General features: G+C 37.6%; 2 long non-coding RNA genes across 4 annotated transcripts; one reads left to right on the top strand and one right to left on the bottom strand.

Annotated features, from left to right (window-relative positions):
- Positions 1-6,213: 6,213 nt before the first annotated feature.
- On the bottom strand, positions 6,214-14,985 carry LOC115353140. The gene is made up of 3 exons (XR_003927440.1): positions 14,813-14,985; positions 9,987-10,073; positions 6,214-6,309 (listed from the first exon to the last, which is right to left on the bottom strand). It is a non-coding gene; the product is annotated as an uncharacterized LOC115353140 (long non-coding RNA).
- A 5,877-nt stretch (positions 14,986-20,862) lies between these two features.
- On the top strand, positions 20,863-57,678 carry LOC115353139. 3 transcript variants are annotated; one of them, XR_003927439.1, is made up of 5 exons: positions 20,863-21,012; positions 23,126-23,201; positions 34,086-34,211; positions 49,817-49,972; positions 57,585-57,678. It is a non-coding gene; the product is annotated as an uncharacterized LOC115353139 (long non-coding RNA). The 3 variants fall into 3 exon arrangements; XR_003927437.2 differs by lacking the exon at positions 57,585-57,678 and adding an exon at positions 55,480-56,355; XR_003927438.2 differs by lacking the exons at positions 20,863-21,012; positions 57,585-57,678 and adding exons at positions 21,261-21,340; positions 55,480-56,355.
- Positions 57,679-72,089: the final 14,411 nt, after the last annotated feature.

The following is a 72,089-nucleotide window of genomic DNA, read 5'->3' as shown; positions in this document are numbered from 1 at the left end:
TAAAGTGCATTAAGGAAATTCAATATAAGGTGCCCCATAAATATAATAATGATCATCTGCATATTATATATAATATCTGTATACCTATATTTACTTTTTCTTCTCTGTTTTATCATTTCTAATTGACGCTTGAAAGGAATCAATTTGAACTGAATTTCAAATTCATTGAAATTGACTTCTTTCATTAAACTATAAAAAGATCATTATCAGTCCATTGGGAAACTCAAGATCTCTATCTAAAATTTCAGTCAGAAAACTCTGTTTTATATCCCATTCTTGGTAAAAAACAAACCAAAACAGAAGTCCTACACAATGCTAAGATAGTTCCAGAAGGTGGTCACTCGCTTTTCCATGTCAGGATGTCTAAGCAGCATGGCACCTTTTCCTTATGAAATAGCCATTTTCGGTACTCGTAGGCCTTTAACCTTGATAATCTATTGCCTTTATCTTCATGTCTGTGGAAAGTAGCATTAAAGCGTCTCATTATCAGAAAGCTGCAATTTGGAGAAAGTACAACAGAAGAGACAGTCAGGTGCTACATCTTCGAGAGTACCAATTAGTTCTGGTGGTTTTTTTGAGTTAGTAATTGTAACTTTGGTGGGAAATACATACAAAATATATGCAAATTGGGACCATTTAAAACTGAAATATTATGGCAAACTTATTCATTTAATGCATATTTTAGCCTCACAAAATCCAGATGTATTAAAAATGCTATGAACAAAAGACAATTTAAGTGCCCAAATAACATAATATGCTATTATGATGCAATACTCATATTTCTTTTTCCATTATGGAAACCCCGTATTACATATAGGTGTTAACACTAGGATCCCCTACAAATCAAACACAAGATTTAAAATTTTCATTAACATTTGCTCCCTCCCTCCCTATTCTGAGCATCAGCATTACACAAACACAATGTGAACTGCATCATTTACTTACAAAAACACATTTCAGTATTGCTTGCATTCTATTTGGCAAGCAGATTTTGGCTTGATCTGTCAATACACAGGATTAGCTGGAAGCTGTACAGTATAGTTCATGACGCACTGAACCCAAGGTAGCAGTGTTAAGCCTGCCTCTCATTTACATTTATTAGTTTCTGTTTGCTCCTGTCCTAACTACTTTTCATGAAGGTACCTTTCAACTTACTTAGACTACAGTCAGAGCAAGCCTGTGGGGTTTTTTTGCAAAACACTGCATAGACAGTATTCTAAACCACATGTTAGGGGCAACAAACTAAACCCCCAAACCCCATAACTCCTGGTGATCTGGAGGTCCCAAAGCTAAAGAGGAAATAATCAGAAATCCTATTTCCTTATCTTCAATATCTCATTAATCTAAACCAATTGATGATTATCTGAAGCTTTTCTTATAAGTCCAAGGCTGGTCATTCAGGACATGGTTATTTCTAAGTTTTATGTTTTGCATAAAAAACATTAATGAGATAAATATTGAGTGAGCAGGAGCACTATAAGATTATAATACCAGACTTAGCTGAGGTTCTTAAAAAGTAACAGAATCATTCCATTAAAAAAAAAAAACAACAAAAAAAGAATTTTGCAAGGTTTTAGTTTACCAGTGATAATCTTTATTACTTAACCTAGATTGAAATAATAGGAAGCCCAGTAGTAGAAAACTGAATATCCTCACATTTTTAAAATTCTTAAAAATAGTGTCAATTGCTCATTTTTTTCATACATCAAAATCCAAGAGGCAGTTCACCAGGCAACTGAAATCATTCCACCAAAGCCAGTTATCTGGCTTCTAAAAAAAAATTGTCAGAAGAGGCAAAAATCTATTTTGAAGATACGCTTCCAGGTCTTCAAGATGAAAAGACTTTCAGAGATAGATAAATGGAAACTTAAATATATGGAAGCTAGGAGGAAAGTGACTTTTTTTCTCAGATATCTATTCTATGATAATATATTATAGTTTAGTACATCATTTATTCATGGCTAAGTTTACCCATATGTCACTGTGCACAGAGAGATTTGAGCAGGTGCAGTTTGGTGCAGTACCATTTCTAGCCTCAGAATCAGTAGGTGTGCTGACAGGAAGTCAGACAAGTACAAAAATGTCATCAGTTATATTATCTGTGGTTCCAGAACTAGCATGGTCCCTGCCAGCTTCAGAGTTATCCTGTCTACTCTACTGTACGCTATGGACATGTCCTTAGAAGTCTAGATATGTCATTTGGTAAGATTTTAAACATAAGTCTCATGATAGCTGCTTTTTTTCTGGAAGATCCTGAGGCAAGAATTCAAAGCCTACATGAAAATCTCAGCTTGCATATTAAAAATTACACTTATAATTCTTCAAGTCGTGGCAAAACCTTCGAAATTTCACTCAAAATATACCCTAAAGGACACGAAAGCTAAGGGAAATACAAATGCAAACCCCCAAATAAATTTTTTTTTTTCCTTTTTAAGTAGTGTAATGTTTAATGATTATAAAATCTTGAGATGTTTTTGGTTTTCAGGTACTGAAAAAAGTACTAAAAAAAGAAAGGAAAAAACAGCTAGGATAGAAGCAACATAGTGGATATGCTTCTTCCACATATGACATAACCATGGAACAACCCAGAATCTTTTTGGCAATATGCAGCTCCCAAAGGACAACCTATCTTTACTGCATCAAACATAGCTACTGATGTGTGCCATGTGTGCCTTTATTACTCTCTACCTTTTAGAAAGTCAATAAGTCTAAATGTCACTATTTCCCAAGCACAGGATCTACATTTCTGCAAACTACTTTTAGCAACCATTACACCTATTATATCTGGTACCATAACATCATATTATGAACTTGTCTTTTAATATACATTTCATTAAACCAACCATTTGTTTAGCATATGATTATGCCAAAGGTGCATCGTGAAAAGAGTAAGTAGCAAATAATGCTTTTAGCAGTAAAAATTTTTATTGAAAGCTCTATTCTTTAAAGACAGCACCTTGTCAGAGGTATTGAGTGCTCTTCGTTTTGCTAAATTCATTGGAAGTTGAGGATGCTTATCACTTTGTATGATGTTCTTAGCACTTAGCAGGAGGGGTAACGGCAAACAGTTTTCTGACTGGTTATACGGTGCTATGTCCATACTCTAACAACAGTACTTTCAAGGCTTGACTTTATATAAAATAAAAAAAAAATCAGGGTCAAGTAGTCTAGCAGACCAGCAGAAAGGGTGTGAAATTAAAGAAGAGAAAGAAAAAGTATATTGGAAACATCCATTGCCACAGCCTGAGCTCTTCTCTGCTCTTATTTGACACCTACTAAGTGCCCATTACTGTAAGTTGTTGTTCATGGCCGAAAAAGGAACACCAAAAACATGATACTGCTAAGTTCAACTTACTGAGCAGACCAAATAAGACAGAGGCAGTCTCAGAAAGAGCTTACCCTCATGTGCACACACACAATTAACTGAGACGTGCCCCAGTTATCATTGCAGTGACCAGCACAGTTCAGCCACAGGAACACAACATTCACTCAGGGCAATCTCAATGTCTGGTTCAGTGCAGCAGCTCAGCACCAACATGTAACGTTTCCATCTTGGGCCCTCTGCTTCTTGTAGGCATTGGACGTCCATGTAACATTTTCCCCAATCTTTGTTACTGGTGGGGTTAAATAGCCAGATCCCATACAATCAAATCATTATCACAGTGTACCTTTCCAGCAGTTTCAGGTATTGTTCTGTCACTTCTTGATCTGTACCAAGGCTCATGACACTCAGTTTTTGTTTTCATTATCCTGCCATTCACATATCATTATGTTCATTTACGCAACTCTTGATCAAAGCAAGGTCATGATGGTCCTGTGTCAGGAGTAAAGGAAACATTTTTTCTTTTAGCATCATTTATAATTAAAGAAATTTCCTGAAGAATCATTGTACATTTTTTTCTCTTTTTAGGGAAGAAAATGAATAAACATACTTGATGGGCCAGATGTTCAGGTGACGTAAATCTTGGCAGCATGACTGACTCTAAATATGTCTAGTTCCTGAGAAGGACATACTCTCATTTCTCTGTTAATCTGAGTATTTCCCACCCCACCACCTCTCCTGAATCTCATATCAGTTTGGCATATAGCATTCATCAAACATTAATGGTGATTTAATGTGAAATTAAACACTATTAGAACAACCAAATACCCTATCCCTATTCAGAATTACTTGGTTGTTCTGTCATTTTATTTCTCAAGTCCCTTAATGTACTCTACTGTCATAGCATCAGCTGATTTCCTCTGAAATGTAAAAATCTTTACAGTAATCTTTAAAAGCTTTCTTATAATTTCCACTGTTTATGCTTATTAATACCTAGAAGACACTATCATATTCTGACAGGCCTATTCAGATAGTACTGGGAAGCTAAAATTATGTCCTTTGTCTCCTTTCTTGGGACAGATTCTGCTCTCACTAATAATGTGAGTGTTGCAGACAAATAATACTGCTTTAACCTCCACTTCCAAGATTTTCCTGAGGAGAAGGACTTGGGGGTACTGGTGGATGAAAAACTGGACATGAGCCACCAATGTGCACTCACATCCCAGAAAGCCAGCCGAATCCTGGGCTGTATCAGAAGAAGAGTGGCCAGCAGGTCGAGGGAGGGGATTCTGCCCCTCTACTCCGCACTGATGAGACTCCACCTGGAGTACTGTGTTCAGCTCTGGAGTCCCCAGTACAAGAAAGACATGGACCTGTTGGAATGGGTCCAGAAGAAGGCCGCAAAAATGACAAGAGGGATGGAACACCTCTCCTGTGAGGACACGCTGAAAGAGTTGGGCTTGTTCGGCATGGAGAAGAGAAGGCTCTGGGGAGACCTTATTGTGGCCTTTCAGTAATTAAAGGGGGCTTATAAGGAAGATGGGGACAAACTTTTTAGCAGGCCCTATTGCGATAGGACAAGGGGTAATGGTTTTAAACTAAAAGAGGGACAATTGAGACTAGATATGAGGAAGAAATGTTTTATGGTGAGGGTGGTGAAACACTGGCACAGGTTGCCCAGAGAGGTGGTAGATGCCCCATCCCTGGAAACATTGAAGGTCAGGTTGGACAGGGCTTTGAGCAACCTGATCTGTTTGAAGATGTCACTGCTCATTGCAGGGGGGGTTGGACTAGATGACTTTAAAGGTCCCTTCCAACCCAAACCATTCTATGATTCTCAGAAAAAAATTTCCACATTTTTGTGGAAGCGCTTTGGTACATAGGGTGCCACAATGTTAGCTAAGCAGTTCTTTGGGATTTTCTTGTGTTTCTTATGCTTTTTAAAAATGCATTACATAAAAATATTTAGAATTATGTGTATTTCTTTGTGCATTTACACAAAGTAAAAACCTAAGTTGAGTGGTGCAAGACCTTTGCCTTTGCACTTTTCATTACCAGAATGATGCTCCATATGGCGATCCTTCCTCATGCTCAGAAAAGCTAGCAGAAAATTACAGTAAACATGATTCCCACCCCGTGTGTTTCCAGAGAAGAGGAATCTTAAAATGGACTTCAAAGTTATTTATGTTGGAGAAGGTATCCAAATCTAATGCTGGTGAGCAGCAGTATGAAAAGGCAAGATGGGTACGGTGCATATGTTACCTTTTCCAATTACTATATAATATTTTCTATTGATGAGATGAATTAAAATAAGTCATTGCAGAATTATTTTATATGCTTCTTGAAAACAAGAGGACATATAATAATTAATAAATAATTAATAATTAATATTTTTAATGGATGGATTTTCCCTCTTGTCCTGCAGCCACTTCTCCTATTGGTCTTTACATTACTTCTAGTGTAGCAAGGACTTCTCGTTTTTATGTTTATAGTGCCAGACAACTATCTTGTCTTTGACAGCATGAGTGAGGGCTGATTGTTCCTAACCACCTTACCTTTACAATTTTAAAAATTGACCTGGAACTGTCCTGTCCTTCTGGAGACTCTTTAAAGCCATCTGATTTTTAGTAGAGAAATGATAAATCCTGTTTTGAAAATCAGGCTCTTTCAAAGATACCTCAGAATTAGGCTTCCAGAAACAAAAGGACCCCAAACAAGTTCCCATTTTTGAAAATGTAGGCTGCAACTCATGGGAAATGCCATTAAAAGGAGCTATTCATACACAGTCTATAAAATCAATGTGTACAAAATGGAAAGTCTTGTTCTGCTCAAGAATAAAAAAAATATAATACATTAAACAGTTAAACTTGCCTTCTGTATCCTGTGGTGTGAGATGGTTTCTTGTCTTTATCTGAGGGCCATCTGATACATGCTGTTTTGTATTGGGACTTTGAGAAAAGGATGAGTTGAATGCAAGAGATGGCAGTCTGACAAAGAATAAAGACATACTTCTGAAAGCATTGAACATGACTTATACCATGCTTCTATCTTAGAAGATGTAAAAGTTCACAAGTGACAAATATTTCTTTTAATATATTTATATGAACATCCCTAAGCTGTCCAACATCCAATTATTTTTTACTGTTATTTCTGTAAAGCGAAGTGCTGTGTTCACAAAAGAATTATGCCCCAGTGCAAGGCTGAATTTAGTCTGCTTTTTCCTTTTTTTTTAAGCGTGCACTTAAATGGAATTGGCATTCTGAAACATGGCTTAGTCATCCTGTGACTCTTCTGCCACTCAAGGATAGTAGGCAAATGCAAGAGGGAAGGGAGCTAATTAGACATTATGTAGAGTTGCCTGTAAACTAATAAGAAATATGATTTATAACCTAAAAAAGATGACATTTCAAAAATTTGGGTGTATTGGGAATGAAGCACAGAGGAATTTAAAGTTTACAGTATTTATAGATATATAACTAATGCCGCAGTTCTCTGGTGGTGTTGTGTATGCTGTTGTTTTTTCACTGTTCATATCTTTTTCACATAGGTTTAAAACCTAGTCACTGAGAAACCTCACATTAGGACTAAAAAAGGTAATTAAGACCCTCCTGGTTTCGGCTGGGATAGAGTTAATTTTCTTTCTGGTAGCTGGTATAGTGTTATATTTTGGATTTATGTTTTGGATATATATTGGTTGCTGGTTGAGGCTGAACCACAACAGTACTTTTTGGTGTCCCACATTGGGTGCCAAAAAAGACTGTCATAGTTTAACCCCAGCTGGCAGCTAAGCCCCACACAGCTGCTTGCTCACTCCTCCACTGGTGGGATGGGGGAGAGAATCGGAAGGGTAAAAGTGAGAAAACTTGTGGGTTGAGATAAAGACAGTTAGGTAAAGCAAAAGCTGTACACCCAAACAAAGCAAAACAAGGAATTAATTCACCACTTCCCATGGGCAGGAAGGTGTTCAGCCATCTCCAGAACAGCAGGGCTCCATCACGTGTAACAGTTCCTTGGGAAGACAAATGCCATCACTCCAAACATCCTCCCTTCCTCCACCAGTTTTTATTACTGAGCATGATGTCATATCCCTTGGGTCAGTTGGGGTCAGCTGTCCTGGCTGTGTCCCCTCCCAACTCCTTGTGCCCCCCCCAGCCTCCTCGCTGGTGGGGTGGGGTGAGAAGCAGAAAAGGCACTGACTCTGTGCAAGCACTACTCAGCAATAACAAAAACATTGCTGTGTTATCAACATTGTTTTCAGCACAAATCCAAAACACAGCCCCATACTAGCTACTATGAAGAAAATTAACTCTATCCCAGTGAAAACCAGCATAACTTGGTATGGAAAGAAGACACAAATACATACACAGCTGCCCCCAATTTTTTTTGTAAGAGCACAGAAATGTTGAAATACTGTTCAGGTACCATCAGCATGGGACCCCTTGCAAAAACAAACAAAAAAACCAAACAAAAACACAACAGAGGATGTTGGTAACAGTTGGTACATCCTTGTGTCAACATTTCATGTTTCTCCTCTGCAGACACAGAAGAATAAACTGTTGCTTAGTCACTTTCTTATCCTGAGGCAAAAGGAAGACAACTGTAATAGCACTTTCCTGACCTCTCAAGATCGTAAGAAATTACTCCAGTTACTTTTCCATATTGAACTCAACTGCTCTTTCCAGCTATCAACAGAGAGATGATCAGGGCAATGTTTCTGAGAGAGAATTCTAGCTCTTGAGTCTGCTCAAATAACCTATCAAAAGGCCAAACTGAAATCAGAAGATGATAGTAGTTTATAATCCGAGAATAGTTTACTAGGCTAGACCCAAAGTTTTACATAATTATTCAGAGGTCTACTTAACCTTCAGAAAATCATGTTTCAGGTGTGATCAATACCAACCTAACCCTCTTCCAATTCTTCTCCTCAGTAACTTCTAAAGCAGCCCTTCCCTCTCCCCCTATTTTAATTTTGTATTTGCCGATTTTGTAAGATTCTAGGTGGCCAAGTAATGCACAGTACATAGGGTCCATACTTTCAGTTTAAATATCAAAATCTGGATTTTGTAAACACCTCCATTAGTGATGACATTACATTTTCATTAGCAGGCAAAGTTAGCTCTTGAAAACATACCACAGTGGTTTATCTATCAGGTAGACTCATCTTGTTCCAAGTACATACTGATAACGAGAACAAATACATTCATTATTGCTAACACAAGGAAAACTTCATTATCATGTTTTACTCTAATTCCCTTCCTGTTCCTTTTATATTATTAAACCACATTCAATTCAAGGCATGTGGATGACTTTACATCTTTATTACGAAGTGTCTTTCAAAACAGTAGTCATGGGTAAGTTTCTTTGGCTTTCAGTAAAAGGAGCTGGACATTTTTCATAACATTTAGCTTTCTTCATCTTCAGATCAGATTCCCACAGAATTAAGCATAAGAAGAATTGTCCAGCCTAGGTGACTGATAAGGTTTTTTTCAGAGAGTAAAAAGTGACCCAAGGACACAGGTACCCTAAACACAGAACAATAAGTATGCCCACGTACATAAATAGAATCACACAATCACAGAACTGTGAGGTTGGAGGGGACCTCTAGAGATCTTTTAGTCCAAGCCCTTGCTCAAAGCCGGGCCAGTTATAGCAGGTTGCTCAGGACTGTGCCCAATCAGATTGCAATAATATCAAGCACAGAGACTCCACAAACTCTCTGGGTCTGTGCTCCAGTGTTTGACCACCTTCAGAGTGAAAAAGTTTTTCGTTATATCTAATTGGAATTTCCCATGTTGCAACTCATGTTTTTCCTTCAACCCTGTTGTTTAACTGGGTCTGTTAAAAGCTTATCTATGGAGTGTCCATACATAGGGCAATGGTGGCATATTGCTCAGTGCAGAGGTATGCATCCTATTTCATGGTTGGATGGATAGTGGTTGTTTGGGTTTTTTTAAGGAAGGGGCATTGCACTTTGGTTTATCTTCTAATTTCTTGAGGGTTGGTCCACACTACCGTGGAGGTTTTTTTCACATATATGCAGAACAATGTTTACACTGATTTTAAATTGTTTATATGTGTGTTAAGAAAAGATTTAATTGATCTTTTACTGAGTACAGGAGATGCTGTTGTATTTGCAATGCTTAATCATTGGCAGATGTGAGCCAGGAAATAATGCGAAATGTGAATAACAAGCAAAAGGCATTATTCTCTATGAGAAAAATGGAGAGGTTTCCTAGCATGACTAAATATATTCAAACACTGTATTCATTCAGTGTATTTATGTAAATAAAGTAATATTCATCTGCTATCATATTTCCATTGCCAATCAAAACAAGAAAAAATGTTAAAGGGAAACATGGATAATCACTGATAAGAAATTATATAATAATAAGGAACTAATTATTCCTTTCCAGATTTGAGCTTACAGCTTCACGTACTGACATAATATTGATAATAATTCAGAGGAACTGTACTACATTTCATGGGGTCTCTAGCATTATTATCTTTTGTGGTAAAAATTCTGTCTGGAATAGAGATTTTGGTTTTTTAAAAAGATACTTGTAAGTGCTAAAGGGTTCAAAGAGATGTCATTTTGTGCATGTATTTTTCATAATGAAAAGGATTTTTCAAAAAATAAGATTTCAAAGACTCCCCTACAACTTACCCAGATTCCAGGTTCATGGAAGAATGTTCTTCTGGCAAATTCCTCTACCCTAAGAGAGGACAGGTTTAGGCCTTGCATTCTGTATTGCTGCAAAGGAAGACAGACTGACAGCATAAACCAAGACCTATTCATAACATACCTACATAACACAGCATGAATAAATAGGTGGGCTAACAGTAAAATGCCCATCTTTCCTCTCCTGTAGCAATAAAAACTTAGCGGCTGGTAAACTTCTGCCTTTCTGAAGTCTCCTCCTTGAAAGTCTCACAAGGATCAAACTAGCCCATCTCTTCAGAAAGATCCAGCAGTGAGCACAGATACATTTCCTCTGGCTAATGGATTGAATTTGTAAGGACTAGATGGACGATTAGATTTTAAGGAGTTTGACAGATGAGCTCCTGTGAAGGGCACATTGGCTATTTGCTTTAATAACAGGCGCAGTTAATCTTTGGCTTTAAGAGGACATGCATTTTTTTTGCAGATTTTGGTTATTATATTTTATTGTCTCTTGAATTTGATATAGTATGTTTCAGTTGACCTAGCAAAATAGCTTGAAAGCTCTGCCCAGCAGTAAGTGCCTGGACCTGAATTGCATGGCATCCCATTTAGATGGTCCTCTTTACAAAAAGCATTGCTAACCATGGTACTAATTATGAAGAAGGGTCATTTTGCTTCCTTCATTTTAGAGGCAGCTTTGTACAAGTTATTTGAAATGACAGCAAATGAATTCTTAATACAGCAAAATTTTTGCAGGATTATTCATAGAAGCAATGATTAATAAATATGGCACTTTTTTTTATGGAGTCTCTTTTCAGATCAGAATTGTATTTCATACTGTTAAAGAAAACTCAAGGACTGTGATCTACTAATTAAGCTAGGGTGAGGATTTGACTGTCATTTGTATTGATACCCTGTTTGAACTTAGACAAATAACTTACAATCTTTGTCCTTCAGAGTATTCACTTTGAAGATATTTATAACAATTCATAGCTGCTCTACGAAGGTTTTGTAAACTTTAATTCATGTTTGTAAAGCAGTTTGATGTCATTGCAAGAGAAATCACTGTAATCATTTTAAAAGTGCAAAGTATTTTTAGCTACAGTACACACATTTTCACAGGACATACCTTCATAAAAAGTGAGCTTGATGAAATGAATACTAACCATTGACATTCAATAAATCAGGAAGTGTATATGAATATTTAGTGACAAAAATGTACTAGCAGAGAGAAATCTTTGAAGCTGTCGATCTATCACTGTTCAGAGAATATCCAGCCAAGTTTAAAATCAACAAATAATCAACATGATAGAATATGTACCTTAGTAAAATGACACTTCTCTTTTGGGGGAAGAAAGAAAGAGAATTGATTAAGTATTTTTCAGTACAACCATTTTAATATATCCACATACTTTGCAATCATATTAACTAAAGCTAAAATTAAAAGTTTAGCTGCATTGGAGCAAATCACGTAAGGAAAGATGACTTTTAAGTCATTAACATAAAATCAGTCAGTTTAATGAAAGGAGGCCAGATAATTCAATATTATTCTTTTTATTACTTTTTAACCTTGTTAGCTTTTCTAAGGATAAAATACACTGAACTTCCTGAAACCAGCTACTCAATTTCAGAAGATCCTAAGATTTTCTTTTGGCAGCCATTATAAGTCAGGCTGCCAACAGTAAAATCTAAATAAGCTCAGGAATTTTAAGGGCATTATCAAATGTCAAGCATTTTATACATAACTGACCTCAAATCCTTTATAAAACTTAGACCAGCAATGTGTCCCAAACAGTAAAATATATCCCAATATTTAATCAAGCCTGGAATTAGGCTGTGGCAAAGACCATGGTGAGGCAGGCTGTCCCCCTGCAGCCCAGGGAGGTCCATGGAGGAGCAGATATCCACCTGCAGCCCAGAGAGGACCTCACGCTGGAGCAGGGGGATGCCCGAAGGAGGCTGTGACCCCGTGGGAAGCCCACGCTGGAGCAGGCTCCTGGCAGGACCTGTGGCCTCGTGGAGAGAGAAGCCCACACTGGAGCAGGTTTTCTGGCAGGACTTGTGACCCTGTGGGGGACCCACGCTGGAGCACTCTGTGCCTGAAGGACTGCAGCCCATGGGAGGGACCCACACTGGAACAGTTTGTGAAGAACTGCAGCCCATGGGAAGGATTCATGCTGGAGAAGTTTGTGGAGGACTGTCTCCTGTGGGAGGGACCCCACGGTGGAGCAGTGGAAGAGTGAGGAGTCCTCCCCCTGAGGAGGAAGGAATGGCAGAGACATGTGAGGAACCAACCACAACCCCCATTCCCTGTCTCCCCGTGCCACCAGGGAGGAGGAGGTAGAGAAAATCAGGAGTGGAGTTGAGCCTGGGAAGAAGGGATAGGTGGGGGGAAGGTGTTTTTAAGATTTGTCTTTCTTTCTCATTACCCTACTCTGATTTCATTGGTTATAAATGAAACTAATTTCCCCAAGTTGAGTCTGTTTTGCCCATGACGGTAATTGGTGAGTGATCTCTCCCTGTCCTCATCTCAACCGATGAGCTTTTCATTATATGTTCTCTCCCCTGTCCAGTTGAGGAGGGGGAGTGATAGAGCGGCTTCGGTGGGCACCAGGAGCGCCCACCACATTACCACATCAACCCACCACAATGATGATCAGGAGAGGGGCCGTGATACTTCTGTGGTAAAGGTGAAAGAAAGAATGTTTGGCTGAAAGTCAACAGCATTGGCCAAGCAAAGAGAATTACTTTTTTACATCTTTCCTTCTGTAATTGAGTTTGGGCTTGTAATGTCATCTAACCACTTCTGACAACCAGCCAAAATGGGGATGGCAAGGTCTTATAATAAGTTGCTACAGAAATCATCCTTCATCTACTCAGTTCAATGCCACAGCAACTTTCAGTGTGCACAATATACCCTTCTTATTTTTCCTAAACAGCTGAGATAGACTTGATTGTTTCCACAAATAAATAAATAAATAAACAAACAAGCCAAGAAAAAAACACAGTGTTTTCAAGCCACAAATAGGTATGGAATTGAAAGCTACAGGCAAGCCGCTGCCTATGAACTTCAATATTGCCTTCGTGTGTTAAGAGAGCACAAAACACCTAGGAATCCTGTTATTTGTGTTACAACATGCCATAGGCTCCCCAGATAAAAGAAGTCCTGGCTGGAGAACTGTGTTTGGAATTACCATCCAGTAATCAAGTAATTACAGTGTCTACTATAGAGGCAACCTCCAGAAGCAACTCTTAGCAGTAAGCATCTCAAAATTCTCTCAGTCAGGCTCCAGTCCAAAGCATGGAAGTAGGGCTGATTTTTATTGTTTGTTCTGTTTGTTGTTCACTGGTAAGGGAAAGGAAATGCATCCATTTTCATCCCTGATTTTGATACTGTTGCTCATCCAGTACAACCCCATCTACAGGAAACTACAATGATGAGAAGAAACACCTTCCAGTGACTTGGATTATTCTTCTCAGACTGGATAAATTTTGCATTAAGCAAAATGCTTCTTTCAATCCAGAAGTCTTATTTAAAAGAGCTTTTTTACACTTTCTATCATGATTCTTGAAGCTGAATATTTTCATTACTGCTTTGTCTCATACCAGAGAACTTTCCTAGTTGCTACTCATCATTCCATGCCTATTCTTTGCTTGAAGTTTTTAAATAAGCCTGCTCACTGATACACAGACTTGCAACTTCAAGATGCTGGAAAAATAGGTTGCAGCACAGGGCACATGCTACAATCCTGATTTTTTAAGGATCGTCATCCCCAAAGATACCTGTTGTTAGCTAGACTTCTTGAAATTGTACACAGTTCAAATTAGATTATCATAATACAAATAAACTGGTCTATAGTTCCTGAAATAAACAACACAGTTATGAAACTTGTAAGAGATTAAGGTGAGAACATTTATTTACACAATGACTACATATGTATGTATATGTCTTTGTTCCTCCCTCTGTAGTTATTCAATCAGATATGGATGCTAACTCAAAAACTGTGATTAGGGACTTTTATCATCCTGCTTGCCTCTCAGTTTCCATTCATAGCTAGCTGTTACAGCCTTTTTTTCCCCTCGAATCCTCTCATTCTCTGCTCTGTACTCACTTTGTGTTTATTAACTCAAGCAAGAGGAGAACGACTGCTTCTCTCACAGACAAATGAAAGATATTTTCCATGTCTGTTGATTCACTGCATTAATTGTAGCATGAAATGTACCTTTCAGCTGAAACTTTTATTTTATACTTACCTGTATTTTGGGCATTAAAACAGTGAAAGGGACAGAGCAGTTGCCTCACAGGGTGACACTGAAAAGGTTCAGACTCTTCAATGTATGAATGAGAAGGTTGAGGGGATTTTGAGGCTGACAAAATCATGAGTGCATTGGAAAAGAAAGTGCAGAATTATTACCAAATCTCAATAAAACTACTAAGCAATTGGTTTAAAACAGATAACAGCAAGTTTTTCTTAAAGCAGTGAGTAGGTTTGGATTAGCAACTGGTTGCCCCAGGAAATAGTAGAAGCAGATAGTACTATCGGGTCCGAAAAATATAAGACAAATTCACGCACAATAGGTCCATTAAAAAGTACTGAATGGAATAGGTAGCTACCCTAATTCAACAGTTGTGGATCCTGTGGTGCCACAAGGAAAACACTGCTCTGTTCATATTGTTTAAACCAAATGAGAATGAAAGTCATTTATTGATTTACTAATGATATGTAATTAACCAGCAATCACTGAACTATACAGTCAAGATCAATCACAGCAATACAGCAGATAAACCACAACACTAGGTACCTACAAAATGCATTTACAGTCCTTACCTCAGACACTAGGACTTGCTAGAAGTTTCTACTTCTCTTTAGCACAAGCGGCAGCTGATTAAAGAAAATTCACAGCTGAATATTCTAACTTGATTCTTTAAATTTTCTGTATTGAGGAATCTGCACTGTCATGAGCAGTTTTTCATCTTGGCATACCAAAAGGGCATATCAAAGCTTAGGAATCCATCTGAAAAATCAGTAATGTTTTGAGTTTTGTTTTAGGTTGGGCATTCAGCTTTTTTTATCATGATGTATCTTTAAAACTGTAAGTGATCAATAGTTAAGATAGATACACTTAATTAAAATTATCTCAATGAAGAGTCTTAAATGAGCATTTACCTTAGAAAGTCTAAGCCATTAAAGGCATTAAAAAGGTAAAGCAATTCTACATGGTAACTGAAACTATTTATTTCCAGGTTGCAGGAAAAATATATGCAAGAGCTAATGGATATGGCATGAATTGAAAAGTTCCACAACTTCAAAGATATTGATCCCAACTTCTGAAATTTATTTTTCTTTGTCTGTGTGAACATATCAGAATTTTCATTTAGAATTTACAGCACTAGCTGCTTTGTTTTATGCACGATATCAAAATGCAGCAAGACAGAAAATTGTGTCAGCTTTTGTATCCCAAAACCAAATAACTAAATTCTCAGGTTTTATAAAACAAAAATACACCAAAATGAGCCTTAAACCATGGAACAAAACTAGGAACTGCAAAAGGAAATACGTGTTAGAAAATTTTGATCAGCTGAGAAAGCAACTGCATTGTGGTGTGATGAAAATTAGAACTCACAGAAAACAATACATCTCTGATTTCAAATCTATTAAAATCAATGGCATTGCTCCCAATGAAATCCATCAGCACATGGCAGGGCTATATAATGAAACAACCTTCTAGGTGTAAAAAAGCACTAAATCCCAAACTCCTGTATAAGGCTTCTAATCAGATTTCATTTTTATGATTGATAGTGCAAGTAAGAAAATGACTATTTCCTAACAGTACCAATACAGAAAGAATATAAATTCTCGTTTGCATTTTCACATTTTTAATGAATGAAATGTTTCATAACTGTTACAAAAATTTATGTTTACACTAAAAGAGCCCATTAGCTTGGAGAAAAGATGCATAAATTGAGAACTTGCTCTACAGGCAGCTCTTCCCAAGCTTTCCTAGACTTGCTACAGATTATAACCTCATTATAAAGATACGTCAGTCCTGCAAGTCTTTCTGTTTCAGCCACTTGCAAATAATAAAATGCTGTAAAACTGCTATTGTCACTTGATATTTAATTATTTGTTTGGCCAACTCACCTTCCCTTCCCTCTATACAATTTTTGCACTAGATACAGCCAAAAGAGTTATTTTAAAGGAAAATGAGTCTGCCCATAACACAGTGGTTACAAAAGAGCACATATGTTTAGTTCGGTCTGTTTCAAAGTGTCATTTACCCTCCAAAACTAATGTACGTCCCAAGCCTAGGTAGTTGCGGAGTTTTGAACATTTCACTAGAGCTGGAGCTTCTCATAACTTTAGAGTTAAGAAATGTCAAAATTGCTTTAAGGTAGTCAGAAACGTTCAGTTTTTTCAGCTTAGCCTGATCTGCTTATTTTATATATTAATTGCAACTTTATGCAGAAGCCCCAAACCTGAAAATGCTTAAAAATTTGTATTATTATGCATAACTGACCATCTTGAAGTTAATGGGACTGTGATTTCCAAACATTAGGTGGCCACATATATTAATATACTATTTTTCTTTATGATTTTTTAAAATATAAATTCTTCAAATAAACCAGACTTTCAAAGCAAACAAACAGGAACTTCCTAACAGCATGTAACCCAGGTTCCAAACAAATTTCCTATCTTGAATATGTAATTGGAAAAACAGATATAAGCAGTTGACATCAGATATAAAATAGTAATTACAGATACTCATATGTTTACGTGCTATCCTTTGATAGAAAGTAAAAGTTTCAAAGTGAAGTAATCAGAGGGAAGTAAATTCAAAGTAAAGATACGCTTTAACAATTATATCACAAAACAGATATTTAACTGCATGTATGATCCCATACTACCTTCCATAGTAACTTTGCTCTATTTAGCTTATATCACTGATGATACTTTCTGGGTTTTTTCTCACCTCCCTGCTGCAGGTGTATCTGCAGGTCTTGTTACCCCAGCTTACTGAAACTTTGCTGTAAGGACAGCATCATAAAATTCCTCAGAGCAACCATCTCATTCCCATCTGCTCCCTTGTACTGTGAACAGCCTCAAGTCCTTCTCACAACTTCCTTGGGCCTCATGTCTCATTCTAGCTTACTTAACTCTGTGTAGAGTGGACATCCAGACCTATATCAAAGTGAATACGTATTTTAGTTTTGCCCATCGCTTGTCCTTATCAGTCCACTTTGCCCAAGACTTACCTGAACACTCTAATCTAAAGCTACTAGAATAGCTGTCCTTTTTTAAAATCATCTAGAAATGAATTTTAAAAAATCCCTCCTTCTATGAATGTCTAGAATTTCACTCCCTCCAAAAGTCAAGTCTGTCCTGTGTTCAAGAGGAATCTGATTTTTTTCTATATAAAGCTTTTGTTTTATGGTTAATGGAAATTCAAATGTTGAAGGTTTTTTATCTTATGGCTTTGCTAGACTACAAAAAAGAATCTAGCATCTCTGAAACAAGAATTTGGCTTCTTAATGGTACAGGCAGTAACTGCTTCAAGGTCCCAGAAAACTTTGAAATCCTGTCATTAAAAATAGAAAAAGTAGATCTGACCTCTTGTTTTTCTTTTATATAGCACGGTGTAGATCTTTTTAATACATGCATGCCTACTAGCAATTTTATTTTCTTAATGTCAGAAATAGCCTGAATGATGTTGAAGTTTGATTGTGAGAAGTTGGATTTACATTAAAATATTGGATCTTTAAATGTAAGTGGTACACTTACATGTATGTATTTATTGTTTGTTGTAACATACAGGTTGAAAGCACGTAATTCCAAGACTTTGATGATTACATTGAATTAGACCATATTTTCTGAATATGAACTTTCATTTTGAAATACAAGCTGCTATAAACAGAGAAGTACTTTATCCTTTTGTTAATTTATAGTTTTGCTTATAGTGGACTGTCTATTGAATAAGCCTATATAAGTTGTTCCCCTAGCAGTGGGGAGAAGTGGTGTCAGACTGGACTGGGTAACAGTGAGGGTCTTGCAAAGGAGCAAGCTTTTCTCCCATCAGCCCAGCTGAAGTTCACATTCTTTAAAGAACTGGTAACTACAGAGTACTGGGAGTTGTTCCTAGAAAAATAAGGGTTCAAAGAAATGAAGACCAAGAAGGCCAGAGCAAGAAAATAAAGGAGCAAGAAGGAAGACAGACCCAGCTGAAAGCCCCTAAAAAGCTGCGATTCATTACAGTTCATGAAAAAGATCTAAGCAAAACCTTGACACCTATGTGGAAAGAACTCAACTGAGTGGTAAGGAGACTTGTGAAAAGTAACTATTTTCTTGAGTGTTGTCAGACTTGAAGATAGAGATGTCTTAAACGGTTTGTAACCACACCTGGATAAAAGGGCAAGCTGCAAAACCGTCATTAGGAAGTTGAAAAAGTATGGAATACCTATGAAAGGTAAAACTCCTAAAGGATGGAGAGTTTCATATGGAGCTACAAATACTGGGAAAAGACCTCAGAAAAAAACTGTGACTAATCTTAAATTAATGAGTCAGATATGTAATATGGAACAATAAAGTATGATCACAGATCATGCCGCTATTGACTCAAAGATCCAAATCCACAAAGAATCGTGGAAGGTACAGACTTGGGAAAAGCTACGAGACTATGCAAGGCTGAAGTCACCCAGGTCAGAAAGTAAATGCTTGGACACTGTGTTACTGAGCTTATACTGATCCACAAGAGAAGAAAAGGCACAAATAAGTAAGTCCAAATACTCTGCAAAGGAAAGTGGGAAAAAAAAAATTTTCAAATAAAAAGAAGATCATGATATATTGAAACATTGCACAAATGCAAGCAGGACACACATTTGGAAAGCACTGTAACCACTGCAAAAAATATACCTACTTTGAAAGGACCTGATAACCAGGGGCAGTAGAAGGAAAGGTGACTCATTCTAATGCATTACAAGGGAAAAAATGATCGAGAGAAATGCTCTGTAGATTGTCAGCAAAAGCAAAAACAAAGGAATGGACATTTCTTTGGAAACCATAGAAGTCATATACAAACATTTGGACACTGGTGCCCAGGCAAATACTGCCTCTGAAGATTCTGCAAAAATGTGAGAAAGAAACCACAATACACAGGAGAAAGCTGATTTAAATTGTGAATATATAATATTTAACTATTATTTTAATTCCTATTAAAAAAAAAAGTATGATCTTGAAAGTTAAGAATAAAATGGAATTAGTTAGGTTTGTTATAGCTGATTGGAAAGAGTCAACACTGAATTTTAAAACAAGCTAAGCCTTATGTTTACTTCAGAGGATCCTTCTTTCACAGGGGAGTAGAAAACAGAAAAGGAGAGCCTGTGGCCACAAATGAATATAAAGATAGAAAAAAATGCAGACACCCCCCCCATGAAACTTCTAAAAAATCAGATTTAGATAAATGGAAGAACTATACTGATACTGTTGGTGTATGGACATTTCTGTCCTCTCCTGTATGAGGGGAACTTGTTTTTCCCAATGTGGGAGATGGTGATCAGCAAATGGGTAATGCTCAGGAGATTGATGGCTTGCAAGCTATGAGAAACTGCATCTTCCTCTGCAGCTACCTGTCCCATAGACAGTGATTTATCGCAGAAGGAGAGAGAGTGAGGAAAAACATACAGGAGTAGGAACTGGGTGCTTTGGCACCCTGCCGAAGTCAAGTGTCTGTCTGTGACCATGTGTGGGGATCCCAGAGTCCAGGCACTTTCCCTTCACTGCTCCAGCCCCTAGAGAGAGTCTTCCCAGAGAAAGCAGAGAAAAACATTAGTGCCAGGACCAGCCTCCCCAGCCTGAGCTCACAGAGCTGGTCTTGGAGGACTCACCTCTCCGCTGAGCTGGAGACTTACCATTAAACAGGTATTTCCAAAGGAAAGCAAATACCGACATTAAGCAAGAAAGCAAATGCCTTCTTGCACAAAACCAGATGTTTTTCCCCTGGGTAACAGTGACACATACTGCTCCAGTGACATGTATTTTGAGGAATACATTTTCCCTGCTGTTTCCCTTAGGCTAGCTGGTGGTCCTGCTGCTGAACATTGCTGTCAGAGTATCTTGCCCAATGCTCATTTTGGCTGAAATCTGAGTCTCTTCAAGACAGATTCAGAACATGAATAAAATCTGTCCTGTGGAAAGAGTAAAATGACACGTGTCATGTTACAACTGGCTCATCACACATGCTTAGCTGCTCGCATAGCAGAGAACCTGTCTTGACTGACGTGGCCCTTGCGACAAAAAGCTGAAAAGCACGCTTGTTAAAAAGGTTTCCAAGCCAGCAGGTGAACTTAAATAGCAATTTCTTATATTTATTTTATGATCTTATGATTTATAACCTTATTTCAGGACTTTGGATATGTCAGAGGGCTCAGCTTTCTCAGTCTAGGCAAATATTGTGGTAATCAGACTGGTCAGGTCTTTCCACTCAGGAATTTCAAAGGAATGACAAGTACAGATCCAACTTCAGGGAGAGGAAGGATGCAGGCATGAGAAGCAGAGCAGGAAAAAGAGAGCATAAATCTTTTTTTCCATGTTTTTTTCCTACTGTTGCACAGGAAGGGCAGAGAAGAGGGGCTTCTTCATAAGGTGGGTTTCTAAAAACACCAAGGAGACCATTGCAAAATAGCAGTAACTTCCTCATCATATGGACTAGAGGGACAATGCTTTTGCATGCAAAGGGCCTAAAATATTTTGTTTAGGCTTCAGCTCCAGGATGATATACATGCAAGGAAGGGTCAGTGGATTTGGTCAAGACATCAGACAGGGCTGCACCTGTGAAAATTGCCCCTCAGGTGCTTGCAATGAGGGCTCTCACCTGGATGCCCCAGGAAAGCGGCCGGGATGCCTATAAGTAGCTTCCCGGGAGACAGGGAAGGCTTTTTTGCTTATGCTGCAGCGTGGTGTGGGAGAGCTGAGAGGTGCTGGAAGGGTTCCCGGTGTGCTCAGGCTTAGCGCTGCAGAGGAACGGGCAGACGCAGGTACTGGGCAGCAGACCGGGCGGATTGGTGTGAGGAGACGCTTTGCAGCGCCGAGATGCCGTGTCGCTTTGCGGGGGGTGGTTGCGTACCTGAGGGTCCCTGTGTGCCCCGGTGTCCCGGTGAGGGGGTCCGGGGGTGCCCAGCTCCCCCCGGGCAGCACCGCCTCGTCCCCCAGCGGCTGGCGCAGCCCCTCTGCTGTGAGGGGGGGGGCGCGCGGCGTTTCCCGCCGCTGCTGGCCCGCGAGCCGCTCGTGCGCGGCGACTTGAAAGCCGCGCTCGCGCCCGCGCGGCTACGCCGGCGTTAAGCGAGAAGGAGCCCCACGGGTGAAGTGAGCACCTGCGGCTAGGGCGCGCTTTGCGGGGTTCGGTAGTAACCTTTGGAGTAGTCCTGAGGCAGAGCTGATGCAGGGGGGGTGTACCGGGTAGGGACTAGGCAGTTACCATGATTTCAGGTGAATTTAGGGGGGAAAAGCTGAGGTAACTTAGAAGGGAGAGAAGTGATGTTTTGGGGAAAAAGCTGAGGTAACTTGGAGGTGACAAAATGAGCATTTTTGAGGGAAAAGCTGAGGTAACTTGGAGGTGACAAAATGAGCATTTTTTGAGGGAAAAGCTGGGGCAACTTGGAGGGGACAGGTGATGTTTTGGGGGTGAAAGCTGATGTAACTTAGCAGGGAGAGAGATGATGTTTTGGGGGAATAGCTGAGGTAACTTGTGGGGGAGAGGTGTTGATTTGAGGGGAAAAGCTGAGGTGACAAAAAGCATTTTTGAGAGAAAAGCTGAGGTAACTTAGAAGGGAGAGAGGTGATGTTTTGGGGGGAAAGCTGAGGTAACTTGTGGGGGAGAGGTGTTGCTTTGAGGGGAAAAGCTGAGGTGACTTGGATCTGGCAAAAAGCATTTTTGAGAGAACAGCTCAGGTAACTTAGAAGGGAGAGAGGTGATGTTTTGTGGGAAAAGCTGAGGTAACTTGGAGGGGACAAAATGAGCATTTTTGAGGGAAAAGATAGGGTAACTTGGAGGGGACAGGTGTTTTTCGGGGGGAAGCTGAGGTAACTTGGAGGTGGCAAAATTAGCATTTTTGAGGGAAAAGCTGAGGTAACTTGGAGGGGACAAAATGAGCATTTTTGAGGGGAAAAGCTGAGGTAACTTGGAGGGGACAGGTGATGTTTTGGGGGTGAAAGCTGATGTAACTTAGCAGGGAGAGAGCTGATGTTTTTGGGGAAAAGCTGAGGTAACTTGTGGGGGAGAGGTGTTGCTTTGAAGGGAAAAGCTGAGGTGACTTGGAGGTGACAAAAAGCATTTTTGAGAGAAAAGCTGAGGTAACTTAGAGGGGACAGGTGATTTTGCGGGGGAAGCTGAGGTAACTTGGAGGTGGCAAAATGAGCATTTTTGAGGGAAAAGCTGAGGTAAATTAGAAGGGAGAGAGGTGATGTTTTGAGGGAAAAGCTGAGGTAACTTGGAATAAAATCATATTTTTGAGGGAAAAGCTGTGGAAATTTAGAGGGCTTAGGTGTGACTGAGAAAATCTAAGGTACTTGTGAGAAAATGAGCCTTTTTCGGTGGAGGAAATAGGAAGTAACAGGAGAGAGTGAGCAGATTTTAGGAAAAGTCTGAAGTACTGTATAGGGATAGAGGATATGCTTTGGAGGGGAAATGTGAGGTAAATTAGAGGGGAGAGTTTTCAAAGATGTGTTATGTCAGAGGGTACAGGGTAAGCATTTTGGAGAGAAAGCATTAGGTTTCTTAAAGGGGTAATCAGCATTTTGGAGGAGAGAGTTTGAGGTAACTGAGGGGACTGACCACACATTGGGAAAGAGTGCTGTCACTGATGAGAGTAGTTTTGAGGTTACTTAGGATAGGGTGAGGATTTTAAGGGTGAAATCTGAGGTACATTAGGGAATACATTAGAAGTGATGTTGCAAGATATGGAAAGGATGAAGCTTTTAGGAGGGTATGCTGAACAAGTTGTCTGTGTGAGGATGTTCTGGCTCTAGGCATTAAAGTGCAGGAGGGATGAACAGAGGGTCATGCAGTGGGATTTTAATGGGGAAACAAAAATAATCCTTGTAGGGATTGGCTGAATTTAACAAAGCTATGGTATTTTACTTAATTTACAGTTCTGAAGCCCAGGTTCAAGAGAAAATCATGTACACATTGTCTACAGGAGGCAGAAAAGAATCGCCAGAACTCCTGGTGAGTTGAGCAAGACATTTTCACACAGTGAAGGGGTTAAGGGGTACAGAGTGAGAGTGACACTGGGGAAAAAACAGATGAGGAGGATGCCAGGATGGAAAATTACACTTGAGCCAGAAGAGGAGCAGAGGGCTGAGGAGAGGGCAAGAGTAAAGTGCCCTGGGCAAAGGGACCACCCTGCCCTCAGGGCTGGGGTCACCGAAGAGCACCACTGTCACTCTTGGTGCCCTGGCTTGCTTTGCACTGGGTGACCTCCCTGTCAGGGTTTGGGTCTTTGCTTGTGTTGGCCTTTTGCTGTGTTGTTCCTTTGGCTGCCTGGGGAGACTGACAACCCTGTAAGGAGGGTCACTGAGAGTCACCATCTCTGCACACAAAGGGGAAATGGAAATTTCTGGACCCCAAGCCCACCCTGTAAGCAGGGGAGGACCATTTGCCTGCCCCCCTCCTTCTCTGGCCACAGTGGTGGCATCTTTCTGCCTGCTGGCAGCCTGGCCAGTGTGACCCCCTGTAGCTGATCTGTGTCACTGCCTTTGCCCACCCATGAAGCCCTGTGGTGTGTTGAGTGCTCTGGCCTCTATGCTGCCTGGGGGGCAGGTCTGAGGCTCTCCTTTCCAGCTTGTGGCTAGGGCTTGGTCCCCAGAGGTTGGCTGCACAGAGCTCTCTTCTCTAGAAAGTCATGTTTGCCCCTGTCCTTGTCTATGTCTTTGTCCTTGTGGGGTGAATGAGTGGGTTTGTTCTTTAGGCCTCCTAAACTTGCTGCAGCTTAGCTTGAACTTCCCAGGAGAGCAAGAAGGGCTCTGTGCAGCAACAGGGGGGTCCCCTCTCAGCCAGTGAGTGGAGGGAGAGTCCAGGCTTGCCCCTTTCTTCTCTGGATGAAGTGAAGCCACTTGGTAGTAGTGCAGGCAAGGTGACCTGCCTGTAGTCAGGCCCGGGGTCCCTGTCTGTGTGGCCACCTGTCCTGCTCAGAAGCTGCCAGTGTGACAGCCCAATATTTGGGATGTATCCACTGACCCAGAAGAGTTACTGATGGGTAGTCAGTACAATGCATTTTCAGACTATGTTCCGTGTGTAGCAGCACTCCTACTCCACTTGGCCGTAGCTCCTGCCAATCAAATTGCATTGCACATGTTATTTTACCCTTGCAACAACTGCTGCAGTTCTTGTGGTGGTGAGTTGTGTGTTTGACTAAGGGCTACCACATGGAAGCTCAAGGATCATGGTTTTTGTGTCCCCAAACTCCCATCTGCACTCCTGATCGGGGTTTGGTGACATTGCAGTACTACAGAGAAGGTTCTGTGGTAGGCAGGAGTCTCGTGGTACTGCAGTGTCTCTGGAGGGGAGGGGGAGCAGGGAGGTTTTCCAGTCCAAGTTTGGTGCTATTGCACTCTGCTAGGCATGACTTTGAAAAGTCAGGATGGGGGTCTGCAGGTGTGTTTGGCTCTGTGGGGCTGAAGGCAGGGAAGTTGGAAGCTGGACAGGGGCTCACAGCCCCGTGGGGCTGAAATGGGGGTTTGGGCTGTGGGCAGGGTGAGGAGAATGCCATGGGGGGCTTAAACTGGGTTCCATGTCATGAGACCAGAAGGAAATGTTATGGATTTCCCCATGCAAAGTGCTGTTGCAGGTGTTTTCAAGCTAATAGAGTGCCTTCTTGGGAATGGAGACAGGATATTTAAAAGCTGGTTGACAAAGAGTATAGAGTCTAGAATAATTCCATTTTTACCTCTGAATTTGAGATCAGCATCTACTAAACATTAATCAACACCACCTGAGTTGTAACTAGAAATTTCAGTTTCTGAATTTAGTCAGAACTTCAACAGGGAAAAGAAGTGAAAACTGAAATAAAAGGAAGAGGATGTTAATGAAACTTGAACACAAAAGTTTGTGAATGAAGGCCTTTTGTGAGCTCAGACTGCTATACTTGTGTGTTTAGTTGCTGCTTTTATATATCACATGCAACTTGTTACAGGAGGCAGTTGCAGCTCATTACCTTGAAAGGGATTTAGCGATGCAACTTGCAAAGGTAATGACTTGGGCGTACTTTGGAAATACAGGACTTTACACATCTACAACAATGATGAGATAGCAGCAGCTGTGGCAGAGAATGAAGTACTTCTTCAGAAGTCAATATGAGTATCAAAATATATACCATACCTAGCTCTATATATAATGGTTAAAACAGTTTATGAAGTTGAATGTGATTTAGCACTATAAAATAAGTTGTATAGTTTTCAATTTGTAAAAAAGGGAGATGTGAGTGTTTGGCTTTTAAAAGCTTATATAACTTTTGATACTGGCAAACATTATTGACTGAGTAAGCTAAGAAATATAGTGTCCATGTAAACTATGTGACATAACCTTTTTATACAGTTATGATTAATTTTTTTCTCCTATCTTGGCTATAATCGCTTTCCTTAAGGATCTCACGTGCTACACCACACACTCCAAGAGGAATTCAATAATGCCAATTCACTCTTTCTTCACTGAATGAAAACCAAAGATGGAGTTAATTTCCCTCACTTGTGACTTGTCTCATGATCTTTCAAAGATGTGAGGGCAGCTGACATATCTGTCTACATTGGACCTATAGAAGACAAGTGGTTTTCAAGAGCAGGTGCTGCAAGTGTAGAGGGATATGCTAGCTTGGCTGAAATGGCATCAGACTTCCATGTCTAGGAAACTGAATATCACTACATCCTAACTAAAAATGCTTCCCTTCCCTGTTACTCTTCTATCACTAATTAATAAACAAAACACACACAAAAAAAAAAGCCTACTGTTTTCTGCAATTATAATAATCCTCTCAGTTTTCTTTATGTTCTGTTTTCATCTTGGGCCTCCTAAAATAAGGCTGAAAATGAGCTTCAGTTGTAAGGAAAGGAAAAAAGAGCTGGTGCTGATCATTGAAAACCACTGGATCATTTAATAACTCAAACTGTGGGCTACCAGAAGGGGAAGGCAGTAAGTTGGATCACACTAAATTTGTTCAGTAATGATTTAACTTCTGTTGTGCCTCAAGAGAAAAATCTGAGACTGTATTTACCCTGAGTTTTAAGTCAAACAGAAGTAAATTAATTTTTAATATAAAATTATTATTGCTCTTTCTAATGAGGCACTCCTAGAAATCCACTGCATTAAATATTATCAAGCTGACTTTCTCTAAAATACTCCTGAGAATGTGTACTGAATATCCTTTATTCATGCAGAAATTAAGTAGAAAATAAGCAGCAAAAACTTTAGCGTAATAATTTGTGCAGAAAGAGTCAGCAGGAAAATGGCTTTTGTTTGCAATTCTGACACTTTTTCCTCCTTCTGTACAATGTTTTGGTCCCAAACACATGACCATGTAGAAAACAGCTGCAGCTGGGGTGGTTCTGCCATCTACATGGGGGTCTCCTCTCCTGTGTCAAAAAACGTGAATGAAAGGAGCTTATTTGCCCCAAAGACTGTAAAGAGGGCACCAGGTGCCAAAGGAGAATCCCAGTGCTTGTGGAAAGAAGAGCGGGGCCGTTCCCCCGACGCACTCCTGCCGCTCTCGCTGGGCTCATGGCGGCCCCTCTGTGCTGTTTGCAGCCACCTTTTTGTTATGTCAGTGGCTCTTAGGACACTAGCACCACTTACGAAACAACTGTATTATTAATGCTGCCTAGTAGCACTGATGTGTTGAGGAGAGGCAATGATGCTGGAGCAGTTGGGGCGAGGAGGCAGCTCCTGCCAAAGCCTGTTGCAGCTGCCCCTCAGCTAACACCAGCAGCCCCCGGACGGCATCTTCCTCTTCAGCCTTGAGCCCACACGGAGTTCCCTTTATGCATTATCTTAATGGTCTGCTTCCTGTTTTGTTTTGGGTTTGGGTTTTTTTCCCCATTAGTTCCCAGCTGAAGTTTGACTGTGCTCACCCATTAGCTATTATTTAAAGTTACACTTTTCCCTGGCCCCAGTAACTATTGGGAACAGAAAGGGATACTATTTGTTATGCAGTGATGACTGAGGTTGATTGTCTGAGCTCTAGGACAAACAGGCTACCTGCTACTTGCCTGGTCCCTAGAAAGCTAAAACCAGCCCAGGTCAAGCCAAGCCTGGGTGTGTCCCAAGGCCCCGCATTAGTGACAAGTTGCTGGTAACTGAAAAACGATACTGGGCTATGTTTCTTTGACCAATATCTTTCAAAACATATTCCATGAGACCTTAAAAATACACTGTTGACATGTCTGGATAGCAGTGCTGCTACTCGTCTGATTTTGTTTTGCTGCGGGGCCTGGGAGTCTGTTTGAGCAGTGGCATCAAATGCCCAGGCATGGTCCAAAGATTGCATCAGTCTCGCACAAAAGAAATTCATATTTGAGTAGATGCGCCAAAGGAAACCAGGGATGGACACTGATGCTTGTGAAAGGCATAGGAAACTCTCCCCAGCTTTACCAAGCAAGTCTCAATAAAAGAAAAAAGAGGCTGTCTCTTAATGCCCAGTAGACAGCCAAAACTCTACTTTCTTTTCCCTTTCTAGTACCTCATGTCTCTCCTCTTCCATACACAGTATTTTATTTTTAATGCAGTAGTTTCATGGTTTGGCAAGTGGTCTGAGAAAAGTAGGAGTAGCATGTTAAAAATGAAATTACGTTGTGCCAGGGCAGAATCATACAGCAGCAGTGATAGTGTGTCTCACTACAGTAGCTTTTTAAGACCACTAATAGAAGGGGATTGTCAGTAAGGATGATCTTAGGATTTGTAGTTCATCTGAATGATGGTTACGGTAATTAAAACTTCAACCACAGATCTTACAGCATTGCTAGCATCACTGCGTTAGCATGTTTGTTATTATTCTGACTGATCTTTTATTTCAATTGCAATAGATCAGGGGCCCAGCTATGAGAGTCCATTATACAAAGCATGGACAGACTTGCAAAATGAAATAGCCTGTGTTCTGAAGTGTTTAAAACTTGAGACGTGGCAATAAAAGTTCCTTTTTAGGAAACAGTTATGTGTGTTCTGAATAGACTGCAAGTAGGCAAAAAATTGTTAAAAAGTTGTAGAAAAAGATAGTATTTTTCTACATCATTAAAAATTCATAAGTCTAGGCTAAGAATAATGTTTTTAAAAGGATTGCATACTTGTACCTGTATATGTCTATTAAAATACATGCATACTTACCTGCCGTTTTACAAATATTTATTGAAGTCTTTTTTCTCCTTTTTCATTTTTTTTCTTGTCAATAGGGCTATAGCAGTTTCTTCAAGATTATCTTAATACACCTGTTATTTCCTTTATCACGCATGAATAATGCTGTTTTTCCAAACTCCAAATGAAATTATTCTCTACTATAATGTGTTGGATAGTGCCAAGTGGGTACAGCAAATTAGATAATCCATCCCCTTGAGTCTGAATTGCTTCAGTCACTTTGAAAATGTGACTTGAAAACACAGGAAAGGCTGTACAGTTTGATGTCCTTTCCAAAAACATTTGTAAACTGTAAAATGAAAAATTCCATATTATGTGCAATTAATGGTATGGAAGTTTCCAGTGCCTTAAAACCAAACCTCTTTTTGAAAGTATTTTTCACCAATTTTTGGCTTGCTTTGCCCCCACTTTCAGTAGTTTTATGCTCCAGGGATCTATAAAGGAGACATTCGTGCTTATGTATGGAGAGAAAGAGATTTTTATGAATATCAAACAAGCATAATTTATGCAGAAACTCTATTAAAAACTCTGTTTGGCACTTTTACTTGCATTAGTAATATGAGAACTCCATTAAAATGAATTCTCCAAAAATGTGTTGGACCCCAATTCTCTCAACTCGTTCCCATAGTTAATCTTAGTTTTCATTGCCCAAGGACTGCTAATATATTAGTATTAACAATATCCTCTTTATTACCTTGCATAGAGCTTCTTACATATTCTCTTGTGTGAATATATTTACATTTATTTATACACATGCGTACTTGCAAACGCATTGGATGAAATCCTAGGCCCTCTGAAATCAATTGTAAAAATCCTACTGACTTCAGCAAGAATTGGAATCTTATTCTGATTCCTGTATTTTAGCCTCAGTACTTTTAGCCTCAGAACAGCAGATTAACCTGTTATAGGTTTATAGGTAGCCTTTATGCACTTCGTGTCCTCTCCTTGCATACAACCATGCTAACTAGAATTTGGCCATATTAGTTTGACTTATTTTTATTCACTCATCATTATTCACTCTGCATTTCTATTTGTTTACTACAATGTTGCATACATTATACTACTATGTTACATATTCTTCATTGGCTTTATTCACAGAAATCATACTTTAGTTTTTATCACTCCTTCACATTTTTCCTACTCTGGAGAGGCATGTAAAAGAAGCTTTTGTATCTTTTTAGCCTACACAAACTGTTGCTAACAAGCTACTAGAATGATTTAGGAAGCTACATTAACTGATTAAGTTCCAGAGCTGCTCCATATTGAAAATAATTAAAGACTGTTAGCTTATTTTACTACTGTATAAAGTAAGATTTATCTTATCTTATCTTCTGCCTTAACAGCAGATTGATCTTGCCAATTATCCTATTATCCATAATTTCAGATGCATTACTGAGCTATTTGAGTTCCTATCATTTAAATCTATTACCAAGAAATGCTTAAAACAAAAAGGAATCAAAGTACATGAATTGGTAAAGGTCATTTCAAACTAGTATGTGGAAAGCTTGGAATAATTTAAGGATGGATTTAGGAAATACCCCAAACATATTTGGTTAGATACTGAACGATTCCCATAGTGTATGATTCATAACTCACAGGAAGCAGATGAAGCAGATGCTGAACTGAATTATGTCCTCTATTACCTCCCTACTGTTTACTAGTGCAAGTTAGGAACACAGTTTATCTTTGTGACAATTCTAGTCCTGATACCAATCCGTATCTTCAGCTTCCCAAGCTTAGAAGGTTTCTGTATCTATTTTTATAAGGAAATTATAACATTATTATTCACAAATTACATACTATTATGATTACAGTTATGCATTAAATAATCAGCTCACTGTTATTGGTCGCTACATTTATTTGTAGTCAAAGCAGTAACTTTGAAACACATACTTTGGTGGGTGTGTACAATACCAAAAAGAGAAAATTTATTTTCTTTTAGTCCCCTATTTGTTGTGCCAAACATTTTTTTTTCTTGGGTAAGCAAAGACTTTTTCAAAATAGCCACTGTATTACTCATTGACATATTTATTTTGAAATGTACAAACAATGGAATAAGCAAAAAGCAAAAAAGGATGTTTTCTGCTAAGTAATGAATTATTCAAGCAGTTAATGATGGAAACAATAACTTCATTGAAGCTACAGCTCTCTAAGGCAACACTATGAAAAAAATGCACTGAAACAGAGCCATCCTTTAAGTTAAGAATCAGAGCAGGTGCAGGCCTGTTGTCTGAGAGTTGTTACTACCAGCTGAATGGACTGTGTCTCAGCTTTGACTGGCATGAGTAGGCAAAACTATTCATTTGCACCCCAGAAAAGAGCAACAGTGAAATGGGCTAATCCACATATCACAAAGCCTGGGAGTTGCATTTGGTTCTGCTGATACAACCACGGGCAAAAGAATGCCAAAGCATGCATGTGGAATCATTTCTAAAACACTCACGTGAAAGGCTGTCCACAGTGAAAGACATGCAAAAAGAGAATCCACACAGCCTTTAAGACACTATTCACTGTATTTATATGAAGCTAGACCCAGTATGATGCTGATGTTATGGGGAGAACTAGGTGATGAGCATAGATACTATTTCTTCCTTACTAATTATTTTTAAGTAGGACAAGCATGTGCCCATGAATCCTTTTAATTCTTTTTGCAAAGTGGTGTAGCTTTTCCAAGAAAAGTACCCCAGAACAGCCAACAGCCAGTTGATTAGGGTACTTCTCTGACAGATGAGACATGTAATTTTGTCTCATGTTGGCAATAGCTCTAAACTGAACTCTCCCATGTTGCGAGTGAGTGCCCTAATAGCTAGGCTGTTACCTCAAGTAACTGTTGCCCAGTTTTCCAGAAAATGTTTAGGCACTTAACTTCAGCTGAGGGTGTCAACACAGAATCCTTCTCTGACAGAGTTGCGCTCAAAATTCTGGGGATCTGTTGTGGTTTAACCCCAGCCAGCAGCTAAGCACCACACAGCTGTTCACTCGCTCCTCCCCACCCAGTGGGATGGGGGAGGGTATCAGAAGGAAAAAGGTAAAACTAGTAGGTTGAGATAAGAACAGTTTAATAGAACAGGATGGAAGAAACTAATAATGATGATAACAATAATAAAATTACAATAATAATAAAAGGATTGGAATATACAAAACAGGTGATGCATAATGCAATTGCTCACCACTTGCCAACCAATGCCCAGTTAGTTCCTGAGCAGCAATCTGCCCCTGAGGCCAACTCCCCCCAGTTTATATACTGGACATGACATCACATGGTATGGAATACCCCTTTGGCCAGTTTGGGTCAGCTGCCCTGGCTGTGTCCCCCTGAGCTTCTTGTGCCCCTCCAGCCTTCTTGCTGGCTGGGCATGAGAAGCTGAAAAATCCTTGACTTAGTCTAAATGGTACTTAGCAACAACTGAAAACACCAGTGTGTAATCAACATTCTTCTCACACTAAATGCAAAACATAACACTGTACCAGGTACTAGAAAGAAAATTAACTCTATCCCAGCCAAAACCAGGACAGGATCATATGTCAAGAGCAGCAGCATTTAAGCTACACCCTTTAAAGACATCACATTAGCTAATTTAGTCTAGTCCTGTTGTGAATCCTGGTATGAACTGATCAAGTGAGAGTGTTTACGCCACCTAACTGTGGAATTTAACTTAGTCAATGTAAATCAGACACACTTAATGCAGACAGCTAACTCCTTCACAGAATGATTAGGAGCTCCAAAGTTTTCTTCTTGTTTTCTTTACTGTGTTTCAGAGAAGCCTGTCTCTCACAGTTGACAATATATAAGAAGCCTAACTTAGTAGCTTAATTATGTGATTACTGCCTTAGCATTTTCCATTCAATACAGGAAAATTATGTGTTTAGTTCAGATTGTGTGTTTTGTTTCAGGAGTATGGAAGTTAGACACTGCAGTGGTAAGTATCACAACTGGCATAACTCTGTATGGATCTATTTTTGATGCCAAACACTGAGTCTCATCTTGATATTACTTTTGACTCCTGATTTTTTTAACAATAAGCAAATTAAGCCAAAGTATTCTTCCCAAGATATCCTAACCTCAGCCAGACACACAGCTCGCTCTTTATCTATTTGTAGAACCTAGCTATACCTTCTCGAGACTTATACCCTGGAGTTCTCCCAGATGTTTGCTTCAGTACATAAACTTCAGTTTGTACAGAATTCAATGGCTATGGTACTCTGTAAATGCAAACAGTATAAACACTGAATTGGTACTAAAACTGGAACACTGCTTCCTGACAACTGCTGAACTGATTTAAAGATACTTGTAGTGTACAGGCTTATAAAATTGAAATGGTTGTGCCCTACACATTGAACTATTGATTGTAATACCCATTACATTTACTTGTGGCGTCATGGCTAAAGCTTCTGAATGTCCTCATAGTATGACTACAGTCATTTGCAAGTACTGCTAAAATATCTTCTTGCAGCCTAAAGCTTTTTCTTTTCCAAAATGCAGAAAATTTGAAATTCTTTGGAGATTTCAGTCATTATTAGTAGCTGCATTAAATCTACTTTGTGTTACTCTTGTGGTTTAAAGCAGCCCTAAAGCTACTAGAGAATTCTCCAGTGAGATAGGGCTGAATAATTTTTTGTCACCCTGATGTATAGAGATTACACTCTCCCCTGCACTGTGGTGGTCCCAGCTTGTCCTGGAAGTCCCTCAGGGCAATAAACACCTAGAATAAACATATGTACAGCAAGTTCCATGTTTTTCCAACATTTGCTGAAGTTCTCGACCAGTGCACCTGAAATCTTACTAAATAAGGCTGCACTTACTGATTATCCTGGCATCCCCATGCTACAAAATTTTAACTTTATTCTTTAGCTTAATGTAGGATAAGGGGCTACTTGTTTGGGTGATCTCTTGTACTTGTCTGTCTGGGATGAAGTTAATTTTCTTCACAGCAGCCAGTATGGTACTGTGTTTTGCATTTGTGACTAAAACAGTGTTGATAACACAACTTCAGCTGTTGCTGAAAAACGTTTGCATAACATGGAGGCCTTTCTCTTTTTCCAACTCTGCCTCCCCAGTGAGTACATTGTGGGTGTGCAAGAAGTTGGAAAGGGCCACAGCCAGGACAGCTGATTCGAGCTCAAAAAAGGGACATGCCATGCTATATAACATCATGGTCAGTGATAAAAAGAAGCAGAGGGGGTTTTGGCAGGGGGGGGGGGGGGAAGGTAGTCATTGCTCAGAGGCTGGCTGGGAGGTGGTGAGTGATTGCCTCTGCATAACTTGCTTTGGGTTTTGGTTTTTTTCTGTCTTTTTCCTCTTTCCTTTGCTTATTAAACTATCTTTATCTCAACCCATGAGTTTTCTGGCTTTTTCTCTTCTTCTCTCCTCCAACCCGCTGGGGTGTGGGGTAGAGTGAGTGAGCAACTGTGTGGTCCTTAGTGGTGGGTTAACCCACAGCACCTCTACAAAATTAGTGCGTTATAAAAGACCAGTTGGAGATTCAACAATCAGTATAGCTCCCTCTAACGCAGTACAGGAGGACTGTACTGAAGAAAAAGAATCTGCATATGGGGAATGTTTCTAAAATTTTTCTGTAGCTTCCTTATGGGAAGCAGAAAATGTTCCATTGATTAGGACATTTAAAACCAGACTGGCTTTAACAAGAAAATATCATCACAGTGAAATCTTTGGCAGTTTGACAATATGATTTTATATTTGTGTTTCTATGACAGTTCTGATTCTGGAGTTCTACTGAATCATTGACAGCCATGGCAACATGATGGGAAAGGAGACAGGAGCACCATGCTATTGGAGCTGTGAAGCAGAGAGACTGTTGCTGCTTGAGTTGATTATAGCTGGTAAGAAAAATGTTGTCACAGTAAAAATATGCTGACAACCAGAAACAAACCATCTTTTTAGTCCCTTTGGGCCAATCAGTTACATTGCTCATGACTAAAACACGCTGACCATCTTGAAAGGAGCAGCACTGTTAACTTGAGTGTTTTGGACAAATTCTAACCAGTTTTGTTACTTTCATTCTCCTTAATAACTGCCTCTGTAATTTCATTTGGATGCCGTATGTTTTTTCTGTTTTAAACTGTATATGTCTTCATGATGATTGAGGTCTTCACTTTACATTATATTGGATTATGTCTGTAATATATTTCAGAATCCTTCAAAATGAGAAATGTTACAGGATAACTATTGTTTATCCCAGTCTCAATGGCTGTACTATTATTAAAAAAAACCCAAACAAACCCTAAACCATAATCTGGGTGTTTTATTGGAATAAACAAAGTAACATTTTTGAAAAAAAAGATCAAGCAGCTGTTTCTTAACTACACTGTGTGTATTTGTTTTTCTATAATCCCCTTTTATGATTTTCACTGATTATAATCTAGCTACTAGTAATTAATTCTTAATGTTTTAATTTTTTTTTTTTTTAAATAAACTTCCTCTGCAGTTTGACCTTTTCCAAGATTCATATGTTCCATATGCTTTGTTTTGAACCTGAATGTGCTCTGGTCAGCACCAGTAGCTACTATACAGAGTTTAAAAAAAAAAAAACACAAGCAAAACCAACCAACCAAAAAAAATCCCACTCTCAGAAAACTCAGCACCTCAGCATATGCATATACAAAGATTGTTCTAAACCTGTCTTTCTCACTGTAAGTTGTCATAGATTCTGCTACTGATTGAATACCAAATCTATTATTGAAAAAGAACATTTCCCACATCTCAGTAGAATATGTGGGGTTTATTGTTCTAGGACTTTTCTTCCCTTGTGATAGACAAGAGGGTGTTTCTTTTAGATCTATCTACCTGTTCTCTGACTTATTTTTTTGTGTATATGTACTTCATCTTCAGTATTAGCTACTGAATCCATCATATGTATTCTTTCAACTGACAAGTGCCTGTTTTTTTTCCGGTTCTATATCCAGTATAATAAGGTTACCCACAAACAGTGATTTAAAATATGTATATGCATCTACCTACAAATCTGTCTGTGTCCCTCAAATCTACAGGAAATGAGGGAGGCTGTAAACTCCTGTAAGAAGACAGCAACATTTCAGATAGTCTCATACTCCAGAATAATACTCTACAGAACATTAAAATTAGCTAAAATGATCTCAGAGCTATAATCTTCAACACAGAATAGTTTAATTGAGACCTCTGTTCTGAGAATATGGAGCAGGTATTAAATACAGTATCAGATAAAGACATATCTTAAAAAACAGCAAGAACAAGTCTTCTGTTAAATTTTTTATTTGAAAACTGTGCAGAGTTCTGACAATGCTCAGATGTTATGTCTTATGAACATGACCATGAGCTAAGGCCCATCCTGACATGGGCAACAAAATCCTCAGGAATGCTCTGGTGCGTATCTCCTGCACTCCCTGCTAAGGACTTCCCAGCAGAACATTAATTCTGCTGGAATGTACAGATTTCTGTTGTACTTGTTATATATGCTTAATTATGTAAATTAGAAAAATAGTGTATGTAGAGCTCAGCAAATATGAATTTTATGCTAAAAAGTATGAGTGAGTGAAAATACTCTAGAACTGGATTAAAGGCTTCCATGGCTAAGCAACAGGTTAGAAATAGTTTCATCTCTGTTGCACATTGGATGGCCTGGAGGAGTGGTACAAAGTCAGAACAGTAAATGGTCAGAGCATGTGAGAAAGACCAATGCAAGTTCCAGCATTTTTACAGTGTGAAACTGATGTAAGAAATGGGATTTCAAAACATTACTAAGAATGAAATAATGAGATCTGGGAAGGCTTTGGGAAAGAAAAGCAGAAAGCAAAAAATAACCACAAGATTGTGAGGTGAATGATAGGGTGACTGGTTAGTTGTGTGAGATGATAGAAAAGTGTCAAAGGAGAAGATTTTGGAAGAAAGATTCAAGACAAAAGAACAGACTAGCAGCATGATTTCCCTGAGGAGGATATATCATAGGCAGGGAGAAACAGGATACTGGGCACACTAGATGGTGAGAGCTAAGGAAGTACTATAGAGACTTGTTGGCACAGAAAATTCTAACAGAGACAAAACCCTTCAGTCAATATCCTGAGAGAAAGTGAATGGGAAGAGGATCCACAGAAGATGTAATCAAAGGGATAATCATCAAAACAGGACATAGATGACATAGTAGAATTCAAAGGAGAGAAGCTCTCCAGACAAAGTGGATGGAAAAAGATAAAGATCAAGAGTGTGTGTCTGTGGAGAACCGACTCTTAGAGTTTAAAACAAAGAGATGATTAGCAGCCCTTGTAGGGACAATGTCATTGATGAATCTGTTTCAGGCTGGAGTGGCTAGTACAGAAAATCAAAGACAGTGAAAAAAGACTTCTCCAAAATATAACATGCCCTGTAAGAAAGAATATATGCAGCTAAAACCTTTACTGACTAGGCTGATGAAAAAATCAATAGAGCAGGTAGTCATTTCAGGATGAGAAGTTGTGACTCATCTGACTTTAATGCCTGTATTTAGCAAGAACAGTTCACTTGAGTGCATAGAAAAAAATAGAAGTCTCACCAGTAGGTTTTCTTCTAAAAATGTCTTGCAGCCACAATGGAGACATTGTTGATAGACCTCCCCAAAGCATTTTAACAACAGGCAACAGCGTGGAAATGAAAAGCGAAGGTAATTGGAACAAACCATGTGAACAGAGTGAGCTAGATTTGACCCACCCTGCCAAAGCACAATACAATGAGCTGCAGTACTATGCAAGAGGAAAAACTGGGTAAAAGTCAGCTCTGATGCTTAAAAAATATTTAAGGAGAGCAAGGAGGGGGAAGGGGGGGAGAAAGAGAAAAATGAAAGGTTATCAAGATTCAAAAAAACGTAAAATCTAAAAGAGAACAAGAAAATCACAGAGAATTGGAACCCCCCTACCCCCAGTAAGTTAAGGGAAAGGAAAAGAAAATGAACCGGTAAGAAAATGGGCCTACAAGGATGAGGTATACTTAGTTTTAAGTATGGTCTTAAGTATAAACTAGGTTAAACTCCAGATCATGAAATATTTGGTTGGGTCATGTAAAAAATATGGGTGCCCATGTTTGATACGAGTCCTTTATCTCTGAAATGTTACTTCTTTTGCACATGATGTACCAGTATGAGTGGTAAAAACACAGGAAAACACCTCCTTTGTCAGGGGAGGTAATATACATCATCATTACGTTCAGATGTAGCATGACCCTAAGTAAGTAATCTTTGCTGCCTATTATATATGATGCAAATTTTGATGCCTGCCACAAGCCCTTCTCTTCCCTGGGCTGCAATAAACAGCTTTTGTCCTGTGTCAGGCTGCATACACTCTGAAGGCATCGACCAGGTAAATCTTCAGGTTCTGTGTTTCGGTTCTCAGTCAAATGCAGCCAGGCTCTGAAACAGAACGTTATATAGGATAATAATCTAATGAAATCTGTGCCACAAGAGGTCTAGGTGTACAGTGGATCAGAATTCAGGAACTGTTTTCTGCTTCATAATAGTTGTGTTGTATAGCCTTTGGGAATTATTTAATTTCTTTTACTGTTTATTTTATCTTACTTCATTTTCCATGTATTCAGTCTTGCCAATTTATACTACAAATAGCTTGGGGCAGGGACTCTCTTTTATTATATGTTTGCACAGATCCCAATAAAATGTGTTCCCAATATCACTCTGAGTTTCTGGGTGCTACTTTGTCATCAGTAACCACTATGAGAACTGCTGATAAGATTTCAACATTATAAAATGTGAATATGAATTATGATTGAATACCAACCTCAAAACTTAACTGCTGTTCACTGTGGATATTTTGCTGCCATTTCAGCCATTCCTTACTATGAGTAGGAACTTCAAATAGAAACAGATGCAAAATAAATGTCATTATTTTTATTAGCTTTTTTTCTTTTTCTTGTATCCTGAAGGATTTTTAAGAAAAAAAAATATTAGTAATACATGTGTGTATAGATAATGCACTGCCATTAAGCTCCTGTGGTTCTCTATTCAATTTTCAAACTCTTAAAGATAAAAACTTAACTAGGTAGTTCTTTCCCCCTCCTCCCCCTGGTAATAGCTGTAAGAAAAAGAAAGGGTCACCCCAAACCACCTGGCAAACAGAGCCCTAGATGTCTGTTTTACTAGCCTGTCGCTTGATTAGAAGCAGCTAGGTCCTTGCTTATAAACTGAGTATACATAAGAAGTGTATTTCTATATAGTTCAGTAAAGCCATGTTTTCATGGTTATAATTACACAACAATATAAGCCTGCCCTCAGAGTTTTTCTGCTTCTGCCAGTGTGCTGGGAGGAGTGATAATGTTTTTTTTGATCAATTCTTGGGAGCAGTGTGTTGTGGGATCAAATTGGTTTGGGTTATGGTTTTTCAGTGATCAAAGTACTTGGTCTGTATACTTAAACTGATGCCTTCGATTGTCTCAGCTTAACCTGCCATGGTGACAAACGTCTACATATGCTAACCTAAGGGGTTTTTTTCCCTTACGAAAAGTGTATTTGACGAAACATTAGTTTCTGGCATCCCAAAAACTTGGGATTAAATATAACAAATTCATCTGGAAAGAGAAAGGATATGATGGAGGAAGTATTTCCTGTTGTCATTGTCAAAGCTAAACCACTGACTTTTCACTTCACTTGTTTTACTCTTAAATTACCCTGATATCTAAGTGAAAACAATCAATGAAAAAAAAATCTAAAAATGCAAGAAAAGCAATTTAGTGAAAACACTTTTTATATAACTAACCTAAGAAAACCATGTCACGCTTAAAAAAAAGCCCACTACTATTCACACACCACTGTGATAATAACTATATAACAGCTATTTGTTTACGATTATTTCTGATTTTAGATAATAGTAGCTCTGTAACTCATAAATTATATAGATGATGTAAAAAAAAAAAAAAAAGTACAGCTTTAACCGAGGTACCCTGAAATCCCTCTGCAGCGCTGTGCAAACTCGCACCGTGAGGACACCCGCAATCTCAGGAACCCTTTAGGCAGGGCGGGCACGCGTGTGCGTGTCCCCGAGCTTGTTTCCTGCCCTGCGGGTATTCATTCCGTTTTCTAGGGAGGACGGGGAGCCCGTGGCGGGGCGGCGGGCGGGCCGTGCCTGTCAGATCGCTCACCGCGGCAGCCGAGGAGGTGGCGGCTGCGCCCTGCGCAGCGAGAGGAGGGGAGGGACGGCGGTGACCTTGGCCGAGCCCGAAGCGGCGGGGCTGACGGCGAGGCCGGGCCCGTGGGGCCGGGGCTCTCGGCCCTCACTCCCCCGCGGGGTCGGCCCCGCGCGCCGGGTGGCTTGGCGGAGCGTTGTCTGGCTGCGGGCGCCTGGCGGCCCCTGGGCTCTGCGAACGGCCCCCGGGAGGCCGCGGCCCTCGGTGGCCGGGCCTGGAGCTAGGCGCGGGGTCCGCGGCGGAACGACAGCGGGGTGCCGCCGGGCTGGAGCGCTGCTGGGAAGGGCGGCGAGGTGCCTGGGACGGGTACGTGGGAAGCTGCCAGGCTCCATTAGGAAACCCTCCTCTCCCCTCCCCTCCCCTCCCCTGCCTTCGCGAGGAGGTGGCACCGTTACATGCTTCCTTTACACGTATTTAACAAAACAGCTAAGAATGAGTGCTAATTTGGGGAGGGGCGGGGACTCGGAGAGGAGTGTTTCTGTTGGCACTGCGTTTCCACCTACTCCTCATCCACGTGCTGGGGTATTGAGGGTTTTTTATTCACACGTGAGAAAAGAGATGCCTTTCACCCCCTCATCTGCTGCAAGCCACTGAAGTAGCGTCGAGATAATAAAACTGGTGGACCATTCTTGACAAGAGCCGGCAGACTGATTGCTAATTTAATGCTTAGGCATAATACACATTTCTTTAACCATAGTTGCGGCATAATGATACATCTCCATTGCTGTCTTGTTGCTTGATGAAAAGAGGCTAGAAGACAATGCATAAATGAATAACATTTTTAGAGGACAGTATCATGGAGAGTATTGAAGCATAATGTAAATATGGGTTGATAGGAGGACTGACTAAATAAAACCCCATAATCGTACTCTATACCAAAGCAGTCCAAAAGCACATTTTATTTAGCTTTCTTGCATTTTCTTCGTTATTAAGAAACAGGAAGGACAAATCCTTCTTTGATGTACATGCTTTTAATTATTACAAAGGCTGTGCTCTGTTTCTAGTTCAGTTTGGAAGGTCATCTGTTCTTTTTGTTTATATATGTTTATATATGCATATATATGTTTATGTATATGTTTAGCTGGAAAAAAATGTGTGACTAAATGAAAATCGTCCATTTAAAAGCCTCAGGAAAGAGGTACAGATGCAACATCTAAAATGCTATACCTGTAGCATTTCAGTTAAAAGTCTTCGTGCTATAACACACTGAAGAGTTAAACAGATTTATCTGGTCCAATCTTCTTAAGTAAAACTTCTTTATAGTATTGTCTTAAACTAAAATGCTGTATTACTTTAATTTTGTTCGGTGAGTTTTGTGTTAGTTTCTGATGATAATTTGTGAGATTTTTCTGATTAAATTATTACAATTACGCAATTGCAGTTGGTACTTTTATTTAAGAGATGAAAAAGGAATCTGTAAGTTAGCACTGTGTAAGGAACAATCAATTGTAAACAATCAGTTTTTATGTGTGTATGTAGCATTTTGGCCAAAAGGCTAGGAAATAATAATAGTGATGATGATCATGATAATAAACCACAAACAAAAAGCCTTAGAATTGCCACCTACTGTAGTTGATTCTACACTAGTTCAAGATTTATCAATAGCTTTCAGCTAAGGAAACTGTATTTAAATTCATTTAATTAAATGGCTTTGTGTGTTTCAGTAAAGACAATTTTTTCACTTGATTTTATGTCCGTCAGAAAATAGGTTAAATTCACTGTTCTATACTATCAGCTGATAAACTGAATATCAACTGAATATTAATGAGTATATGAGAATATCAACTTATTAGATTGCTAACATATATAGTTAATAGTAAGAAAACTGTTTAACTGTTTTACCAGCCTTCCTTGTGTTCTGTAGAGATGGCACACCTTAGCAAACCTGTAGTATAAATCGCTTTCTCCAAGGGTTGCCAAAGGTTTCTATGTGGCTATTTAATTTGATTTGACTAATGCATCCCACTCCAAATCTATAAACGTGTTTGTAGAGATAGTGAGGTTGACCTCACTTCCTGACTCCAAACCTATATAAAACTCAGCATGAAAAAAGCAGCACTCTTGCTGCAGCCAATCGATGGTGTCCTAGTTACAGTTGTACAGATTGTGAGATTTTTATCTTCCCAAGACTTAATAGAACAAGTTACATTAAAAAAAAAAGAAAAAAAAAACCAGGAAAAGGTGTTTTCACAGAGTTGCCTCTTGTCCTGTCACTGGGCTCCACTGAAAAGAGCCTGGCACTGTCCTCTTTGGACCCTCCCTTCCGGTATTTATATACATTGATAAGACTCCCCCCTGAGTCTTCTCTAGGCAAAACAGTCCCAGCTCTCTCAGCATTTCCTCATCTGTGAAGTGCTCCATCCAGTCCCTTCATCATCCTTGTGGCAATTCGTTGAACTCTTCTAATATGCCTATGTCTTTCTTGTATTGAGGAGCCCAAAACTGGACCCAATACTGCACGTGTGGTGTCACCAGTGCTGAATAAAGGCAAAGGATCCCCTCCCTCGAGCTGCAGGCAATACTTTGCCTAACATAGCCTAGAATACCAGTCACCGTCTTTGCAGCAAGGGCACGTTGCTGGCTCATGTTCAACCTGGTGTCCACCAGGACCCCCAGGTCCTTTTCTGCCAAGCTGGGTGGCCCCTGGCATATATTGGTGCATGGTATTTTTCCTCCCCAGGTGCAGGACTTTGCATTTCTCCTTTTGAGGTTCCTGTCGGCCCATTTCTTCAGCCTGTTGAGGTCCCTCTGGACAGCAGCACGACCCTCAGCGTATCAGCCACTCCTTCCGGATCGGTGTCGCCTGCAAACTTGCTGTGGGTATGCTCTGCTTGGTCATCCAGATCATTAATTAAGATGTTAAACAGGACTGGACCTGGTATTGATCCCTGGTATACCACTAGTCACCGGCCTTCAACTAGACTTTTCTTTTTTACTGCTCTTTTTTGCTAGGCACTGTTTCTTTTGCTCCTTGGAGAGTCTTACAGATTTATTAGCTTATTCTGAAGGAATAAAATTGGGTTTACATTAAGAACAATATAAAGGAATAAACCAAAAACAGATGTCCAGTAATTATGAAGCCTAGGTATACCACCTTCTTGTGGTACAATGTAGTAGCAATGATGCATGTCAGTGACAAGAAGTAATTGGCTTAATGGCACAATGCCAGACCCAAGCTGATTGTAATTCTATTCTGTACTTATGGGCAGCCTCCGTCTCTGAACTCTCATGGCTTTCACACGGTGTTTGCTCTGGGCCTCAGGTCTCTAGCTTTGACCTGTTTTTTGCTCTGGAATTATGTGATTCTTTTGTTCTTGGCTTAGATTCTGAACTGTAGCCATCTAGAACAAAGGTAGTCATAGTCAGCCACCAATCCTTCTCGAAGGAAGGTGCTGCTGCTTTAGAAAATTATTTAATTTATAATTTAAGAAGATAATCTTAAAAAAATAATAATGCAAGCAACAAAATAACTAACTCATCTCTCAGTTTTACTATTCCAAAGCTCTCGAAAAGCCCAACTTTTATATTTCTTCCTGAGAGCCCTAGGCAAGCCATCCTGTCATGGTAGGTAGCACTGTGCTACCCGGATTTTAATCCATTTGCATACTTTTGGCTGGCAGCCTTGTAAGTGTGCAAGGATGTGAAGATATTACATCTATGTAGATATAAATATGAAAGTGCTTCCTTCTTTAAATTATAAAAGGTAGTGATGGACTAGTGGCAGTGAAAGGTCAAGACAACTTTTCCTGAATGGCAGAAGGCAAGTGGGAAGTTGATACAATGTGTTTTGTGTTTTTGTACACTGAATGTTCACAGAAGGGTATTCAAGAGTAGTGATGGTAGGTGGCGAAGTAAGTCATTACAAATGAAAGAAAACAGAAAAAAAATGCTTTTACAGCAATTTGGGTAACAAAAATGTACTTAGAATAGAGGATGGAAAGATTAAAGGCAAGTGCCTAGAACTTCCATTTGGAGCAGGAATTTTGCTTATATATTGCCCCCACCCCATTGCATTGCTATATCGAAATTAGTATTTTGTATGATTTCAATTATCAGATGTTATTTAGCAGAAATGGATGTTCGTGACATGGATTTTGAGTGGTTAAAGGTAAAACAAATCCATGTATTATTGTGTAAAATACAAAGTGGCAACTTCTAATACGGATACTGGTTCTATTATAGCTTATTTGTCTAGAAAGAAATGATGATTTTTTTCCCCCCTACAGCATTTCATGAAAACAAATGTGTTTATTTTTCTATCACAGAACCAATTTACCACAAAAAAATGCAGAGTTCAAAAGTGAATTGTTTCTCAGGGATATACAATGGAGCACACAGACACCACTTCTTATCCTCTTGAGGCAGAAACTGTAAATTACATTTTAACAAGCCAGATGCAGGCAATATAAATTTGTATAACAAGCCTTAGCAATAAAAAGGAAAAAAAAAAAAATCTGATCATATGTAGTGCGGAAGTAGTGGTAGTTAATACTGAAGTAAATTCAGATTTGTTGTGGTCATTTATGGAAGAACACTATTGCATGACTTGTACTGTATGTGCAAATTTGAGATTATTAAATAATAAATGAGTAACAATGATTATTGAAATGATGCTTGCTGCAGATTAAGAATCACAAAGTCCAACATGAAGTCTTCAATAAAGGAAAGAGCTGCCTGTCACACCAAGAAGAGTATGGTGCACTTTCAGAAACCGTTTACAAACAAAATTTTCTCCCTGGAGCCACTGACACACAGGATGTTACTCAAAGTACATTTGTTCAGATATGTGTCACAGTGCAGCAAGGGCCAGCTGCTCCCTAAGGGTCTGGGAGCTGTGAGCCAAGGGTGACCCCAGGCATGGCAGTGCTCTTGCCAGTGGGCACCATCCCTCAGGATGACCATGGTGGGCAGAGCCAGGTGCTGTAACGGGGTCTATCAACTGTCCTGGGCAGACAAGTGACAAGCCGATGTCAGAATCCATCCAGAAGCAGGAGAAGGGGACAGGAATGGGGCTGGAGGCATGGCTACAAGCGTGAGCCTGAGGTCCATTCTGGGGACAGGGCTGGAGACCAGCATCCCTATGGGGCAGGGACTGAGGGCCCCAGTCTGAGCTGAAATGGGGCTCCTGGGTTCATGTGCAGGGGCGGGAGGAGTTCCTAGGAGAGGCTGGGCAGAGCCAGCAAGGGCTGGTAGCACCCTCAGAGCCCTGACAACATGTAACTCTGTTTTCTTACGTGAAACAGCTGATGACAATAACATTTTAGGAATCATTACTTATCACCTAAATTAATTGGTAAACTAATTAATTAATCAAGGGAGATGACTAGTGGTTGTTAAACTCCTCAGAACTGTCTTACTCGTTCTAGGTTTTTTGCAAATTGTCTGTTTTTAAGGCTGTCTGCTGAAATATAAAAGGGACTAAAAAATAAATCAATCAAGCAGCAATACCCGCAACAACTTAGAAGAAAACAAAGAACTCATGCCCATGAAGTACCAAAAAGTAGCTTCACAGCTGTCATGCAGATATGTAAGTCAGTATAGCACATATATTGCTTAACTGTTTAGAAAATGTATGAGAATGAGGTAACAGGCTTTCTTTCCACCAGCCAGAAAGAAGCTATTTTTCAAATCTATATAGCACAAAGTTGCCAAGGGCAGAAATGCCCATGTCCTTGCTGATTTTTACTGTTTACTCCCTTTTACTGTTGCACTTAAGGAATTTTTAAGGAATTTTTTTAAATGCAGTTCCTTGCATTTAAGGAATTTTCAAATTGATGTTCTCCAAAACCCTTCTGTATGTACAAAATGATTCAGACTTTTCAGTCCATTAAGGTCTATTTTTCAGTGTTGTAGGTCTAAAAATCAGGTCTCTCTCATCACTGTAAATATCTTTACAGGATAGTTAGCAATGTAGAAGTACTGTAGGGTTTCTTTCAACCTTGCTCCCAGTGTGACAGTAGCATGTCTGACAAAGAAGAACGGTCTATCCCGTAGTCCCCAGCTATGAAGAAAGAGCTTATGGAGGCTTGTTGCGGCTCTGACTTGCCCCAGAAGGCTAAGCTACACTGGTCTCCTTAGACTGGGAGGCACAACATGTTTTAAAGTAGAGGGAATTATAAGGGTTGTGTGTTCTTTAAGAAATCTGTAGTATTTCTGGCTGTTAAAGGAAATAATATTTTCTTCATCCTTCTGTCCTCACTTTGCAAACTTGCTGAGGTATGAATGTGATGGAGTGACAAGCTGATACAGGGATGCATGAAAACTGTTGCACAGTGTTAGAATAATTTCAAAAGCTTTGCTGAAATTTTTTTTCTATTTTATTTTAATGCTTTATCACTAGTAACCAGCATGCTGTTACTACTTATGGATACAATCTTTGCATCATATGGAAGGACACTGAAGATCCTGAGTAGTAGTCAGATATGTCTTATGGTGCTCATTACTCTGCAGTAGTAAAATCACCAGCCAGCAATCGAAAAAGAGAAATGATCACATCAAGAATAAAATATCCCAGGGAGAGAATTAATGTCACAATAATTACATGGCTCACAGTGGAGGATGTGTGGTTATTAGCAGTTCTAGAGAAGCTAATTAAGCAAGTCAAAATTCTTTTTAAACCAGTTTAATCAAGAGAAAAGGTGTTCCCTTGGCTCTGAACAACTAACTAACGTACAAGGATTGAGAATTCATGGGTACATCAAAAAGAAAGGAAAACTGGTAATTGTACTGTACCGAGCTGAGCTACCTACAATTAAAAAAGTGCTAGCTAATCGAAATAGAATTCATCAAATGGTTCTCTTTGGCAAAACACAGCAAAGTAAGACTACCGTCCGTTAAGGCTCAGTGCTTTGTTACATAGTGTGTACGTATTTCTTTATCATGATTGACTACATTGTGCTTTTCCATCATATCAACAAAGTTATTTTGAGGCAACCTCTCTGCCTTGCCTGATTCACTCAGAGATATCACTAAAGCACAGGAGAATCTGTCATGAAATGGAGAGGAAAAAGGCACTTAAGCTCATACCCGTCACCAAAACCAAATTCAAAATGAATCATGTTGAAGTAAACAAAACCTTCTGAAATATTTGCAGAGTGTCATGCAGTGTCATGTTCTACTGACCCCCCACCCCCCTCCAACATGCTGGTGGTTTGCTAGTGGGACCACAGAAACACTGGCTGGCTCATGAATATCTGTCTGAATGCCAGCATTGACTGTGCTTCATTGTGATTCAGGAGGTATAATGGAGCAACTGGATTTTCCTTTCTCCCTAGCCTCTTAGCACACACAGAGATTGTGCCTTTGGAGACAGTATGGTTCTCAGCTATCTTACTTTGTTTATTGTGACACCATAATCTGTCTGGAATCATAACTTTGAATTTGTTTCTTTTTAAGAGTGGGCAGTAGTTTGCCTAGCATGGAAGTTTGCTGTTAGATTCCATTTAAATAACCTTGTGATCATAGTGTTGTACAATAAAATAAATCCACTATCGTAAGAATTAATATTCTAGAATGTGATATAGACAGCACTCAGATTTTTTGTTATTCTGCTCTGTCCTGGTTTCAGCTGGAATAAAGTTAATTTTCTTCCTAGTAGCTGGTATAGTGCTGTGTTTTGGATTTAGGATGAGAAGAATGTTGGTAACACAGATGTTTTAGTTGTTGCTAAGCAGTGTTTAGACTAAGTCAAGGACTTCTCAGTTTCTCGTACTGCCCTGCCAGCAGTGGCTGGGAGTGCACAAGAAGCTGGGAGAGGACACAGCCAGGACGGCTGACCCAAACTGGCCAAAGGGATATTCCGTACCATATGACATCATGCTCGGTATATAAACTGGGGAAGTTGGCTGGGGGACACTGCAGTTTGGGGACTGGCTGGGCACCTGTCAGCGAGTGGTGAGCAGTTGTATTGTGCATCACTTGTTTTGTATAATGTTGTTGTTGTTATTATTATTATTATTTTAATTTTTTTTCTTCCTTTCTGTCCTATTAAACTGTCTTTATCTCAACCCACGAGTTTCACTTTTTTTTCGATTCTCTCCCATCCCACTGGTTGGGGGAAGTCAGTGAGCAGCTGTGTGGTGCTTAGTGTCCAGCTGGGGTTAAACCATGACATGCTTTCATAATGTCAGCCAGTGTCTCATTGTAACAGTGATAACAATTCAGTTCTGAAATTCATCACAAAATCTTTGCAGTTCTAATGCCTTAAATGATTTTTCAAAGTGGAATTGTGGGTACTGTCTTTACTGAATCTCAAAATACTACAAATGAAAAGTCATCATTGCTAAAGAGTAAACACTAAAAGAGCTTAATGCAATAAGAATATCTTTAAGATTATGCACTTTGTCAATTCAGGAATCATATACAATGAAATTTAACTGATACAATATACTTCAAGGGTATATGGCTTCTTACCTATAGTTTAAAATGCATGAAATTGTCAGAATATTACACAAAGTTACTAAAATTTCCTATGCTTAGCAATAAAGAAAAATGATAAATCAGAAAGATGAGTTTTAAACTAGATAAGCTTTTGTGTATAGGTAAAATAAGAATAGTAGGTGTGGAGGAATAATGAAATGCAAAATGACATGAAGTTTTAAAGATGTTATTAGGCAGCGGATGAATGATACATATCTATAAACAAAGATCAGACACAGAAGGAATATATGACAGAACTTTCTGTGCTGCAAATGAGCCACATGCATGTGCAATGGAGCTGGTGTCAGTAATTAACAGGGATGCTTAATAATATAAGCTACATAAGACAATACCTGTTCACCAAGGTATCTGCAGTGGGCTCATGTTATGTGACTTTAAGCATCTAAAAACTAATAGTCTAGTCTAATCCAGTTTTTCAGGTTCTCTCTAAAATCGGGGAAAGGATAATGACTCATTGCATTCTATCGTAGGTTTATATTCTCCTGTGGAAACCCATCTCTTTATTGACCACAGAGGGAGCTAACGGCTCTGCCAAGGGGCTCAAGTTGTGACATGTAACCTACTCAAATAAAAAGCAAATGAAATGAGAAGCAGCTTTAAAAAGGAAAATATAAGGAAGAAAACAAAGACCAGCAGTTAGGTGATACCCCAATCTACATAATAAATAATGGAAGAAAAAATTATACAGACTGATGTAAATTTTAAAAATAGTACAACTATTTTTAGCATGATTTTTTTAAAGTGAATATTCAAACCAAGTGTCTCAGAAATGTCTAACTACATATCTTACTGCAAACCTTGCACAATGGTGTTGCTGGTCTGTGCATGGTTTCAGATATTATAATTCCAGTGCATTCAAACATATCTGAAAATGTATTTTATGCTGTACATTTTTGTACTGGCACTCAACTACTCCTCTCAAATATGTTATCCTGTTTCCTTTCTTTTTGTCCTTGTTCTACAAAGGCCTGATCCAGCCTACTGAAGTTAAAAGGAATTTTTCCATTTACTTCAAAACAATTTGGATCAACGCCATATATATAACTCTCTTAGAAAAATGAATTTGAATCACCAAAAACTTGCAAAAATGTTATTATATAGTCAGTTGCATAACAAATATCGAAATAAACCTTCTGCCATATATCTCAGAGGCATATTCTAATAAAATTTATCTTTTAAAGTAATTGATGAATAGGTTACTGATTAAATAGTTCCTGTAGTATGAGGACCAAGTGATAAAATAGCTAATGTTCAGTTAATCAGTTTACTTAGCCATTTTAGATGCTTATACTACATGTTATTTAGGAGTTTATTTTTGTAATTAGTTATCAATTAATATTGCTAATGTAGTTTACAGTAGCCACCAAAAATTAGATCTGCTTGGCAATGAGAAAGCTGATCTACTCATCTATTTCTTTGTACTGTAAAAGTATGTGTCACTGTAAAGGTATCAGCAAAAAAAAATGTCTGTATTTTTGTCTTATTGTTTTGAAAGATGCATGTACGATTCTTATAAATACTGCAGATAGGACTTTCTATCAGCCAGACATATTTTAAACATATACATTGATAATGGTGAACTTGAGCAGAATTACTCTGAGCAGCCTGTTTCCTTTGTGTGAGGTTTCAAGAAAGTTTTTACTTTGATTCATCACAAAAGCTAGAAAAGTGGAAAATAAGTTACTTGTAAAGCATATTACAGAACAATGAGAACATATCTGTGCATTTTTTTCTGGTGGGCTTTTTTGGCTTGTTTGTTTGTTTGTTTTGGCGAATGAAATGTAACAACTGACTGTAGCTTTCTTCAGAAGCCTATCAGCAGTTAAAGGCAGGTGTGTATGTTCTTATTTAGGCAAGAATATCTCCTCCTGTGGAGCAAGGGAACCCTGGAGTCCTGAGAGCTCTTTCTTCGTATAGAATGCTTACAACTTTTCCATTCTTTGCAAAGAGCCTGGAAGCCTGGAGTCGCCAAATCTTAGATGTCAATAGGAATGCTTCTCAAGAGTTAGTAAGTCTGGAAACCTATATTACTTTCAATCTTTTTATATTGATTAATACTAAGTTTCAGAAAAATATTTGTTTACATGAAATAGCACTTTCTTATAAGGAAGAGTCTTATAAGAAAGTCCATAATGAGCTTATTTGTTTTAAGGTAAGAAAGCATTTTAATACCTTATTGAATTTTTAGGCCAAAAGGACTAAGGGTTTAAAGCTGGATTCTGGATTATGGTGTGTTAAACAGCAGGTGACCATTTTTAGCCATAAGTGCACAGGATTTAGGATGAATTGTCATCGTGAAATAAAATGTCAAAGGACTTAAAGGGTTTAACAAAATCATGAGTGCAAGTTGGGAGATTAGAAATGTTACTTTATTTCTGTTTAACAGAACTGTGTAGAATCCAGTAGTCATCCAGAAATTTTTTTCTGAAAATTGAAGTCATTTTGAATATTATAAAATCACTTTGATTTTATTCCTCATATAAAAGGTAATTTAAAATAATAAAATAACAGAACAATAACAAAATCTTAATATTTTAATAACTACTTTAGCAGTAGCATTTATTAATGTCATTTTTTTTATGTAACAAATGACCTCTAAAATAAAAATTAATGAAATAAGATATTTAACAGGAGCTTCTTTTCACATTCTTAAAATCATAAATAAATTTCACACTGCAAGAACATTACACAGCCCTCTCAGACCAAAGCAGATTCCAAAGATGCCAATGTTTTTCCATAGTTAAAGTATTGGTTTTATTAGGAATTTTTAGCTTTACAATAAATTTTGATAATGAAATAATTTTCTTCCTCCATCATCTTCATCCTGTTCCTACCATATATCTACAAAACTCCCTGTATTATCACTGTGTATAGTCAACTCTAAGGGGAATTAATGAAAGAAATAGGATATTCTCAAAAATTCTGAAGATTGTATGCAATGAAAATTAATCTGATTAGTCTAGAACCAACAATCTGATCTTTCATGGCACGTTTTACTGTGGATTGTTGTTTAAAGGTCTATGTAAACTGATTAACTTTTTTGGAAGCAACATGTTATAATATTTTAATCATATTTTAATCAAATATGTTGATTATATTCCATTTATATAGTTAGAATTATTTATATTTAATTAATAGATTTTAATTCTTATTAATTATTATAATTGGGGGTGATGGTACAGCAGTATGCATCATTTACCCCGTTCTTTATAGCCAAAGAAATTCACCATCCATTTCACATACTTCCATACTCTCTTACTATATAGACCAGCAGTGTTTCAAGATGCTTGCTATTTATCAGATTTTTAGACAACAGATGACCAGAGCAAACAATACACTGAGAGGAAAAAAAAAAACCCCAAACTGCTGAACTGGAGAAGATAGCAACTTTTCTACTTTATTTCTGAAACCTTTTCCAGTAAAAGCTATTGCTGCTGTGCTTGGGAAAAATCTTATGAGAAAAAGAACACATATGATTCTGAAAGACTGTCTCTTTCCTATCCCTGTATTGACGGATAACAAGATGGATAATAAGTGAACTCTGTTATAGAAGTCTGTCAAAAGCTTCCATAAAAGTTATTGCAATTTAACTGATAAACTCTCGGAAAAAGGAACGAATAACAGAGAGGATGAGACCTGTTTTGAATGGAGTGTGTAACAACTTACTGCCTTGAAACCTATTTTATTCTTGTCTCCGAATGGGATGCAGAGGAAAGAAGAAAATCCTTTTGATTGCAGTGGAAAACCTGTGGCCCACAGACACAAATCTCTGCATTTGTCAATACAGCATATCCTTTGCTTGCAAATAAATTCCTCAAGCTAAGAGCTACCAGACAAAGCAGACGGCAGTTTCTAATCAAAGGAACGTACAGTCATCCTCAAGCAAATAACTTTACAAAAAACACAGAGTGGGAGAGACAGAAGACAAATACACACAAAAGATTTCAGTCATTCAGTGACGAGAGGGAGGCATGGCTTAGACTGTTTAGAAATGTCGAACATATTTGATTGAGTAGAGCAGAGGAAAGACTGAAAAATGAAATAAAAAAAACAGAACGGAGGAAAGAAAACCCCCACATTAAAATTCAGAGTGAAGGAAGCGTGACCAGGAAGTAGAATAACTAAAGGTGTTTTTAAAGAGACAATGGAAATTACATTTTTGAAGGGGAAGGGAGTGGTGGTGATATGAAAGCAGAATGCTGGTCTGTGACCTATTAGCTATTAGATGAAAGAAAACCAGCATATTATCTTTCTATTGGCAACATTGTCATGCTTGAAGAACACCACTTCCAAGTGTGATGCCAGCTAGGAAGAAGCTCTCAAGTCATTCTGAGTAAAAAGAATAACTTATGGATGTAGTTGTTACTTCATTAGGCTTTAATCGTGCACATTTTATTACTACTTGAGGGTTCTCAAGATGAGGGAAGCTGAGGGGGAGTGAGAGTAAGCTTGTGGGCAAGGCTTTCAGCTGGGACATAGAAGATCTGTGGTCAATTTCTGAAGTGCCAGATACTCCCTCTGGGTCTGCCAATGTTCTTTGCCTCAGGACTATGAAAGTAAGAATGAGTATATAGCTGCAGGATAATATAATGATAGATGCAATGATGTTTGTGAGATTTTTATGTAGTGTATTCAATCCTGTAAGACTATGAAGACATCAGGTTTATAGTTATGAAATAAAAATGAAGGGATTTTTTTAAATGATGATGAGGCAAAGGTTCCTTTTCAGGAGGTATCAAGTAGCAAGTGTCTTGACTATTTCTGTGAGATTATCTCAATTTCTGTCCTACCTGTCACCTTCCCTTCTTTCCTTCCTTCCTTCATATTACTCTTATAAGATGAAAATACCCTTGAGTCTTTTCAAATTTAGGAAGGACAGATTTGTAGAAACTATAGGAACTGGTCCTCACACTGAACTGTAATTCAGAAAATCTTGACAATTGGATAAATTATGGTTAGAAGTTAGGAAAATCTTTCTCATGGTATATGCAATAAAACTTCACAATATTTTGCTCAGGAATTTGTGGAATCCCCTTTCTTGAAGTTTTTGAAAGGCAGGTTAGCTTTCTCTCAGATATGATTGAAGTGTATTCAATTTTATCTTTAGCTTGGGCTAGATGATTTTTTCAAGATTATCTGACAGGTCTGGGATTTTGTTTATTTGTCTGTTTGATATCTAGTAAAAAGGGCAAAAATTAATTGAAGTAAACAGAGATAATGAAGTGCTGGCAAAGTAATTGCTTCTCATTATTTTTGTCTGCATATTTGCAGATACAGTAGCACTGCACTGTAGATACAGTTCCATTTACCATTGACCAAAAGGGAAAGATTCTGCAGACCTTTAAAAATAATCTACAATGGCATAAGAGAAAGTGATATAGCAGAGACAGTGATAAGCAAAGATGGTTTTGTAATATTTTCCAATAGTATGAATAAGCTGAAAGAATTTGGAAGAAAAAAATAATCCACTTGTGCTCATAGTTATTATACCTCCTTCCCAAACCTAATCAAAGAAATTGAAAGGACTGCAAAGTGCTAATCTACCTATGGAATGGAGGAAAAAAATGCACTTGCTAAAAATAATTGGATGAATAATACAAATATCAGGTTAGTTTTACTAAATTTTCTCCTGGAATAACAGCAACAACTTTTTTTCAGATGTGAATCGTTCGAAACATCCAAAGACTACACAAGGTCCTATGATAGAGAACAAAGAAACCTCCACTGGGGAAGTGGAAGAGTAATATCTCACTTCCAGTACCTTAGAAAGAAATAATTACAAGAGGAATATGGTTTCAGTAATTCAGAGAATTCCCTCTTTCAGCTTTCTGTTGATTTTAGTTGCTGTTTGGGGACTGCATCAGAATTAGAAAACAGAAGACACATGAGCTGATGGAATGCAAATTGACAAAGTTATATTGAATACATATATATGAAGACAAGACAAAGAACAATTCGGTCTTAATATTGAACAAAAATACAACTACAGACAAATAGCTTCAAGAAGGCTAAATGGATTAATAACAAATTGATCTTGTCTGCTCTTTGGAAATTCTCTTCAGAGGAGGAGGGGGAAATCATTAGAAGCTGAACAATCTGAAATGTGTCCTTTTACAGTTCAGTGGAGAAGTCAGGACCTCCTACTGATTATTCCATGGGAAATAATATAGAATATATGATTATTAAAACTGAACACTTCATAGGATGGAGATCAAGTACTGTGTACTTTTAATGTATTGTCTATTATAAACAAATTCACCAAATTTTTCAACTAGAGTCATTCATTTGGTAAATTAATGAATACTTTTATACATTATACTTTAGAGGCTTTATAATCTCTTTAAGGATCATAAAAAGGTGAGATTCAGTAGGTCACATATACCCAGTAGTGATGAGCTGAAGATCCCAGAAGCGAAAGAGATCAAAATGGAAACTCAGGACTGTGTTTTTAAAAAGAGTTTAAGTGGGATTATTTTCTAGTGTTATCATCTCTGTTAAATTGTGAGCTGTACAGTCCTCAGAGTATAACCCAACTGACAAAATATGCAGGCTCCTGAATTTAAATATTTCTAAATAGAAACAAATATATTAAATAGCTCGGCAGGAATTCACTCTAATTTATTAATCCCTTTTATTTTACATAAAATTCATGATTTATGAATTCCTAGCAAGTATAGGAAAAAAAAAATTAAAATCCTCTCAAGTTGAGAGCTTCAATAATGGCTATATTAATGAAATATAATATAAAGGAATTTTTTTAGTACCCAGAAGTATTTTCTCATATGTACTTTATCTATCAAAGTGTCAGGAAAAAATGAATATGGAAATATTTTTTCTAGTTTTTTTGAAAAATAGTATTAAGCACTCAAGATGTAGGCTGCCGTTTTTTACTTTAGCTGTGCCTAAAAATAGCTACAGTTACAGAAATTGTTCAGCAAAACAGAAACTTAGCTTAACTTCAAAAAGAGGCAAAAGCTTTTTTTGGCTATTAAAGGTGATTTCTTCCTTCACAACCTACAAAAGATCTTCACAGGTCAGGATAGACTAGTGTAAACAAGGCACTGTAGATGTCTTGCCAGTAAAGAGATCTTTGACCTCAAGAACTCTGAAACACATATTGTACAGTAAAAAAAACAGTTTTAATCAAAACTAAAAGGGAGAAGGGCTTTTCTTCATTCACTATTATTTTTAATCTTTTCTATAGCAGTTTTCTCTAATAGTTTCAGCATGCAAACTAATTCATCTGTCCCATTACAACAGTTCTTCATTTTGGCTTTGATAAATGCAATATTGACTCATTTATTCCTGTAGGAGCAACTGTCCTTTGGAAGGCTGCAAGTGTCAGGTATGATGCAGTTATTCATGAGGAGGGTGTCATGGTGGCCCCTGATGGGCCAAGAGTGCTGTGGAATTTAGATCTATTCCAGGTATTCCCAACAGATCTATGAAATTCTTGTTTGCCCTAAACTTTAGTAATAGAATAAAGAAAAATTATTGAATATTCTTTTCATCTAGGACATGGAAATTTCCCTGACTCCTCTGAGTGATGGTGGTTGAGCTACAGCAGTACAGTGGAAGAGCAGGACACTGTTTTAACACCTGTATAAGATCATGTGACCATCATCTCATGAACTGCTTTGTTTTCAGTTGGTTTGGGTTTTGCTGGGGTTTTTTTGTTTGTTTTTCTTTAGCTCACATTTCGTAAAGGTAGGATATAGAGATTGCTTTCTTACTTTTCCCATTCCTTTTGCCACTGCTGACATAAACCGTTTCATTAAAGACATGGATTAGTCATAAATTTTGGCTTGGTGCCCTTTGTAGTGCTCAAGAATATCCAGAATGCTGCTGCACAATTTATTCCTGTGGCTTGTTCCCGTTTTGACATCAGCCTTTATTTTCTCTCTCTTTTCTGATTCCTTTTCTTCTGTCACATCAAATATAAGCTAGTAGTCTTTACTGTCTCTGAGCATGATGCCAGCCAAAAAAATCCAACAACAAAAAAACCCACTTGACAGGCATTATTGTGCTGTTGTGCTAAGTCTACTGCTTAGTACACGGACAATATTAGCTCATCATTTCCTTTAACTCTGTGTCTGTTTGCTTATATCCATCTAGTTGTCTTTTGCCCTGTACTTAATTTGAAAGCCCTTTGGAGCCATCTGAAGATCAGTAAAGTTCAGCCGTGGGCATTACAGCAATGAAATTAATAACTATTAATGTTAATCTCTAGAATCAGATAGATAGCATGAGACTATGAGAGGAGCTTTTAGATCTAGATGGAATTATAACACTTCTAATACTGCTGATGAAGCAATACTGATTGTATAAAAGCTGTGAAAACTGTACAGATTTCATAGAAATATACGTAAAAATAAAATTAATTCCAGTCTTCTTTCCTTTTTTTTTTTGGACTTATGTCAACAGTAGTGTTGTAAATAAAAAAATAATCTTGAAATTAAAGCACTTGAGCATGTGCTAAACTTGAGACTCATGGCTAAAATCATGCTTAAATCATCATATAACTAAGCATGTGCTTAAGCAAGTTCCAGAGCAACAATGAGATGTAACCACAGTGAGAACTATTCAAGCACATGGAAGTACACACAAGCACAGTAGGTTTGGGGTTTTTTTTTTGTTAAAACTAATGTCTGAAAGTCCTCTGTTTCAAGATATTTATTAACATTGATACATTTAATTAATATATATGAAAATTACATGTGGATTTCCATAGTGATGTGGTTGAAATTTACAAGTCTGTATAGGCAAAGTTACGTTCCAAAACTGCTAAGGCTACTTTTTAACATCTTTTAGCACCTTTGTGAGTTTGGCCTCAGAGAGGTAATCATCTTTACAATGAAAATATGCAGTCTTAGCGTATTTGATGAAAAATGTTTGCTAATCTGAAAGTCATATTTTACATGTCTTGTGCCTGAAACTGGATACAGCCCCTTTTCTATTTGTGGCTGCTTTATAAGAATAATTTGCATTACAAAGGAAGGAACTATTCAGTCATCAAGCTGTTCCTCATAAATGTTTTCATTTCATAGGGATAACAGTTCCCTTCTGAAAAGAATTCTTCAATGATACTTCAATTAAGTTGAATACTGTAACTAGGAAAAGTTCCATTTTTATACAAGAAGATGAAATTGCAATTTAGACTTCTTCGTTATTGATTATAATGTGTTATCTGGAGAGTTTGTTCAGTGAAGCTTAAGAGTGTACCAGTATTAATCTTTTCCACTTGTTTCCACGGCTGACACCATATCATTGTAGTTCAAAAAGCTGTGCTCCAACATCCTTTAATACATCTTTAAAAATGCTTTAAGATTTGAAATGGGTTTGGTATCTTATCTGCCAAAAGCTCATGTACTGGTGAACATGTATTTTAATGACAATACAGAGTTGATCATGTCTGATTTTTAATATTTGGGTAGAGCAAAAGACAGAGGAAGAATATTTTCATGCTTTCCAGTCAATGAACCGGACCTGAAAAAAACCACAGAATAGTCTTAACACCCATTGAAGACACTGAGAGATAAGACTGCTTAACTCCATAGGAAGAACCAACAGTCATCAGCTGGATTCTCTATTCTCATGTCTTTCTTTTTATTGCTTCCCAGGTTACTGCTCGATGAATACCTGACCTTCTTTTGGCATTTCTTAGCCCACATCTTCAAAAATTATTAGAATAAAATCTCTCCTACTTCCTCAGAATAATATAGATCAAGCAAATCTTCATTAAAGAACTACATTCTGATTAAAGAAACTAAAAAAGTCTTCATTTCTTATCCTTATAAATTCAGAAAATAATTGTTCCCGCATTTATAGGATGTTCAAACTTCATATAGGCTTTGAATGAATTGTTTGAAGTATTTTTCTCACTCTTCTACTGTATTTCTTTTTACTACTGTTTCACCTAACCTAGTGTTTTCAATATAGTCCATGACCTTTCTAGCCAGTTTTTTTCTTGATAGAAAAATAAATAATTATGTAATGAAACATTTGCAGTGGGCTGTACAATCTTCATGAGGAACTGCATAGGCTCCAGACACTTTATTTGCTGATTATATGACATTGTGCTATGTTTATTGTGTTTACAGGGCAGGAATAATGAAAGATAACAGCAGTTATTCCCAGTTTTATTAAAAAGGATGATTTTTTTTTTTTTTTTTTGTAAGTGGGAAGAGAGTGGATTCATCTAATCTTCATAAGGGTTTGATAATCTAAAATTGTTGAGAACATTGTAATTTGTTTTCCTTTCCTGCTTCTATTAATTTCTTATTTATATTGCAAATTTACACATTTGTTGCTAAGATGATGAGAGTGTAGTGTGTAAAAAGAGAATGCAGGTTCGGCAGAGTGCTCATGTGGGAAAAATAAATTTAAGTGGGTATTTTATGATGAAGAGGGAGTATCATTGTTCCAAAGCCTAGCACAATTGGACTGTAATAAATACATTTTAAAGATACCATACTTCCTGACAAGATGGAAAAAAGTGAACAGTAATGGTATTTTTCCAAAAAGCATAACTGAAAAATCTAACCATAAATTATTTTGCCATATATTTACAAATCAATTCATAATTAAGTTGATCAAAACATACTTTCTGAGGAGAATAACCTAAATCAGCATAAGAGAACTGAACACGAAAATCAGACATCAAATGAGATTAAAAAAAAAAGAATCCGCCTAGTAGTAAGTTCTCCAGAGTAATTTTAAGACAGCAGGGAGTATACCCTTTCGATACCTTGTGGAAACTATTTCCCTCATGTTATTTGTAAAACTGCTTCTAATTACCTGCGAAAATTTAATGTAACAAAGCCTGACTTAATAATCAGGACTATTAGCTTTCCTCAATTTATGCCATTTCAGGAGCCTTGAAAATAACAAACACATCTGAAAATCAATTTGTTCTCCTACAGCTTGTCTCAAAACATATTAAAACATATATAGATACTGTTCTTATACATCAGAGAAAAATATTACCTTTGCTATATCATTGTCACTGAGAATATAGTTTAACAGACCAAATAGAAAAATAAGCAAATTTTCCTGATTCCAAAGGCCTAAATCCAGATGTTGAAAAATTAAACATTTGGCTTAGTAGCCTTATTTTAAGACTTGGTTGGGCTATTAAAAAAATCGGTTAATTTGAAACATTTCAAGTACTAGCTAGCGAAATAAGAAGCTGGGGGGGGGGGGGGGGGGGGGGGGGGGGGAATCCTAAAATACCTGCACACATCCACACATTCCTCCCACTCAGGAAACACTGGTTTTTATATGTGGTCTGCTTCCTGTGAAGTGCCTTTGACGTTGCAAAAATACTTCTTCAAAAAGCTGTCATGAACCATGCTGATAAGTCCAGAACTATATATAAACATTTAGGAAAAAATAGACCTATCAGCCCCTAAGAAGACCCTAAGTTATTGATACACTACAATTTAGGAAAAATGAAGCATTATCAATTTCCTTCTTTTTGCAAAGACACTACACAAATGTTATTCACTTGATCCAGAATGCAACATTGAATCACTAAACCCTGAATGTCTACAAATTAAACTGGCTTTTTTTTTTTTAATTTTTAAACAAAGATAATTAATTATGTACCAAGAAAGGGAATCTCTATCCTTTTACAAAACTTTTAAGTCTTTGTTTCAAGTTTAGATATCTCTAGCTTCCTTAAACACATAGTGTAATTTAGGCAGAAATAAGAGGTATTCATATAGGAAGGATTATATCATATAGGAAGGATAACATGACAATAATTTTTGTCTAACACTGGTTGAAATATTTGGAATTTAAGACAGAATTTGAGTCCCGGAAGACTTTTTTTTTCATCTGGATGGAAAAGTGATGCATTTACAATGTGAAATTAAAAAAACCCAATTAAATAAAAATACTGATATTTTAAAAATTATTTCAATTTTATGTAAGAAACGTTTTTTAACTTTAAAAACTTGTATCGTTTTGTGCTTGTACTTTGATGCTCACACCTATAGAATGAACAAGGTGAGGACCTGAGTTGTTATAATTTTTTACATGTTTTTTTTCTCTTTTACCTTTTTTCTCATAAAGTTATGAAACGGCATGAAAGAGAAGGAGAAAAAGCTAAAATCTAATGCAATCTAATTAAGACAATTCTCTGTATTGCCAAAAGAAAAAAAGAAAAATGTAGACACAAGAAACGAATTTAGAATACAATAAAAAAGAACAAACTGAAAATTTACATTTATGATGTTAATTCTGCTTTGCGGTTCTGGGATAATAACACTAAGTGTGAAAACTGCAATTTGCATTTTGAGGTTTTCATGTTGAGCAGCTCATTTTTACTCAAGTATCCAGCCTTTAGTTCTGAAGATCTCTTATTCCTGGTCAGAATTTATTTTACTAATCATTCCAAGCAATTACTGTGTATTGAAAGGAAGAGAAAGTCTGCAGATGAGAATGTAAGGCAAACTCAGAATCTTATGTTACACCCATTATGTTCTAATTTTTACTTTTTAATTACAGAGCTCAAGCCCTCTCTATTTTCTCTAGTCTTTCGTCTTTTGTTCTCCTTGTGATCTTCCCCCTATAACTTGATATAGTCTTTCCCATCTAACAGAATTGATTTCAGAAACTTCATATTAAACTCTATAATCTTTCAAATAATTGTATCTTATTTTCTTTTTCATTTCTGGACACAGCAGACATGTCCTTTAATGTGCTGGACTTCTCTCTTGCATTGTGGCTATGCACCCTTTCAGTGTCAATAGAGCCTTGGTTTACTGTCTTTCCCATACCATGTCTCCCGCTGGTGGTCTCTCAAAGCTAGTATCTGTTCTTGTTCTGTTTGCAATAGCAATATTGCAGCTGTAGTACTCCCACGTTAGACACTTCCATTGTCTTAGCGAAGGTCCATATTAGAGAAACTTTCCAAAAACATTTCTCTTGAATTACGGGCTTGAAATCATGAGGCACTAAAGCATCTTGGTACACCTACTATTTTGTACAGTTCATGGTTTATTGGTCCTTCCTCCAACAATGGGTTCTCAGTTCTGAATTAGGATGCATTTGGTTCATGGGATAATTCAGGTTGGAAGGAACCTCAGGACATCTGTAGTCTAACCTGCTCAAAACAGGGTCAAGTTGCACAACTGCATTCTGCAAAGCCTGCTTGATGTCCTGATGGTGAAAAATTTTCTCCTGAACTGCTTCTTAAATCCAATTATTTCTATCTGTATTGGGTCTGGCTGAGATGGAGTTAATTTTCCCCATAGCAGCCCACATAACACTGTGCTTTGTATTGGTAGCTAGAAAGGTGTTGATAACACACCAATGTTTTGGCTACTGCTGAGCAGTGCTTGCACAGCATCAAGGCTGTCTTTCCAACATTCCCCCTCACCAGCAGGCTGGGGCTGGGCAAGATCTTGGGAGGGGACATAGCCAGGACAGCTGACTCAAACTGACCAAAGGGGTATTCCACACCATATGACATCTCAGCTATAAAAGCTAAGAGAAAGGAGGAGGAGCAGGGTGGCATTCGTTATTACAATATTTGTCTTCTGAAGCACCTGCTAGGCGTACTGAAGCCCTACTTCCTGGGAAGTGACTGGACATCGCCTGCTGATGGGAAGTAGAGAATAAGTCTTTTGTTTTCCTTTGCTTCCACATGTGACCTTTGCTTTTGCTTTATTAAAACTGCCTTTATCTTGACCCATGAGTTCTTTTCCATCTTATTCTCTTCCCACCTGTCCTACTGAGGAGGGGAATGATAGAGCAGCTTGGTGGGCACCCAGCATCCAGCCAGAGTAAACCCACCACACTATCCCACTTGGTTTTCCCTGCTGTTGACCGACCATTCCTAGAACCACTTGCCATTAGAATTGCCACAGAATTTCTGAAGTTTGTTGGGCTTCAGTTCTAGATACCGATTCCAAATGAAGTAATTCAAGCCTATGGTAGCCATCTGGAAGAGAAAATGTAGAAGAGATCCATTTCCTCCTTTTCAATACCAACACAGTAAAATTAAGCTTTTTGACATTATGTGAACTCCTTGTGTCAGTATCTGAATCAATACTTGTTTTCTCTTCTCAGAAGAAGATTATTAATTATTCTTGCCAGTTGGTGTGGGAATCAGGGAAACATTATCTCCATGAATGCTTGTCACTGTGGATAGTAGTAGGTCATGTCAAGACACACTACAAGACAACGCAGAATTTCCATCTGTGGGCCAAGAGTATTCCAGCAGCGCTCAAAGTGCATCACTGGCCACAGGAATTTTTTTTTATTTTTTTATTTTTTTGTTGTTGCTGTTCCTCATAGCTGCAAAGCTCTGAACCTTCACTGAGAGGTATGTGGAGCTAAAGTTTTTTCGAGAATCTGTGTCCATTCAGAAGAGTATAAGGTCCATCGCCACAGAGCTGATTCATGTGGGATACTGTTCAAAAGCCCATTATAAAGCTATTTACACAAATATTATTGGGGTTAAAAATACCAGCTGACTTGAGGGAGTAGACCTTCAGAATGAAAAAGTAGGCTTAGATTAGATAACATAAAGCTATCTAAGTACTGGTAAATTAGCTGTTTCCTGATTCACATTTTTCAGGTTCTCATCTAAATTATGTTTCATCTATCCTTTTCTCTCATCTCACCTTAGTGAGGGGAATCTTATTAACAAATACAAGTTAAATTATCATTGCTTACCAGATTTTCAGACAGGTATCTATGAAGACAGGTATGCATGAACGTATCTATATCTATATCTATATCGAAAGTCAATTTCCCCACCCAGTCAAGAAGCCCTGATAGACATCTTCAGATCTTCATTATAATTCCTCAGAACCCCAATTAAAATTTTATTTTTCATGCTGTCTTCAAAGCATCTGACAATCATTAACTCGTAGAGTTTTAAAACCACTGCCTAATATTGTCTCTGGGCTTTATTTTACCACCCCCAGCTTCCAACCATCTGTCTCACTCCATCTGTTGTCTCGTCTTCTACTTAGTTTGAAAATTCTTTGGATGGGGATTGTCTTCTTGGCTGCATTTGTGCATAGGGATCCTGACCTCTAATAGACTTCTAAGTATTATGGTAATATACATAATAGTAAGCAACAACTTCAGTTTTCAGACAAGGAAGTACATTGCAATACAGTTTGACCAAACAGAAGGCAACAGAACATTTACAGTATCTGAAAGACTTTATTCTTGGGGCAATTTTTAATGCCTTACATTCAACATATTTCTGTAACAGTAATTTTCAAATGTCTGTATATAAGCAGTAAGCATTATTACAACTGACTGCACTGAAACTGTAATTTAGTTAGTGTGGCAATGCAAGTTAAATCTCCATCAGTTTTCTGAGATTTTAAAGGTTTATTTGCTTCCTTAAGTTTAGAGCCGCTGATTCTTCTGGAAATTCTGTTTGTATGAGTATTGATAATCTAGTCTGTGGGAATACACCGCACTATTAGCCTGAGCTAAGAGCTGGAAAAAAATCTGGACTGAAGTTTGCTTTATATTTACCTTACTGCCCTTATTTATACTTTCTGTTTATATAGTTTCTTTTATTTTGGTCAAAAAAACTATTAAACATTAAGAAAATAGAGTACTGCATCCCTCCACAGTTAAAGCCTGGTCAGATGTATCTCCATTACCATTTCCTCCAGAGAAAGGCTGTCAGATTTCACTTTAATTCCAAGACTTCTATGAAAGATCACCTTAATTATAGGATTCTTGGCATGGCATTTATATTGTCATTCAACTTGATTGATGCATATTGCTGAGTTGTCAGTCTAAAAATGTATTAAATTTATTTTCAAAAGGTATTTTCATTAACTATTTACTTGTTATGCAACTGGAATATAAGATATGCCTTTTAAAAAACTTTCTTAAAAATAACTATACATTTTTCATTACAGATTTTGAGCTTGGGTCTCACTGAGAACCTCTCTATGTCAAAATGCTGAACCTAAGGAAATTGCTGCAAATTTATTCTTAGGTTTGGCCTCACAATCAGTGCATATATTCCCAGCTCAGCCTTCAACACAGGCTATGTGAAAATTATAAGGAAATAAACAGACTGTATTATCTTCTGAAGTATATTCTTATGTTCTAGCTCATTAGAAAATATAAAACTTTGGTATAGGGTAAGAAGTTTCCCTTGACCATATGACACTACTATTTTAGAAGAGTTTTACACAGATCTGCATATGAAAGTAACAGCATTCAAGGTTTATAGTAATTGATGAAAAGAAAGTAAATAATGAAAAAATGCGAACAAATAACATTTTGGGTGGAAAAAATTTACATACCTGTTGCTGCATTCTGGAGATGGATTCAGATGATAGTATGATGATCTTTGCTGTTACCATGCAACTCCAAAAATGCTTATGTACATTTTAGTTTTCTTTCCTGCCAGAAATATTCTTATATAATACCAGGTAAAAAAAATCCTAGAGGCTATTACTGTTGGAAAGAAATAAAAAAGAAAGTAAAACTGCTGAGCTAATATATGCTTATATAAATATAAAATATATTTTCAATAGATAATGTGTTAAAATAACACATCCCAAGCCATCAGTTACACCAGTTAAGTAACCAAAGTAGAACAGGCAATTATCTTTCTGAAAAATTTCCAGCCCCCTCAAAAGCTGTGCTAAACCTGCGACCTGCAATAATATGCTGGTGGTGAAATGCTTTCTGTCTCTTGAGTTGAACATTTGATTCACATGATTGCCTCCTGCTCTTTCAGAAGCCTGGTGCAATGAGGAAGATGGCAGTGAATACCAGCAAATAGAATTTACTTAGTCCTGATTTCAAATAAACCAGTGAGCTTGTGGCTACTTCATGTCCAATTCTCTGTGGTAAAAGAGGGAAGGCCAAAGACCAAAGGATTAAAAATTTTTGGTAATATGATGAAATGCTAGCCACAGTTGAGTGTAGAACAAGTATATAAACGTATGAATGAGTGCCACTGCATTGCTTTTGTTATCTTTCAATTCACAGTAGTGCATCTGATTTTTTCTTTCTGTTTTCCTTGGTTTAATAGATGCCATGTCAAAACACTTTAGTAGACTGTAAAAAATATTTAGAGACTTCTGAGTGCCAACAATATTACTGTAATTATCATAGAAGTGATGTACAGCATTAAAAAAACATTCTTATTTAAGAATTTATTATTTAAATAGTGCAGTTGAAAGGCACGATCAAGTAACTGCATAACAGAGTCAAGGGAAGCGGAGAATCTACTTCATTGTGTAGGACAGTTAATTTATCTTCTTTACTCTGGAATCCTGCTTGTCACATAGAACTGTGAGGGCAGAGCTGAAGCTCAATAACATAAGGCTTATTAAAAAATAAAATACATTTCAACCCCACTTTTAAAGTAGTAAAATACAAATTAATTAGGAAGCTGCCAAATTAATTATGCAGCTTATGTTTCAGAATTGCACAACAATTTTATGTGGACTGAGGTTTAGGTACCCAGCTTGAATTAAACATGCAGTTTACAGTTATTATTTGTGTAGAAACAGCACACGAGTTCAGTCACAGAAACAGAAAAAAATTAAGAGTTTGCGCCCGAAGGGTAGATATTTTAAACATCCCTCCAGCATCTTAAAAGTTCAGGCACAAAGTATTTGATCACCTGTTCTAACTTCAGGTATCTATAATGTATATACAAGTCAGTCATTGTGATTTGCTTTACAGGCAGTGGAGAAAAAACAAGTATCATTAGAGTGAGTCTCCTCAACCTAAGACACATGGGGTAGATCATGTTATTTCTCTACAAAAAATGGAAAGACACTCTAATTGACTACTCTGATGTGATCTCTAAAGTAGTCTCACCCAAAATATTTCAAAATACGACATCCCAAAATAATTCATAAAAGATGAGCAAATATTCCTGAAAATCCTTGTAATAAGATCATTTACCTTTAAGCTGTAATTCAAATTATCATCTGCAGTAGTTTATGATTAATTACATTATTCTGTTAAAAGGAACTTGCAATCTACTCAAAAGGTTTACTTGAACTTTTTAAATTTTTTTGCAGGTTATTAAAGGGATAATAACTTTTTCAGCCTACCCTCCTGCACCTCTAATCCTCAGAAGTCCAACTGAGAGTAAGCTAAGCAATGCAAAAAAGCCCCCTGTTTCTTTCTAACTCAATATTTGTTTAAGATAAATTCCCTTGTCATATTAATATATATTATAGAATATAAATCTTCAGTGACAATAATCTTCAGCTTTTGAGGCAAGATTAAATGAAGTCTCATATTTGTTCTTCTAATTACATATTCCCAAAACATTTAGAGGTATAGACAAATATGTATATAGGCTTTTGGCATTTTTTTTTCCTTTAGATAATAAAATCCTGTCAGTTTTCATTGATATATATGTCAGTCTCCAACCTGTCATCTAAATACTCTTATGTTAGATTTATTTTAATCTCTGTTGATGATTAACTACATTATTTAGTTTTACCTATGATTTAAGAGCAAATATTGTCCTTTTTGCTAATAGATGAGAAATAAAAAAAAAAAAAAAGAAGAAAGAAATTAAAAATCTTTCTAGGATGTTCACTCCCCCTATGTTCTGGAAAGTAAGAGAGTGGTTACACTGCAAAATGTAACAAAAAATGGTCTTTCATTTTAAGCAAAATTTAAGTAGAGTTAATTGGTTACCAAACCATGTTACTGAGTGATACATAAAGAACAGAAGACCCTTGCACAAGAACATGCATGGGGCTGGTGGAAGGAGGAGTTACAGATCTGGTAGCTTATAATGTTGATCTGCAGACCCATGGTCTTAGATGCAGAGCTCTCCTTTGGCACAGGAATACAATTGGGGAATGCTTAAAACAAAAGTTTCTGAGAGGCTCGACTGTTCTGTTCTTCATTTCAGAAGAACCAGGAGACATAGAGGCATGACAGTATGCTAATTTTGAACTTTCCACTTCTTTAAGACTGGAAAACACCTAACAATTAATTTTCACATTACAGGTACATGTTTTCTCTGTTAGTTTATCTAATTCATGTTTAGTTTATGATAGAAGATATTTTTAGAAGGCAAAGGCTGTAAACTTGTGGGTTGTATTTCGTTGGACTTTTTTTTTTTTTCCTTTCTCTCAAAAAACATATCTTAGTTTAGAGTTTCATATGGGTATTAATTCATTCCCACATCCCATGAGCTGGCACCTTGTTGTTGTAAATCATGGTAAAGAAGCAACATCCCAGAAGAGATTTTACAAGGGTAGTGTATCTGTTTGAAGATAGTGTGCAAGTGCAGAACCCTGAAGATTAATAGATGCACCATGTTTCTCAGAGTCATTCCTGATGCCTCATCCACCATGCATCCAGCTGTTTATCTTGATACAATATCGGGGCCCTGTGCATTCAGGAGACTGAAAAATGTAATGGGTAGGATTACGATCCAAAGTGCACTAGTGTGTTTATGACATATTTGTATTCCAGGTTTTACATGAAATTGTGAAATTACTTCTGATCTACTTATGTAGGTATGACAGGACTTTTAAAGAAGAAGGAATTGATTGTTCCTGCTGGGCATAGTTTCTTCACAACTTTTCATGCACTTCATTGGCTGCTAAGAGCCCAAAATATATATCAAAGGACATTTTCAGGAATTGAAATTAATCAGAGGCCTTCAGTCTCCTCTCTTTTCCCAGTCATTTATAATGAACAGTTAAAATTGGTAACTTTATTTCCAAGTCTCCCAGCTTCTCCAGCTAACAACACAGTTTCAAAATTAAATGTTGTGTTTGGTAGATCTTGGTTTGCCCAGACCACTTGGTTTTTCTTTAAGCAACAACTTTGGACATCATAAAATCATTCATATTCTAATCTCTGCTTTTTCTGTTTGGGTCAACTGTTAATTTATTCTGTTAGTTACAGCACTTCTCATTAATCTGGAAAATTCTATGTTTATTTAGAATGCAGGATGAGCAAAGCTTCATTTGAAAAAAAAATCTAAATCTTTGCTTAAAGTGTAAATGCTGAATTTGCAAATAAATTATTAGATTGCACAAAGAAGTGAAATGGAAGTTCATACTACAATACGAAAACTTGTTGTGTTGTGCTGCGGTTACCCTAATTTAAAGAAGACTATCGCAAAAATGGAATGTCTTTGAGTTATTTTAAAAAAGTTTTAGAGGAGATAAAAATGCACTGGGGGAGACACTGGAAAGTTCAGGACAGGCAACAAAGAGAAGTAGGTAAAAGATTGAGCCTTAATTGAATATCATGGAAATAAAACCCCCAATTATTATTAAAAATGGAGATAGCAAAAAAAATAGAACAGATAAAGAGAATTGTTGGGTTTTTTTCTGTATCAAAAGACACAACCTTTGGAATTCACTGCTACAAGATATTGGAGTCCTATTGCTTACAAGGCTCATAAAACAAGACTTTTATACTGTACAGTTCTGTAACATCCTAGTTGATAGCAACCTAAGCAAAATACCATATCAGAACAAATTTCCACAGTGTTTACAAAGAAAAACTAAGGCACAGTAGCAAAAGAAAGGGACTGTTAAAATATATTTTCATAGTTCACACCTCAGGTCAGAAGAGGTGACATGAATGTTTACAATGAAGGAGTTCACTATAACTGAGGTTTTTTTCCTATGATTACATTCAAATAGCCACTTTTTTAGGTAACCGGAGAGGGAAAATCCGTGTTTTGCCAAAGCCAGTTGGACTTTTGTCATTGGCTCTGGTGGGAGCAGACTTTCATGTTCATTGCTTTTACTGGAAGTTTTCATGAAAATTAAACCATAATGGTAATGAAAGACTAAAAAAAATAAAAAGAAAGGGTTTCTTTTCTATTTTCCATATATTATTTAGTTATTAGACTTCAATTAGAATGTTTTGGTTTATTCATTTGACATGATTATGTACATATTAAATTTAGGAAAGGAGGAAAGTTTATTACATTTCAGTAATTTTTAAGATTGCCTGCTGCTTATAATTTTTTTAAAATTAAGATCAAACCTATCATATATGTAATCATGCCACATAGTACTCAGCTAGCCTCATTCAACCAAAAGTAGATAATATACTTATTTATCTTGCTAGACACCTGATGTTAAGCTTGAATGTTTTTTCCTTGCAGTTTAGATACTCTCCACTATGTTTCATTCCAGTAAGCGACTGCTTTCTACATGAACTTTGCATTGTTTTCCTAAAGAAGCAAAGGTCTTTCATAAACAGAAAATTTTTACACAGGGGATGAAAGTATCAATCATATGTTTGTTCTTTTTTTTTTTTTTTTTTAAATTAATCTTTTTAGTACAAGAACTCCAGATTTTAAAACACCGTTTTTGAAGATAGCTGTTTATGGTGTTAATGGGTAAGGACAATAACAATCAACTAGTATGTAAATTAGGCAGATTGAACAAGTCCATGAAATCAAACTACCTGGAATGAGGTCCCAAGTTTCAGGAGCATTGAGTAATCTATTTGAGTACTCCAGCATATAAGTCATCTTTAATTTTACCTCTGATAAAGAAATAGCAAATCTATAGCAAGTTTAAAATAGTGAAAAATTAACTGAACTGATTTGGAAATTAAGGAAGTATTTTGTCAAGTGTCTTTGGAAGGTGGCAGAAAAAAGAAATTAATTTTCTTACAGAATTTTTTTACTTGTTTCTAGATAACAAATAATTTAAAAAGTTACAGTTTAAATGTCATAGATTTTCTCCTTTGATCTATTTACAGTAATATAAAACCCAGTTATTTTTTAAATTTTAAAAAGGATTTTCTACTTAAAGCTGCTTTAATAACATGAAGCCTTTAGGAGTCTTTTAAATGCAGGTAGGACAAGGCTTCATCTACAATTGCTGTCTAAGAGACCATATAAATTTGATTCTATGTTCTCAGTTTTTCCCAAATTAAACTTCTCCATCAGTTAGTGGGTTTGACTGCACATCCAGTGAAGTCATGGGTAAAGTCATTACCTTAAAAAAGCCCTTATTTTGTTAATTGCTTTTAGCTGTATTTGTTGAGTTCCTGCCAAGATACTGACATAGATCCCAGTCAAACAAAGAATTTAAGTCTGTGCTTAAGTCTAAGCACATAGTTTTATCTAATTAAAATTCTGGATGGATGTGGCAGACTTCCAGGCTTCAGTCTTAATACAGTTGGAACTCACATTTGGATCAGAAGGAATCATGCTTTCAATAACAAAAATATCAGTCCTGAGGGATGGAGGTTTGATGTTATCCTAGTAACAAAGAAAAGGAAAGCTTTGACCACACCATAAAAATATGTTTTACTCCTGCAAAGAAACTTTTCTGTAATATGAGGAAGTCCAGTCATGTATTCTGAAATCCTGTCTATATTGCACTCAGCGATCATTCGACAACTTCAGTGAAACAAGAATACAATTCTTTTTTGAATAAGAATCTGTTACATAATGATTCTGGTGTAGGACTATTACATACTACAGAATACATAAAATCCAAATTTTCACTAAGGTAGTATAAATGGGTGCCTATCATTCTCTCACATAAATACTTCCGAAGACCACAAAGAAGTTTCTCGGAAGCTTCTTTGTTTCTTAGGGATTTCCTTGCATAGTTTTCTTTTTTCTTTCAGGGCATATGGATGTTTTTTACATTGAATTCTGATGAATTTATGGTTAAGTAAGAGATAATGCATATTCTGATCTTTTATAATCACCAGTAAAAGTAGAAATAATATATTTTAGATGACCTAGGATTTAGGTTACCCCTACATTCTAGATCAGCTGTCCTTAACACACCATCTGAAATGAGAGTCTGTTATGAAAAAGGCCGCTGAATAGCAAAGCAAGACTTCAAGACCTTCTCAGTTCTACTCTGCTCTGATACTGGTATCTGTGTGAGCCTGAATAATCCATCTGCATATTCAGCCCTTCCTGTAAAAAGTAAGAAGCCTAATTTATTCACAAGGGTTGGATTATAACATTGTTTTACAAAATACTATGTAAGAAGAACTGTCTGTTTTAAATTTAAGCACTTCAAAGTATTGTATATGCAAAACATTAAATAAGAGTTGAGCTGGCAGCCAGCACTGTTGTATGGATTTATCCTAAATTCCCATAAGTATGCCATAACCGGGTACATGTGTTTTATTTCTGTTATAAGAATTATTAGAAGAGGCTTTTGGTCAATAAACAGTAAAGTAGCAGTGTCATCCAGCAGACACCTTTAATGAAATTTTGCCTGGTGCTAGGCAGCAGGTAGAATTACTTACAATAAATATCTTACAACTTTCTCTCTCTCTGTCCTTTTAATGACACTCACCTAATAAAGATAACACCAAGTATTGAATGCTGTTTAGTAGAATAAATATCCTAGAAAGTGTTCACTGTAGAAAGTAAAAGCCTGATATAAACTTCAATGAACTAATGGGAAGAACCTGCTTAGAAGGCTGGATTGGCATTACAGTTCTAAGAGAACATTGCCTTATTCTGCAATAGTAGAATTTTGGATCCTGAAGGTTGGGGAAACAGCCTCTCCTAAATGTAACTTAATTTTCTGAAGGTTCAATATAGATTTAAGATGAAGAATTTCAAGCCTACATGGACATAAATAAAATATATCTTTGAATGTTTGATCCAAGAATATTTTTTCTTGTCAGCAGAAAAAAATTTACCATGATTCAAAGAAAATAAAATGACTGGTATGTCCAAACTAGTCTTCATTTAAATCATACTGTTTTATCACCACAAGTCAGAGTATTTACTGTACTTCTGTACCTCTTTTTTTCTTTTATATGAGATTATCTAACACTGATTAAGCAGCTTCATTTATAAATTCTGCTTGGAATCTAGTATTTAGAGGTAGGCTACCTTAAATGGCTGTAAATTTAATGTTTCACATTTCAAGCTCTTATTTTTTCTTTTAAGCTTTCAAAATTGAATTATTTAAAAGAGCTGTTGATGCATAGCATCAAATTTAATTCTACCTAGTCAAGTACAAACATACAAACTTAACACGGAAATAAAATAAGAACACTTACCAGCTAAGAAAAAAATGTGGGTGAAATGAAATAATGGCCAAAGATTTAAAGTCACTCTCTGGAACTGGAAAGGAACAGAGAATCCCACAAGGTGTTGCCAATCTATAAATAAGCAATTAAAT

Source organism: Aquila chrysaetos, chromosome 18 (assembly GCF_900496995.4).
Source record: "Aquila chrysaetos chrysaetos chromosome 18, bAquChr1.4, whole genome shotgun sequence".
In the NCBI taxonomy this organism is placed as follows: Eukaryota; Metazoa; Chordata; class Aves; order Accipitriformes; family Accipitridae; genus Aquila; species Aquila chrysaetos.
This window is presented reverse-complemented; position numbering and strand designations above follow the sequence as displayed.